Below are 72,089 nucleotides of genomic sequence, written 5' to 3'. Positions count from 1 at the left end.
GTTCACAATGTCTTCGTTGGAGTAACCACCTTAGAATTAAGGGGTAGACAAATTTCTCCATACATATCCTAACATTTGGAGTTACTCTCGATGTGAAACTAGCCACGATATTTCTTAACAACTATTTCTATAACATGAAGATGGATAACAAGAATATGCCACAACCATTAAACAACTATTTTGAAACTCTGAAATATTTAAGAAGCTCATGCAGCAGTGGCACTCGAGTTTCGATCGCTAGATTTGTTTTTGCGGCCCCAAACAGGATTGGACACAATAAGCTGATGCGGCACAAGCCGTTTCTCACGCTTCGTGAGCTTGCGGAAATTGTGAACCTTCAACCTCGCAATCTTCGCCTCTTCTTCAGCGGTTATTTCTCTTACTACAACTGTTAGCCTGCATTCCGGTTTGACTTTGATGCCGGCTCTTCCTTTGGAATGGTAAGAAACTTTCTTCCGGAATAATCCTTTTCCAACAAATGCTTCGGCTGCAAGGAATATGAAACAGCATCAGCACGGATTTAAACAAAGTGGCTAAACAAATTAAGTTACACAATTGCAAAATTTGAAGTGTACCAACAATGAGGCGCTCTGCATCCAATCCATGATTATTTACGGCATTTCCTTGGGCTTGAGTAATACCCTGCAGTGCTTATAACTTTAAAACATAAGTTTCCAATTCTGCATTTACCAGCACAGATCATGGAAAAGGAGGAACAATCCCATAGAATTAGATAATGGTAATATTAAGGGGAAGAAGTGATGAGATTTGGGAGCTGAAATATATGTAGGAAACAAACTACAAGTGCAGTGCGTAATAATAATAATAATAATAATAAAGGCAGCTCTGTAGACAAGCATCTCGTGTTAATGCAGGATCCTAGAAAGGCCGCACCAAAAGGGCGTAATGTAGACAGCCTAACCTGATAATTACATAAGTAGCCAATTCCACAGCTTGAAACCGTGACCTTGAGGCCACACGGAAACAACTCAACAACAACAACAACAACAATAAGGCCCTTGAAATTGTGGACCGAAGTGGAGGAGAAAAAATTGGACAATCCAGAAAGCCAAAAGAATGTAGAAAATGATAGAGAAGGACATAAGGCAGCTAGAGAAAAAGCACAACAACATTGAAAGTATCTGAAGGTAAGAAAGAAGTTGATCTTTATGGTCTATTTTGTGAATGAATGAATCTGTGACTTTAGAGAGTTGCAGATATATTGCTAAGATACAAGGCTTAATGACCGACTACACCAACAGCTGAACTTGTTCTAAGGAAATACAAACTCTTGGTTAGAAACCAATGAGGACAGATAAATCAACAGCCTAGCCTTGATGCTGTATGGTGCTCTAGAAGAAGAAATTGAATACTCTTAGTTTTGTCTACACACAGAAATGAAAATACAGTGTAATACCACTTATTACCTGATATACAGTTCTTGAAGCTCGCTTTACTGTCACTTGCAATTGCAGCAATGCATCTTTAACCAGCATACCACGAACCAAAGCAGCAACCAAGTTGACCTTCTTAGGACTCTGAGAAAGCACGTTGAAAAATAAGGTAATCAGTCATATATGCTAACTGGACCACAGAAAAACAGAAACCCAGAAATTATGATCATGTTTCCATAGCATTCAATCTAAGGGTGGCTTTTCATTGACCAGAAAATTATGCTGACTGAAGAAACACAGAAAGTTTCTCAAAAAGTAGGCAGAGGCACCATTTGACTTGGTGACCTGGTATTCTCTATGGGGTGGCGAAAATTGGCGAGTTAAGAAATTATTAGAAGAGATACGTTGCAAGTACAGTTCTTAACCAACCAGAAATCTGCTTATCAATTTAGAAGGGTTGTCACAAAATTTAAATTAAAATACTGGGAGTATGAGTCCCAGGTCGTCTCCCAACGAGTTGCAGAGAGATGTGCTATTTTATTAATCAGATGTTTTCAAAAATGGTTTGAGTTGAATAACGAAAAATTAAATTGGAGAATTTATGTAATTTTAAATAAAAACCTTGACTGGGAGTAGATTAATTGGAAGCTCTATTCTTGTTGAAGTACTCTCAAGATTAATTGATAATTGAGGGTTGTTCTGTTTAGTTATCCCTTACTAGGTAAAGGAAAGTCAAGCAAGTTGGAAAGCTGTTTCTATTCACAAGTTCCAATCCGCTCAATTGAAAAGGATTGGTGTCAGTGACTAGAGGGCAATCCAACAATAAACCCAATTACAATTTTTCTTTTAAGCATTCCAACTCAAGGTCTTCCCTTCAATCAACTCCCATCCAAGTTATGGAACTACTCGCTCACTGTAAATGTAGAATTCATAACATAGGAAAGGGAAATATAGAAAGACATGATAAGTAATAATCAAAGGGATCAATTAAAAATAAAAATAGTTCTTGTATTAATAAATTCTAAAAATAATCCAATAATATTTCTGAGTAAACAAAAGACATGGAAGAGTAAGAGACAGGTAAAGAAAACAAACGAGAATGACGAAGTCTTGACGGAAGTAATAACTCTTCTCAATATCCTAATGCGAAAAGTAATAAAAATAAATCCTAAGAACTATGAGTGTGCAGAGAGAAAACCTAGAGGAGGAGTAAAACTATATCTAAAACTGAGAATTGTCTGTAGTGAATTGTTATCCTTCGTTTCTCCATGTTCCTTGGCTCTAGTCTACTTTTCTGGGCCGAAAATTGGGTTAAACCAGGGCCCAAAATCGCCCCCAGCAAATTCTGCAGATTCTGCAGATCGCGCATGTCACGCGATCGCGTCATTCATGCGGACACGTCATTCGGCGTTTTGCCTTGCCATGCGTGCGCATCGTCCACGCCTCTGCGTCACTTGTGCAGTTCCAATCCGCGCGGTCGCGTGAGCCATGCGTCCGCGTCATTGCGATTTCCTCTATGTCACGCGGTCGCGTGAGCCATGCGTCCGCGTCACTTCTCGCTGGTCATCTCCTCAATTTCTTGTGTTCCTTCCATTTTTGCAAGCTTCCTTTCCAATCTCCACGTCATTCATGCCCTATAAAGCCTGAAACACTTAACACACAGATCACGGCATCTAATGGAATGAAAGAGAATTAAAATACATAATTAAAAGTCTTTAGGAAGCAAATATTCAATCATGTAATAATTTTAGCAAGGAAATTTAAATGCATGCCAATCATATGAATAAGTGGGTAAAGAATTGATAAAATCATACAATTAAGCACAATATAAACCATAAAATAGTAGTTTATCAGGCACGTTCAGAGATGCTCAACCAATAGTCTCAAGATGAAACAGATCATGTTATACTTTTCAGTTTTCAAACTATTGCTATGCTGCAGTCTGAACTAGCTAACATTGTATTTTAAGCAGTTACTTCAGAATGACCCATATTAACAGGGGAAAAAATGATATCCATAAGCAATTCACGATATATTGGCAATTTGGCATTGACAAAATCACTGCAGCACCAAATGTTATGCTGTTAAAACTGAATTATCCATAATAATATAACAATAATTGTGAATGGCATGAAAGGCATTTCATAGTTAGTGCAAGCATTTGAGTTGAGTTGAGTTGTGTATCATATCGTCAAGCATGAAGTTCCCAATGGTTATAAGGCATTTCAAAAGTTCAGGAATCTTCGAAAATCTTATTTCAAGATAAAATAGAAATAATTATTATAAAGAATATTACATACAAAAACTGATAAATCGAGGTAGAAATGAATACAGTCAGCACGATGGCAGTGACTGAACCTGTTAAGCAGGAACAATTTCCTTGTCTAAATCATAATAGTTTTGTTAAAAGCACCTTTCAGGATGAAAGATTGATGTTTTAATAGGAGTTTCTCTCTCAGACGTCTTTAGACACTAGAAACCTGCGCTTCAATCATATTTATTGTTTTTTTTTTCTCTTATAAGAAGCATCTCTCAGTCCTCTCATTTTCTGTTAGACTACTTCATAATAGGGTTGTCTTAATAAATGGGTTCGTTTGTTGTTGCTTTTGGAAGAAGTACCATTTTCAAAACAGAGTCAGAGGCAGAAGTAGAAATCATAGACATGCTTTTTTATTAAAATGAAATGGAATTAAACTATTTGAATGATAAGTACTCTTTAACATAAATTAAAGAAAACCAATGAAATCAAAAGATTTGTGTCATGTCCATAATGTAAATTGAGCAATTACTTAAGAAATACAAGATAACAGAATTACACAAGGGAAAAAAACAAACCTGCTTTATTTTTGACATTACTGCTTGAACTCTTTCTTTCTTAACAGGTGTCTGCTTCTGGTCTTGAGCTTCTTTGCTACCCAAAAAGGAAGTTAAGGCTAACGGGGAGGAAGTTGGTGTTTGTTCCAGATCTGATGACTTAGAAAGCAAACAGGTAGAACCCGAAATTCCCTAAAACAAAAGAACCGTGTAAACTCCAACTATCTCTCAATAGAGTTTAAGTAGAGAGCTTATAACGTGATATGATCATTCACAATGTAAATCAAAACCTGGTATTGGAAAGAATGATAAACAGGGCTACGACTTGAAATTGAGGGCAATAGTATTGTTCTTGCTGTCAACGTCGTCAGACCCTTACCTACAATGTACAGAAATAGGTTTTCTAAAGTATTTAATAAAACCTAAAAAAATAAGAGTAAAGCATGAGCAACTTCACATAGTTTGCAAGAAGGAAATAGTTAAAAACATAAATCACCAACCTTGGGGAGATGAGGTGGTAGCAAAGTGTGCAATTTGACGAAAAACTGGCAAGAAATGCCTTTGCCACTGGACCATGATTACAATGCACTCTTTCTGTAAAGTAAAACCACAATATAACAAGCCAAGTTTTTTTAAGTTTAACAAGCCAAGTTTTTTAAGGTGGCTGCAGCTCTGATAGAGTTTCCAGAATCCAGACCAATATATCAATTCATAGTTCATACAATTCATCTGGCATTCAACAGAGCAGAATTGAAATTAACAAAAAATTTAACAGAGCAGAATTGAAAAGATAAAAAAAATTGAAGAACAGAGCAGAGCAAACTTCTCAAATTCAACATACATCAAATTTATTTTCAAATTCAACATACAACAAGTTTATTCAACATTTGATTAATCATATAAAAAACAAAATTAAAAAATTAAAAAATAGAAGAACAGAAGCCTAGAACAAAAAACAAAAACAGCACGAACAGAAGCCAGAAACCCAGAAACTAATAGTTATCAGAACCGAACTGGCAATCAACCCGGTCATATGACTGGGTCACCAGGTCACTGGTTCAACCGGTGGGTCATTGATTCACCCGGTTGACCCGGTCATAATTTAAAAAAATACAAATTATATAAATAAAATTAAAATTAAGTATTAAAACTTAAAATGCAAGTCTTTACAAACATAATAATAATCAAATATTATTTTTTAGACATAACTAATGATGTAAAAAGAGATAATAAACTAGTTTCTAGTACAAAATACTTTCACCATTTAAATAAACAAGAACAAGCAAAAGATAACACAATCGATAAATCAAGTCCAAGTGATCTTAAAATCGACATCTATATCTTCATAGGACAAATTTGGAGCTTGATCAATATTTTCCTCGTTTTGATTTGCATCTATATCTTCCATAAGAAACACGGCATTATGCAGAACATCAGAAACAAAGAAAGAAGAGTTTGAAGAGAGAGCTACAACAAACTAGCAAACTAATTGTAAAAGCTTCATTTATAACAGAGTTGGAAAAGAGAGAAAGATTAGAGATCAGAATAACAAACCCTAACTAATTGTACCAAACTAATTTTGTTAGTGACCAACTCTCTTATCTCTTATCCCTTAACATACACCAACAAAAGATTTAGCATTTTTTAAGCAACACAACAACAAGGTTCAGTAACAAATTCAACTCAACTCAGTTATCCAGCAACAAATTTTACTTTCAGCAACAACCACATTCATGATATGTTCAGCATCAAATAACAAGGCCAAAGCTGAAACTCACCTGGGCAGAGAGATGAAGCAAAACTTAACTAAGTGATTATTCTGCAAAACAGCACCAAATTCAAGGTTCAATAAACTCAGTAATGATTTTCGGCGATGAACAAACTTAAGCTAAGTGATTATTTTGGCATGTCAACAATAAATTCAAGGTTCATGATAATCAGTAACAAATTTCAGCAACACATTCAACTTTCAGCAACAAATTACTTTCAGCAACAAAATCAAAGTGCATTGATGCAGCACCAAAATTGAAGCAGAAAGACCAGGGGAAACTCACCAAATCGTGTTGCACGAAGGAAGTTGACGGCGAAGGAGAAGCTGATGGCGAGGGAGAAGCTGACGGCAAGGCTCGAAGCAAGAAGACGACAACAAAGATCAGCCCACCGGGATCTGTTGCCTCTGCTACCGGCGACGAAGAGCGCAGGGAAGGGAGAGATCGAGACCAGGTGCGAGACAGAGACCTTGAGAAGCAAGAAGACGACGAAGCGAGCGCAGGTGCACGGAACCGCGACGACGACCGAGGTGAGAGACCGAGACCGCGACGAGGTAAGGCCGTGAGAGACTGAGTGTGACGACCGACGAGGTGAGGGGAGCGACGAGTGAGTGACGAAGTGAAGGTGACGCCGTGAGCCACCGTGAGCCGCCGTGAGTGATGGACTGTCGAGCTCGAGAGAGAAGAGACACAAGGCTGGCTGGGGGTTAAGGGTGTTCCAATTCCATTCAGATCAGGGACATTAGTCATTAGGGTTCATGCTTTCATTTCATGCAAATCAACAGGGGGTGGAGGACAGGAGGAGTGAAACGACGCCCCGTTTCAGGCATTTTGAACAAAAAAACCATGACCCAGACCGGGTTAAATTAACCGGCCCGGTCACAGGTTTAATAAAAACTAGTCGGGTCAAACCGGTTTTTACCGGGTCCATTGTTTGTCCGGTTCGACGAGTGGCTCGGCCAGGCCAGGTGACCGGGTGACCGGATTTTTGGTCGAACTGGCTGGGTCGAGCCGGGTTAGATAACTATGGCCAGAACTTACCGCAAGAGAAGCAAAGAACCGAAGGCCAGAAGCTCGAGCCTCGAAGTAGAGAACAAAACGACCCGCGACGGTGAGCGATGACCCGCGACGGTGAGCGACGACCTGCAACAGTGAGCTTGTTCCGGCGTCTATTTCGATTCACGGCGTCGATTGTCCGTCATCTGCAGAAGCTCCAGCCTCGAGCTTAGGGTTGGGAGTGGGAGACTGGGAGTGTTCTTCGAAGATTTTGGGGGATTAGGGATTTAGGGTAAATTGGATCACGCGTTGAACTTCTTCAGCCTTCTTTTTTTTTTTTTTTTAAAGCCAAATGACACCGTTTCATAAGCTGGGGGGAAGAACTTGTACTTTCTGAAACCGGGCCGGTTTGCCCGGTTCGTCGGTTAACTACCGATTCGGCCGGTTTTTCCCCCGATTTTTTGCAACGCGGTTTTGTAGGTGGACCGAACCGGCTAGGTGACCGGTTTCCAGTTAACCACCTCTTCTTCTTCTTCTTCTTCTTCTTCTTCTTCTTCTTCTTCTTCTTCTTCTTCTTCTTCTTCTTCTTCAACCTAATTAAATTCGTTGTTCTCCTCTTTCGGGTTTTTCTTCTCTGCATTATGGATCTGGATTGATTCAACGCAATTATCTTCGTCGTTCATCTTCTTCTTCATTTTTTTCTTCGATCTGCACTTTTGAATTGAAACAATGAATGAATCAACTTCAAATAAGTTGAATGAGTGCGATTTTGATGATTCTTCTCAAACGCATCAATTTGATGAGGTTTGGATTATTGAATTCTAAATCGAATTTAATGTAATGAAATTTTTAATTTTATTTGAAGTGAATTGAATGGACTGAGGTGATCTACATTTGAATTGAATTCAATTGAATTGATAATATGTAACTGTGAGTAATTGTGAGTAACTCTGAGTAAATGTGAGTAACTTTTCGGTTCGGTAAGTACTAAAGAGGAGGTTCATCACTTTCATGTTTTCGGTTCGGTCCGCAGAAAGGAGTCTAACAAAAATTAGACCAATATGTTCTGTTTTCTTCTCTAAACACTATATAATTGTTTCACCGTAATTAAGATTTTGGTTCACCATAACTAATATTTCGGTTCACCATGAGTACTGTGTTCGGTTCACCATGAGTACTGTGTTCGGTTCATTATGCACTATTCAAAACTCTTCTTCCTCTCTGAGTAAATGTGAGTAACTTTTCGGTTCGGTAAGTACTAAAGAGGTGGTTCATCACTTTCATGTTTTCGGTTCAGTCCGCAGAAAGGAGTCTAACAAAAATTAGACCAATATGTTTTGTTTTCTTCCCTGAGCACTATATAATTGTTTCACCGTAATTAAGATTTCGGTTCACCATAACTAAGATTTTGGTTCACCATGAGTACTGTATTCGGTTCATTCTTCACTATTCAAAACTCTTCTTCCTCACCTTCTACTGCTTCTTCACCAGAGAGAGAAGGAGGAAAAGACAAAAAAATACAGCAGCAACAACAACAAAAGAATGACGATAGGGTTTCAGAGTTTAGGGTTTTAGGGTTTAGGGTTTATGGGTTCAGGGTTCAGTGTACAGGGGTTCAGTGTGTTTCAAACTTTCAGTTCGTCCCGTGTATTAATTTTGGTTCATCGTGTTCATGGTTGAGGGTTTAGGGTTTAGGGGTCTAGGGTTTAAGGTTTTAGGGGTTTAGAGTTTACAGTAGGGTTCAGGGTTTAGGGTTTAGGGTTTAGGGTTTAGCATTTAGGGTTTAGAGTTCAATGTTCAGGGTTTGGGTTTAGGGTTTAGAGTTTAGTGTTCAGGGTTTAGAGTTCAGAGTTCAGGGTTCGGGTTCAAGGTTTAGGGTTTAGGGTTTAGGTTTTAGGGTGTAGGAATTAGGGTTTAGGTTTTAGGGTTTTAGGGATTTAGGGTTTATGGGTTTAGGGTTCAGGGTTCTGGTTTTAGTGTTTAGGATTCAGTGTTTAGGAGTTCATAATTTTTTGGTAAACAGGAGAGCGATTTGGATTACTCTTCTGAAACGAATCAAACTGACAAAGTTTGGATTATTCAATTTTGAATCAAATTGAATGGAATGCAATTTTTAATTTGAATTGAATTAAATGGACGGAGGTGTACTGAATTGAATTGAATTGAATTGATAATATGTAAATTGTAGGCAGAGTTATTTGAATTTGATTTTATATAATGGATTATGTTTCGTTCATTCAGTACTATACAATTGTATTATTTTCAGTTCACCATGAGTACTATGTTCGGTTCACCATGAGTACTGTGTTTGGTTCACCATGAGTACTGGGTTCGGTTCATTCTGTAGTAAGCTGTTTGAATGTGATTTTATATAATGGATTATGTTTCGTTCACTCAGTACTATACAATTGTATTATTTTCTGTTCACCATGAGTACTATGTTCGGTTCACCATGAGTACTGTGTTCGGTTCATTCTGCACTATTCAAAACTCTTCTTCCTCACCTTCTACTGCTTCTTCACCAGAGAGAGAAGGAGGAAAAGACAAAAAATACAGCAACAACAACAACAAAAGAATGACGATAAGGAGAAAACACGTGAAGAAGAAGGAACGCGAAAAATGAGGAGAAGGAGGAGAAGGAGGAACGCGAAGAAGAAGGCGAAGAAGAAGAAGATGCTCCGTGCGTAAACGAGCGTGAGAAGAAGAAGAAGAAGAAGAAGAAGAAGCCCAGGAGAAGAAGAAGAAGCGTGGGGGAGAAGAAGCGTTGGGCGATTTCGTGTGTATTGGGCGCGTGTATTTCACATTTTATTTAATGGTATTGGGTTTTTTTGGTGTTAGGCCAACCTGGTTCCATGGTTACATGGATGTGTAGCATCCCCGATTTATTAATTTATTTCTCCACTGGAGTGTTGTTTCCTTTACTTTGGACCGCACTCCTCCAGGACTATGATTTTATTTTCCTTTTCTGGGTATACGTATCTTTTTTTTTCTTTGATTGGGTTAGTAATTTGGTCCAGTTGCCAAAATCTAACTCATTTGTCGAGCTCCCCTGGTGTCTGTGTCCGTGTCGCATGTGAGAATAAAATGAGATAAAATATCAAGAACAAAATACAAAGATAAAAAATGTTAAAATTAGTGTCTTTACCGATATTGAAGTGTGTTGGTGCAGTTTGGTGGTGGCTCGTTACATCATTTTTAAATTAAAAAATTAAGAGTTTAATATTGTAAAATAAATAAATAAAAAAGATATAATAATATAAAATAAAAAAGTATACATAGAAGACTCTAATATTGATATTCACTAATATAATTATCTCACTATTGATCCAACCGTTACAAATCCAGCATCATAACTCGGCATTATCTATCATAACTCGGCATTATTCACGTTATTACTCAGCAAGCTGACGTTATAGTTCGGCAGTTCAAACAATCTCAACGAACATCTTAGAATTGAAACATCAGATGGGATTTTATCACCCAATTAGTACTCTTCAATTTATATGATGAAACAGAAACATAACCGACCTATCTTCACTCATAAAAGGTATAGTCTTCTATCCTTAGAACACATTGAATTCTCAATACTGACTTAAGCTTCGGAGTGCCTTTGTAGGTACACTCCCCCCTTGTTTCTTACTCACGCTCTGTGCATTTGGACATCCCTTCGGAGTAAAGCTCGGACTTCCACAAGGCTCAAAGGTCGGCACCGAAGATAACAACTCGGCGTCGATTCCCAGGGACCGAGCTCTCCCTTCAGGTATCCATACAAGAACAATTGGTGCCCACCGTCGGCCGAGAATATAACCCTTTCCATATATCATCGGCCTCGACGTTCTCGCTTGGAGCCATGGCTGAACAACTTCCACCCACGCCATCTGAACTCCTTCAGATGGTGACCGAGTTATGGCAAGCCAACCAGCGCATGGCCGAAGAGAACCAACGAATGGCAAATCAAATTTCTAATTTGAATAACACCCGAATCGAAAACAACAATGATTGACAAGAACGGACAGAAGAAGCCGAGCATAACTCATGGCCGACGCATGTCTCTGAAACTGCTGGCACGAAGAAGAGCAACCCGAGCATAATGAGGAAGCTTGGCCAGATGACGAGGACGACAACCTAGAAAGCTCCCCTGGGCCGTTCATGGCCGAGGTGATGAATTTCCTGTTGCCCATGAGGTTCACCCTGCCGACCACACTAACCCCTTATGATGGACTAGGTGATTCGAAGAAATACATCAAGAAGTTCACCTCCATAATGATAGTAAATGGTGAATCTGATAAAGTTTTATGTTGTCGTTTTCCATCTTACTTAGACGGTCCTGCACTTGATTGGTTCTGTTCTTTGCCTGTAGGTTCTATTTCTCGCTTTCGAGACCTATCAAAGCCTTTTGAGGAGCACTTTGCTGGATCGGCCATCTACCTACACGACTCCGATTACCTGAACACAATCAAGCAAGGCCAGCACGAAACCCTTAGAGATTACGTGATGCGCTTCACAAAGATAGCCATGAGTATACCCGATCTCCATCCCAAGGTGGAACTGCACGCAATAAAAAGCGGACTCCGACCAGGAAAATTTTAGGAGACCATTGCTGTAGCCAAACCCAAAACTATGGCCGAGTTTCGTGAAAAGGCGAAAGGCCAGATTGACATCGAAGAACTCCAACAAGCTCGGAAAACAGAGAAACCACAATACAGAGACGACGACAAAACACGAGACAACAAGAAAAGCTTCAAACCAACTCCGCGATATGACTCTTACACTCAGTTCAATACCAAGCATGACGACATCATCAAAGAGATCTTAAATTCAAAATTGATCAAGCCGCTAAGAAAAGTCGGCAGTTACCCAGATTCAAAAGGCGCAGACAGATCAAAATACTACTCTTTCCACCAAAAGCACGGACACACTACTGACGAATGTGTCATCGCCAAAGACCTTCTGGAGTGACTAGCTCGGCATGGTCACCTCGACAAGTACATCGGCGGCCACATACAACAACGAACATTCTCTGGTGACCAAAGCTCGGCGACATAGCATGGCCGAGATAAAGATCGATCGAACTCCAATCATCCGGACCAACCAAGACGTATTATTAACTGTATTTTCGGAGGTTTTGCAGGTGGAGGAGCCACAAGCTTGGCAAGAAAGCAATCTTACCGAGCTATGCTTTCCATAGAAGCCGATCAAACTCAACAGCAGACACTTCCACACTTTCCTCATATAACATTCCAGACGGCCGACCATAACACCAACGTAACAAATATAGATGACCCGGTCGTGATTTCCTTGCAGCTCGGAGATCTCCTAATCAAAAAGGTTTTACTGGACCCTGGAAGCAGTGCCGATGTCCTCTTTTACTTCACATTCCAAAAGATGAAACTCAGCACCAACATCCTCCAACCTTCCACTGGAGACCTGGTTGGTTTCTCAGGTGAGAGAGTCCCGATTATGGGCTCTGTGTGGTTACAAACCACACTCGGTGAGTTTCCTTTGTCAAAAACATCAGATATTCAATACTTAGTTGTTGACTGTTTATTCCTTACAACTTGATACTTGGCCGACCTTTCTTAAACAGGTTTGGCGCCATAGTCTCTACAATTTATCTCTGTGTTAAGTTCCCTTTGCAGGATAACACAATTGCAACCATTCACAGTGATGCCCGAGAAGCCAGAGAATGCTACAACAACAGTTTTAAAAGACCTAACCAACACATACAGGCTCATGTCCACAACATTGGCAACCAAGACGACCTACCGGCCTTGGCCGACCTTGACCCAAACCAGGAACCCTCGAGCGACCAACCCTGACAGAGAACTTGCATAAAATCTATTTCGCAGAAAGCCCGGACAAATTCACCTACGTCGGCTCCACATTAACATCAGAGGAGAAAGCCTCATTCCGAGCATTTTTACAACAAAATGCTGACCTGTTTGCTTGGACTCCAGCTGATATGCCAGGCATTGATCCATCCATCATATCCCATAAGCTGGCATTAGATCCGTCCGTCCGACCTATAGCACAGAAAAAGAGGAACCTCGGCCACGACCGAAAACAAGCCTCCCTGGAAGAAACCAAGAAGCTGATCAACGCTGGCTTCATCCAGGAAATCAGATTCACAACATGGCTGGCGAATGTCGTCATGGTAAAAAAACATAACGGTAAATGGCGCATGTGTGTTGATTTCACCGATCTTAACAAAGCATGCCCCAAAGATTCATATCATTTTCCATCTATTGATTGTCTAGTTGATAATGCATCTGGTTATGAAAAACTTAGCTTTATAGATGCATATTCTGGCTATAACCATATCCAAATGCATCCATTCGATCAAAATAAGACAGCCTTTATTACTGAATATGGAAACTACTGTTTTAAAGTCATGCCATTTGGCCTTAAGAATGCAGGTGCAACATACCAACGCCTAATGGACAAAGTCTTCGCCAAGCAGATCGGCAGGAACATTGAGATCTACATTAACGATATGGTCGCCAAGACAAAGGTCGGCAACAATTACCTTGATGACCTCACAGAAATCTTCGGTCAAATCAGAAAATACAACATGCAGTTGAATCCCGAGAAGTGCGCATTTAGCGTCCAGAGCGGCAAATTTCTCGGCTTCATGCTCACTAGCCGAGTTATTGAGGTGAATCCAAAAAAATGCCGAGCTGTTTTAGACATGACAAGCCCACAAACCATCAAAGAAGTCCAGCGGTTAACAGGGAGACTCGTTGCGCTCTCTAGATTCTTACCCTGTCTAGCTTCTAAGTCTTTATGTTTTTTCCAAGCTTTAAAAAAGAAAAAAGCTTTCCAATGGACTGATGATTCCGAACAAGCATTCACAATTATCAAAGAAACTCTTTCAAAACCACCAATTTTACAAACCCTCCTTCAAGGGAAACCATTATTCTTATATTTATCTGTCACTAACTGGGCTGTAAGCTCCGCTCTTGTTGCAGAAAGTAAAAAGCAGCAGTTCCCGATCTATTTTACTAGCAAAACATTACAGAATACCGAGCTTCGATATTCGAGCATTGAGAAGCTGGCTCTAGCCCTTGTCTTCTCAGCCAGAAGACTCCGGCCATATTTCCAGAGTTATGTAATCCATGTTCGGATAGATCATCCTTTACGACAAGTCCTTCAGAAATCAGAGCTGGCTGGCCGACTAGTAAAGTGGTCGGTGGAACTTTCGGAATTTGATATCAAGTACGAGGGCCGAACATCTATTAAGTCCCAATTCTTGGCCGACTTCATTGCCGAGTTCTCAGTACCAGACACAACCGAAGATTACAGCGAATAGTCTTTATACGTCGACAGGTCCTCCAACCCACAAGGATGTGGAGCAGGTATCATACTTGATGATAGTCACGGCAATGTCATCGAACATTTCCTCCATTTTTCTTTCAAAGCAAGTTACAATCAAAGTGAGTACAAAGTCCTAATTGCTGGTCTTAGACTCGCTGCCGACCTAAACATTACCGAACTTAAGGTATACTGTGACTCCTTACTTATCGTCCAGCAGGTAAACAACTTATACCAAGTAAAAGACCCTTTGCTTTCTAAATACCTTGACATCGTTCAAAATTTACTTTCAAAATTTTCTAAATACGAAATACAGCACATACCCCGGGAGAGTAATGGCCGAGCTGACATTCTATCTAAACTCGCCAGTACTTAACCAAACGGGTCATCCCTTTATTAGTCAACATTACTTAAACCAAACATTGAACTCACAGAAGTTTTAAGTGTAACACAGGAAGCAGATTGGAGAACTCCATACATAAAGTATCTTCGGACAGGGATCTTGCCAGGCAATGTCGAAAATGTTTGACATTTTTGCCGACAAGCCTCCTTCTTTACAATTTATAATAATTGCCTGTATAGACAAGGATTCTCTCGTCCTTTACTAAAGTGTCTTTGCAGAGCAGAAGCCGAGCTTTCGCTTGCCGAGGCACATGAAGAAATCTGTGGTACACACCTCGGAGCCCGAAGCCCGAAGCCTGTCTTCAAAGATCCTCAGAGCTGGATTATACAGGCCGACACTACGACAAGATTGTAAAACAAAAGTCAGAAGTTGTAACAACTGCCAGAAACACAATCCGATAACACATCTCCCGGCTGAACTCCTACACTGTTCCGAGGTAAGCTGGCCGTTCAACCAATGGAGCATAGATATCCTCAGCCCTTTCCCGACAGCAGCAGGGTAGGTAAAATTCCTGGTTGTAGGAATTGATTATTTTTCAAAATGGATAGAGGCACAGCCTCTAGCCAAGATTACATCACAACAAATGCTTTCTTTTGTATGGAAATATATTATTTGTCGATTCGGCATACCTCGGCACATTATCACAGATAATGGTCGCCAGTTTGCCGTCAGAAGTTCACATCCGTTTTGCAGGACTTGAAAATCAAGCAACACTTTTCATCGGTAGAGCACCCACAAACAAACGGGTTAGCAGAAGCTGCAAATAAAGTAATACTACATGCTCTAAGAAAGAAACTGGATGATGAAAAAGGCCTCTGGGCCGAGCTTATCCCAGAGATCATATGGGGATACAACACCACCATTCACTCAACCACAAAGGAAACACCCTTCCGACTAGTCTACGGTTCAGACGCAATGATACCCGTGGAGATCTCCTAATCCTCACTATGCACTAAAATGGCCGACCATACTTCAACAGACATAGCTCGCCAATCCGAACTAGACCTCATAGAGGAAGTCAGATCGTCAACAGCAGTCAAACATTTGGCCATGCAACAGCACATAGCTCGAAGATACAACCAAAGACTTCACCCAAGGTCTTTCCAAGTAAACGAGCTTGTGCTCAGGAAAACAGAACAAGTTAGAAGACCATCAAACCATGGCAAACTAGTAGCTAATTGGGAAGGCCCTTACCGAATCACAGAAGTCATCGGCAATGGAGCTTACTGATTACAAACCTTAGATGGTAAAGATCTGCCTAACACTTGGAATGTATCATCTTTAAAATTATATTACAGTTAAAAACCAGGGACTGGTGAGTACTCTTTTTCCTACTACCAAGATTTTTTCCACAATGGGTTTTGCTTGGAAATGTTTTAACGAGGCTAGCCTACCTAGGCCTTTGGAAACAATGGTTCTCAAATAAATAAATTTCTTATTTCATCAAATACTATTCCTCTCTCATTTATTTGCAAACTATTTATACTGCCGATCTATAAGCCGAAGCCGATCATTCGGATACTATCAGTCAAACAAACCACCGATCAATAATCCGAAACCGATCATTTGGAATCTAACAATCAAACAACTGGCCAATCTTAATCCGAAACCGATCATTCAGAATTTATCAATCAAACAACTGGTCGATCTTAATTCGAAACCGATCATTCGGAATCTATCAGTCAAACAAATATCCGACCTCACCGCGATTCCAAACTACTCAGAATTAATCATACAAACACATTACTAATCAATAGTCGAAAAATGACCATTCAAAAATTCATCAAAACCAATCCAATTACACCTAACACTATCTATCAAATAAACCCTATTTCTATTATTTGGCATCTCACTAAACTCGGCCTACTCGGCCCTCCCTTAACATCAAACAAATATCTTCCGAAAATAATGGCACTTCACCATTCAAACAAATTTACATGGTATGTTTTACCCAGAACAAAACAATTAGGCTCTAGGCCACAGTCACAAATCAGACAACACTCACTCATCATAAATTGCTTCTCTCAAAAAACAGTAGCAAAATAAAGTTACAAACATAAGCTCACCACAGGAGCAAAATAGTTCCCCAACAAAATAAATGTTCAACAAACACAACAACATCAGACCTAAACCTCTTCAATATTTTCATCTCCCTGCTTAGCAGCACCGTCATCCTCCACCATAACCCCATCCTACACTATCTTCCCTGGATCCATCTGAGAGAAATCCACTCCAGGAGCAAGAAATTTCGCTTGAATTGAAGCTTTTTCAAAAATAAACGAATCCAAAATCTCACCTTGTTTGCTTTTTTCAATCTCTTTCAACTGACTTGTTAACTCAATCACACGAGAACTCATACTAGAGAGACCGGCCTCCTTCTTCTTAACGTCCTCCACCTTCTTCGAATAATTTTCCTTTGTCAATAACAATTCCTTCTGTACCTCAGCCAGCTTTGCCTCAACCTCGGCAACCCTAGCTATTTTCAAATCTAACTCCTCCTTCAACTTTGGATCAGTCCTTTCATTCGCAGCCTTCAAATGTTTCTTTTCGCGGCTACGCCCCAAACTGGCAAGCTGCAAACCAACAACGTTACGCAAAGCAAATACAACCATCAACATAATTATCAGCAAATATATCAAACAAAGTAACACAACAAAAACACAATTACCTGCATATACTGGTCGATAGCCACATCCCCAACCTCCTCAGATAAAATAACATCGGAGGGGGTCTGACAGACCTCATCAGCAGTAATCATGAAAGGATAATCCTTCCCCCAAAGAGACGTACCCTCACTCTGCTCCACAATATCATGCAACTTCTTTTGGTTATCATAAAATTTCTGCACTTCCTTTATTGGAATTTGTATCCCATTATCAGAATCTTCGGATAGGTCCACTACGTCAGCTTTCTTCCTCTTTAAAATCACCTTTTTCCTCATCGGCTTCGACTGATCAACCTTGTCAATGCTGACCTTCTCCGCCTTTGACAAAGATCCCTCTTTATCAAGACCTTTACTCCTCACACGAGCCCTAAGACTCGCAGTAGATATGCCCGGATATTTACCACCTGCAACACAAGCAAAAACCAACATTTGTCACAAATCTCAACAATGATACAATAAGAAAATCAAATTCCTTACCCAGAAAGTCTACAACAGCCGCCTTATTTTCTTCCCATTGCAGCAGATCATATACAGAAATCAATTTCTTCCGATCAACAACCTCAGTCAAATACTCAATTATGCACTCATCCCTTGGGGTTATAGTTTCAGGCCCTAGAATGTTTTGAGGCTCTGAACACCACCAAAGAGGAAAATTTTCCCCTAAATGTTCGTCCACATAGAACGGAAAGTCACCCTCGAAACTACTCACCTTAATATACATTTCCTTGAAGTTCTTAAAGGACGATTTGTATAACTTAAAAATGCCAAACCTCGGTGAACTGTTTAAATTTACCCAACCACCTTTCCACACACCATTTGCCTGAAACAAAGAGAAAAACAACTCCACTGATGGAATTTCCTCCAAAAACTCCATAAGAACCTCAAACGCACACTGGAAAGCTCACCCATTGGGATGCAGTTGTGAGGGTGCGCAGTTCAACTGCTTCAACACCTGACACTCAAATTCACTGAATCGAAGTCTCACCTTCAGTTCCTCCAACACACAGCTATACATAAAGAAATGCTCAAAACCCTCCCCTCTGTGAAAAATCCTGTCATTCTCTGAATATGGGAGTAACTCCAATCGAACTCCAGAACCAGCCCTCACAACCCTAGCCTTGTCTATCTCATTCATAGCACCAACATCCAAAAACAAAGAAACACGACCCCTCACATCGTTATTCACCCAATCGTAAGATCAATCTATCTTCCCTTTCGTCTCTTTCTCATAACCCATTTGAAAACAGAAGACAAGACGAAGAAGAACAGAAAACGAACCACAGATTCTAAACTGAGAAGACGAGAGGAAAGGATTAACACATACCTCTTTTACTCATGCTTTTGTTCCAAATGCCTGAGAAAGAATAATACAGCAAGCATGCAAACCTTTAGGATTCCAAATGTTTTTAATTTCACACTTAAACCAAAAATTTTAGTTCCACTTCCCATCCAATCAGTTACATCAAACCCAATAAGCCTGCATTGGAAACACGCATACTTATTAAAACTTTTACTTAACTTTTTCTCTCTCTTAATCATAACAATCTATAGTTTCAATAAATGTTCAATAAAGCACCTTGATCTGGGGGCTCCAAGGACAACCCAAATTTGCCGAACTACAACATCCCTCAATAGCCGACTCTTAAAAGCTCAACCTGCTTCATTAAACATATTCCCAGGCTAAGCTTGGGGCTATGATCCGACCGTTACAAATCCAACATCATAACTCGGCATTATCTGTCATAACTCGGCATTATTCACGTTATTACTCAACAAGCTGATGTTATAGTTCGGCAGTTCAAACAATCTCAACGGACATATTAGAATCGAAACGTCAGATGGGATTTTATCACCCAATTATTACTCTTCAATTCATATGATGAAACGGAAACATAACCGACCTATCATCACTCATAAAAGGTATAGTCTTCTATCCTTAGAACACATTGAATTCTCAATACTGACTTAAGCTTCGGAGTGCCTTTGCAGGTACACTCCCCCTTTGTTTCTTGCTCACGCTCTGCGCATTTGGACATCCCTTCAGAGTAAAGCTCAGACTTCCACAAGGCCCAAAGGTCGGCACAGAAGATAACAACTCGGCGTCGATTCCTAGGGACCGAGCTATCCCTTCAGGTATCCATACAAGAACAACTATAATAATATAAGTAACTTATCTATTTGATCGTATTATATGTATTGCAACTTAAGAACTTAGAGAGAAATAGAAAGAAAGGGAATTGTATATGAAAGAGGGAAGAGTATTTTTATTGTTGCTGTGTGTGTTCCTTTTACATCAGTTCATGCATATTTATAAGCATTCAAACTTCATCAATTTTGCTTCATCCTAAGAATTTGTTTCTTTCAACATAGGAAAAATGATCCACCCATAAATGGGCATCCATCATTCTTATCCATTCTCGTCACAACACTCTCCCGGATAACCAGTTAGCATTATGCCTCATTAAAATCTTACTAAAGAAAAACCCAATGGAAAAAAACTTTAGTGAAGGAAAAAGAGTACAATATCCTTTGTGATGGGAATGGCCTTGTTAAAATCCTTGTCAATAAAAACCCAATGGGAAAAAACTTGACCAAGAAGAAAAGAGTATAGTCTCTCCCTCTTGTCGACATCATTTGATATCTCAAAATCGGTGCATCCCAATCTGATGTACCAATTTTTCAAAGAAGAATTTTGGAAGTGACTTAGTAAATAAATCTGCCAGATTATCACTTGAGCGGATCTGTTGGACATCAATTGTCCCTTAATTTTGAAGATCATGTATGAAGAAGAATTTGAGAGAAATATATTTTGATCTATCACCTTTGATGTATCCACCCTTAAGTTGAGTAATGCATGCTGTATTATCCTCAAACAGGACAATTGGAGCTATCTTATAATCAATTAGTCCACATGATGACAAAATATATTGGATCAAACTCCTGAGCCAAAAACACTCGCGACTATCTTTATGTATCGCTAGTATTTCAGCATGATTAGAGGATGTTGCCGTAATCGTCTGTTTTGTGGACCTCCATGATATAGCTCTACCACCATATGTGAACGGGTATCCTGTTTGAGATCTCCCTTTGTGTGGATCAGACAAGTATCCAACGTCAGTATAGCCAACTAATTGTGACTTGGATCCATAGGGATAAAACAATCCCAGTATCAACCGTTCCATGAAGATATCGAAAAATTTGTTTGATTCCATTCCAATGTCTTTTGGTTGGAGATGAACTATACCTTGCTAGTAAATTTACAGCAAATGATATGTCAGGGCGTATATTATTAGCAAGGTACATTAGCGCTCCAATGACACTAAGATATGGTACTTTAGGACCAAGGATATCTTCATTTTCTTCTTTATGACGGAATTGATCCTTTTCCACATTCAAAGACCTTACGATCATTGGGGTACTTAATGGATGTAACTTATCCATATAAAATCTCTTCAAGATCTTTTTGTGTATATTGTTTGATAAATAAATATCTCATTTTTTGTATGCTCGATCTGCAGGCCGAGACAAAATTTAGTCTTTCTAAGATCTTTCATCTCGAACTCTTCTTTTAGAGTTTTTATAATTGTTGGAATCTCTTCAGGAGTTCCAGTGATATTTAAATTATCAACGTACACAGTAATTATAATGAATCTAGATGCAGATTTCTTTATGAATACACACGGGCAGATATCATCATTCTTGAATCCGTTTTTTGTCAGATACTCAGTAAGATGATTATACCATATTCGTCCAGATTGCTTTAGACCATATAAAGATCTTTACAATTTGACTGAGTATAACCCTTGCGAATATTCATTGAATGGTTTAGATATCTTTAGTCCTTCAGGGACTTTCATATAGATATCACGATCTAATAAACCGTATAAGTAGGCTGTTACCACATCCATTAAATGCATATGTAATTTATGATATGTGGATAAACTGACCAAATAACGCAATGTTATTGCATCCACTACAGGAAAATATGTTTCTTCATAATCTATACCGAGCCTTTGTGAAAAACCTTGTGCCACAAGCCGAGTTTTGTAGCGTACAACTTTATTTTTCTCATTTCGTTTTCTCACAAATACCCATTTGTATCCAATAGGTTTTACATCTTCTGGTGTACGGACTACAGGTCCAAAGACTTCACGTTTTGCAAGTGATTCTAACTCAGCCTTCATGGCTTCTTCCCATTTTGGCCAATCATTCCTTTATCGACATTCTTCGACTGTTCTTGGCTCAAAATCTTTACTTTCATGCAGATATTTAATGCCACATTATATGCAAATATTTCATTGATAATTGTCTTATTTCAATCCCATTTTTCTCCTGTAAAGACATAATTTATCGAGATCTCGTCATTTTCACAATTTTCAATTACTTGAACGTCTTCTGGCGTTAAAACTATATCAGAATTTTGGACAACTGCAGGTGTTTTTACTATGTCTTTTTCAAGAGGAATAATATTTTCCTCTTTTCTTTTTCGAGGATTTTTATCTTTGAAACTGCAGGCTTGCCACGCTTCTGGCGTGAATTTATTTCGGTGGCTATTTGTCCGACTGGGACCTCAATTCGAATTAGAGCATTTTCAGCTGGTATATAGGATTTGGTTATCCTCTTTGTATCAGAAAGTGCATTAGGCAATTCATTTGCTATTCTTTGCAAATGTATAATCTTTTGAACTTTTAGTTCACATTGCCTTGATCGAGGATCCAATGCATCAAAGATGATGCATTCCCATTAAGTTCCTTTTCAGGAAGCTTATTCTCTCCCCCTAATGTTGAAAATTTTAATTCATCAAAATGACAATCTGCAAACCTGGCTTTAAATACATTTTCAGTTTGTATTTCAATATACCTTACTATAGAGGGAGAATCATATCCAACATATATCCCAAATTTTCTTTGGAGTCCCATTTTGGTGCGAGAAGGTGGTGCAATGGAACATATATCGCACACCCGAATATTCTTAAATGGAAATATTTGGCTATTGGCCAAAAGCTAATTGCATAGGAGAGAACTGATGGTAACTTGTTGGCCTCAAACGAATACGTGTTGCGGCATGAAAAATAGCATGCCCTCAAACCGAGATTGGGAGATTTGTTCTCATAAGTAAGGGTCTAACAATTAATTGGAGGCGTTCAATAAGTGATTCTGCTAATCCATTTTGTGTGTGAACATGAGCTACTAGATGTTTAACACTTATTCCATTAGCCATACAATAAACATCAAAATCTTGGGAAGTGAATTTACCAGCATTATCATAACGAATTGCTTTGATTGGAATTTCTGGAAACTGTGCTTTTAATCGAATAATTTGAGCAAGTAATCTCGCAAACGCCAAGTTGCGAGAAGACAATAAGCACACATGTGACCATCTCGAAGATGCGTCTATTAGGACCATAAAATATCTAAAAGATCCACATGGTGGATGAATAGGTCCACATATATCGTCTTGAATCATTTCTAAAAATTTAGGGGACTCAAATCCAATTTTTACTACTGATGGCCTTAAAATTAACTTTCCCTGAGAACATGCAGTACAACAAAATTCACTAGGTTTAAGAATCTTCTGGTTCTTTAGTGAATATTCATGGGAGTTTTCAATAATTCTCCGCATCATGGTTGTTCCCGGATGATCCAATCGATCATGCCAAATTATGAATTTATTTGGGTTAGTAAACTTTTGGTTTACAATGGCATGTGATTCAATTGCACTAATTCTAGTATAATACAAGCCATATGAAAAATGAGGGTAACTTTTCTAATATAACATTTTTATTTGAATCATGAGTTGTGATATATAAGTACTCATGATTTTCCTCATTCATTGTTTCAATATAATATTCATTTCGGCAAATATTTTTAAAACTCAATAAGTTCCTAAGAGACTTAGCAGATAATAGTGCATTATTTATTATGAATTTTGTTCCTCCGGGAAACAAAATTATAGCTCTTCCGAAGCCTTCTATCACATTGCCTGAGCCAATAATAGTATTAACATATTCTTCTTTTAGCACAATATGGGTAAAATATATATTACTTTTGAGAATGGTGTGCGAACTTACACTATCTGCAAGGCAAACATCTTCACTATATGTTCTTGACATTCTCTTCAAAGACAAATAATAATAAAATGAGTAGAAATATATGTGCATAAAATTATTTTCTTGATTGAAAATATTTTTCTAAGAAGTATAGTATATACTAAAAATTTTATTGTTATTACTTTGGGACATTCAGTAATTTTGAAATTCATAAATATTTTATTATACATCGTATTTGAAATTCAGATGTATAAAAATAAAACTTAACAATAAGTTTCTTACATTATGAATACTTAACAATCTCACATATTAAACTATTCAATCATTGATCAAATGACTAATATTTCCTTCAGGATCCTCAAAAAATCAGATACATCATAATGAGTGGTGGAATTTTCAGTAATATCATTTGAAACAAAATTTGTTTTCTTTCCTTTATCATCATTTTTCAAAGATGCTTGATAAAGATCGACTAGGTATCTTGGGGTACGACAGGTACGTGACTAATGGCTCTTTTCACCACAACGAAAATATTTATCCTCTATTGATTTATTTTACCCAATATTTCTTTCTTTATCTCACTTCTGGTGAGATCCTTTCTTGTGAACATAATTCTTCTTCCTTCCATAATTTTTTTTGTTACTAAAACCTTACCATTTACCTCTTTTGGGGTAATGATTTGTCGCATTTGCTTCAGGAAATGGGGCGGTGCCAACTGGGCGTGCTTCATGATTTTTTAAAAGTAACTCATTGTTACGTTCAGCAACAAAAAGGTAAGAAATTAGCTCAGAATATTTTTTAAATCCTTTTTCTCGATACTACTGTTGCAGGAGCACATTCGATGCATGGAAGGTTGAGAAAGTTTTCTCCAACATATCATTATCAGTTATCTTTTCTCCACATAATTTCATTCGTGAGGTGATTCGAAACATTGCTGAATTATATTCATTTATGAATTTAAAATTCTATAGACGCAAGTGCGTCCATTCATATCGGGCTTAAGGAAGTATCACCGTTTTTTGATGATTATACTTTTCTTTAAGATTTTTCCACAAATCTCCAGAATCTTTTAATGTGAGATATTCATTTTTCAATCCTTCGTCAAGATAACGACGAAAAAAAATCATGGCTTTGGCTTTATCCTTTTGGAATGTATTATTTTAAGCCTTAATGGTATCTGCAAGATCCATTGAATCAAAATGGATTCCAGGATCTAGTATCCATGATAAATAATTGTTTCCAGATATATCAAGAGCATTGAATTCAAGATGAGAGAGTTTTGACATAATGAAAATTTGCTACCTGAGTCTTCCTAAAATTTGATTAGAGTCTCGTGCTGATAACGTGTTATAAAATAAATAAATAAAGAAGAAATAATAACTATAAAATAAAAAAATATAAATAGAAAATTCTAGTATTAATATTCACTAATATAATTATCTCACTATAATAATAGAAGTAACTTATCTATTTACTCGTATTATATATATTACAACATTTAAATATTATTTTGGGCATAAAAAATATCCCATAGTCACTGTATATTTGATAATATTGGTACATCATTTTTATTGGTGAGAATTATATATTTAACTTATCTATTTTTTTTACATGAAAACAAATATTGCATTCATCAAATAATCATACAGTACTAATAAATAACAAAAAAAACCATGGATTTAAGTCTAAAAAAATTACATATTCTTTATGTTGAACTAAAATAAGAAAATGGATCCAATATTTGATTTTATAGAATTTTAGCATATAAAACACAGATAAATTATAATTTTATTTGTTTTTAAAGCTACATAGAAAATAATGCAATATTATAAAATATTTTTTATTTTTGAACAAATACAAATTCTTTTTTGATCTAAAAATATTTTAATGAATAGAATATTATCTTTTATGTATTTTACCCAGATTTAAACCGTAGCCACACCATTTATAAAAAAAGAAAAATAAAATACTATAAAAGAGAAAAAAATACATTACAAAAGACTATTAAAATTAGGCCAATGTGCTATCGTGATGAAGGAGATATTTTTTTTAGCTGCTGAAGAGATATAGAGAAGCAGGTTGCTAATCTTGTTCCTCGAAGGATGGCACGTCCTGACTGAAAGCAGAAGTTGCAGACTGTGACGCATGAGGAGAAATTAATTAGGTAAGTATAATTTTGTGTTAATGATTATGATTATATTTTTGGGCTTTTTTATTTTGGGCCCAGTAACATTTTTTGTTATGTTGTAGTATGAGCTATTTTGTTGTTTTATTGTGTTGTTGGGTATTTAGTCTTTAATTTTTATTTATTGGACATAGTATAAAATTAGTTTTTGTTGTGGAAAGTAGAAAAAATGATTAGTTGTTATACATTTGATTAGTTTATATTATTAAATGGATTATCTAATAAAAATAAAAATTGTCAATTTTTGATATTTTGAATATTTTTTTATAAATAAAAATTAATTTATTTTAGTTTTATAATAAATAAATTAGTTAGAGCTTCATTTTACAATTCTATTTTTCTTTAATTATTTAATAATGTGGTTAAATATTTTTTATTCATGTTTTTTTATTTTATTAATCATGTTATTCTTGATTTATTGGTTTTCATTTTATTGTCGTTTAGAATATACAAAACAATGGAAACGTCTATTTTTTTATGTTTACATATTTTTATTTTATGTTGTCGTGTTATACTCTGGAGTACGATAGGTATACGAGACAGAAACAAATAACAAAAGTTCATATTGTAAAACAAAGTGAATAAATAAAATATATTAATATGGGTTTAAGACTTAAGATGATGTGTCTTTGATTTTTTTTAAAAAAAATTGGTTTATAAAATTAAAATTTGACATAAAATTTAGCATAAGTTAAACTATTTGAAAATAAGAGCTATAAAAAAATTAAATTTGATATTATTATTATTATTTTATTTTATTTTGTTTCCCATAGTATCTCCAATCCGGTAGGTTGGTCAATGAGTTACTGCATGGATAACGTAGGATTTGAATTTTCGACACTTGTTTAAGCAATTAGTGAACTAACTATTAAACCAACTCAATTTGATTTTCTTCTTATTATTGTTATTGTTGTTATCCCCAACTCGTTGCTTCCTCTTCATCAGCCTTTGATCTCCTGTCGTCAACATTCACATTTACACACCGACAGAGAATCAAAGATATATACCCTTCTTTTCAAATTCTAACTCTTTCAACCCTTCTTTTCACATAATTATTATTATTATTGTTGTTAAACGGGGCTTAAGCACAGAGAGAAAAGAGTTAGAACATTATAGCTTTTATGGGGTATAGACACTCTATTTTGGTTATCAACAAAGAAAAAATTTTTTTTTGATAAATAATAAAGAGAAATCCTAAATCAATAAGTGGTGTCTAAGTGTCTAGTTTAAGCTATCTTTAACTAATCCATCTTTGTCTATCCCAATTCATCTATGTGTCAAAAAGTTCAACTACAAAAAATGTTACTGGGTCCAAAATAAAAAAACTCAAAAATATAATCATAATCATTAACACAAAATTATACTTGATTAATTTTTTCTCATGGATCACCATCTGTAGCTTCTGCTTTCAGTCAGGACGTGCTGTCTTTCGAGAAATAAAATAACACGTATTCAATAGTCTATGTCTCCACGTCTTTTCAGCAACTAAAAAAATATTTCTTTTATTACTGTAGCACTGCTTGTAAAATTAAACAAACAAAGAAAAAATATAATTAAACCAAAAATGAATTATTAAAAATTAGACCTAAAAGTCGGTGAAAGAATAAATAGAAAGTAGAGAGAAGGGAGGAAGAAGGCAAGAGGAGAAGGAAAATGAAAAAAAAAGAGGAAGGTGGTCGTGAAGTAGAGAGAAAGTGGCAATAAAAGAGGAATGGAAAAAAAATAAAAAAATAAAGGTAATAAAACATACTTGAAAGGAGGAGTGAGAGTAGTAAAAAAGGAGTGGAGGAGGTGAGGGAGGCCACCGTTGTCCTGTGAACTTGTATGACCGAAGCAGCCCTCTAAAGGGTGTTTCTTTCTTTAATTCGGAGAGAGATTGAGTACATAGAGTTTAATACGAAAAAAATAATTAAAAAAATCCAAGAAGCATTTTCTTTGTATTCAAATTTTTTTTTTTTTACATATATATGAATCAATTAATATATTGTTGGAGATGTAGTTCTAAATAATGAAATTTTACAACCAACCTTTGTTCTTTTTTAATTTTTCTCTTAATGACTAAAGAGCTTAAGTATATTGGAATAAAAAACGGATGAATTGGTTTAGTAACCAGGTCCAAGTGTCAAATTTAAAAAAATTAATACTTTATTTGATTTTTGAATTTTTATGTGGGTTTTAATTTATTCTCTGAAATTTTAATTACTTTTTTTAATATCCAAATTTTATAAATGTGACTCATATTAGTTCTTAAAACAATTTTTGATATAAAAATGTTAATAAAGCACTGACATGGACAACTACATACCATGTTAAAACTTGTAAAACAATGTTGTTATGGTTTTGGTGCTTAAATAGTCTAAAAACGATACCGGATCACTTGTTTTAGGAGAAAAGTTTCCATAAATACCACTTACGATGTCTTTTTGAACTATTAGAGTACCAAAACAAAAATGATGTCGTTTTACATAGTCTAACATAACATTTGACTGTCCACGTCAGCGTTTCATTAACATACCAATTTAAATCAAACCTATTAAAATCTGAATCAATGACTTTTTGCATCCCCATGGGATCATCAAGACATTGAAATATGATAGTATGATCAATAATCACATGTGGACAGTGGTGGAACCATGGGGCTAGCGTGTACCATGATCCATCCCAAAATTTTAAAACTATAAAAATTAATAGAATAATTGAAAAAGAGAAAAAAACAAATTAATTTTTGACTTTTTGTTCCGAAAACATTTAAGTTTCTAACTCTTTTTAAAATTTGAACACCTGAATCTCTTCGTCCATTTGAGGTTGCAAAACATAAGAGAAATGTCTTACGTAAATACCGTTACGTAGAAATAACCCTTACGACATAAGGACAAAAAAAACCTTCCCAATATTACGTCATTTTAGCATTGGTAGATTCTTCTTTATCCCCTTATGCATTGCTCAACTATTGTTGAAGCCACAAGCCAGCAACAATAACGGATTCAATGTCAAACTGATTTGAAAAAGTTGAAAAACATAATGCAAACCTTGCCACCAAACTAACACACATTTCAATATTATATGCGATAATTATTATATATATAGTGATACTATATAAGGCTTTTATTCAATAAATTTTGTCAATTCAATTTAATTTTTTATCATTTATTTTTAAATTAATTATATTTTTAATTATGTATAAATACTAATATAAATATAATTTTTTATTAAACATTTACAAATTAATAAAATAAAAAATTTTTTACTCACCACATATATTTTTTAATAAATATTTATAGTATATAATAATATAATAGATATAAATTAATTATTAAAATATAAAAATAATAGTTACTATAATATAAAAATAAAATTAAAATATTTGTTATGCAAATAATAATAAAATATTATATATTCATTTAATTATGAGTCAACCAGTTTAACCTGTGACCCACCGATTGAATCAATAACCCAATAATCCAATAACGTGGAGTCTCTTTTTTATATATTTCAGATCGGATCGGGTATGTCCAACTCTTCCCTCACCAAAAAAAAAAATATTGGGGGACTTTTTTGTCCCTAAGCTTTTTTAAAATCATTCACGCAGATATTTTCGTTACGTTTCGTAGTCCCATATAGAAGGAGAGATTTATATGTCTAGTTTTTGAAACAAATTAAATTTTATTTTTTAATTTTTAAGGACTTAAATATCTACGAGACAAAATTAGAGATCAATTTATCTTCTTCTCAAAAAAAAAATATCAACACCTCTCCAAAATGGAGGCCACTCAGATAAAGACGCCTAAAACGTCTTTTTTTAAAGATGTTTCTATATTGTGTTTTAATTGGTTTCTGTATAATTTATTCGGTGTTCCTTATCACATATTATTAAATTCCTCAAAAGATTTTCTTTCCAAAAACAATAAAAAATATTTAATTTGGACTAAAACAAAAAGGTAATAGATTAACTATTAAATTTTTTTTAAAAGATTATTTACATAAAAAAATATATCACATTCATCAATATATATATATATATATATATATAACAAGCTTAAGCCTTTTAAAATTTTTATAAATAAAAAAATAATTAATTTATATTCGTACAATATATAAAATAATTACTATATTATTATTATATTATAGATTAAGATTCACTAATTTAAATTTTCTTTTTATTTTTAATATAAGCATTAGAAATAAATAAAATTTTTATAACTAAATGTAGTGTAACAAAATATATATAATATTAATTAGTTCTTAAAAAATTCTAAAAAAATAGTTTCTTCCATTTTAGTAAAATAATTATTTATTAAAATAGACAAATTAATTATTTTTTTTTCATATACAGTTTTTTTAAGAAATAAAAGTAATTAATTAGGACATTGGTTAAGATAATTAAAGTCACTATTTCATTAAATTTTTAATTTAAAGACAAATTCTAGTTAATTTTTGTATAGAAATTTCGAATTTGAAAACATTGATAAAAATTATGTTGAATTTTGATTTATTTGATTCTCATTTAAATTAATCACTACATAAGTTAAAGTTCTGTTTTGAAATTATATTCGAGCTTTAATCTGATTTTTAAAGTTTCAATTTACTTAGTTTGATTTTTTAACTTAGGTATCCGTGACTCATATTAGGGTTTTAAGTGTTTAGTTGAAAAAAAAATAAGGTAAAAAAAATTTCAATTGTCACATCAAATAGTCGCTAGAATGTATAATGTAGCAGTCGTTAGTCCATCTCAGCATGTCGTTAACAATTTTGTGAGACAGTGACAAAAATAAGATTAGGAACCAATGTGAGTCATAACTATTAAGTTGGGAGACTAAATTAAGTAAATCGAAATTTTTGAAATTAGATTGAAACATAGTTGTTAGAACCGAACCAGTGATCGAACCGGTCAAGCTACTGGTTAACTGGTTTATTGGTTCAACCGATAAATCACTAGTTGAACTGATAAAACCGATCTCACGTAAATATAAAATATAAAATAGTTAAAAACTTAAAATTAAAATTTGAAATACATATCTTCACTAACATTTTATGAAGAATCAAGTCTCAACTTCTAAAAATAACTAATATAAAAAAACCATAAAATTTTAATACTACAATAGTATCTTATTTTGACACAATAAAAAAATAATTAATTCACAAAGCCTATCATCTAACTATAATATCAGTAGATTTTAACACTAACACCAAAACAAATAACTTTAATCACAATACTAGCAATAAAATAGATCAAGTAAATTAATAAATTTTTAGTGAAATTTATATTTATATTAATAATGGTGTATAATTAAAATATAATTAATTTTAAAAATAGAAAAAACAAAAATTAAATTAAATTAGATATTTATGTATACTATATAATTAGTATTTGTCAAATATAATACTTAGAAGTGCAATGGCTAAGTGGCAAGTAGAGGTTGCTTTTGCTCCAAGGTTCTTTGTTCGAGATCTTGTGGAGACATTTTAAAAATTTTTTCAAACAGACCGGTTTGCACCAATTTTTATCGGTTCACACCGATTTTATTCCTTAAACGGTCCAAGGAGTAAACCTAGTCTGGTTCCGATTCTAGTACGGTTCACTAGTTTTTCGGTCGAACCAGCCGATCCAGTTCGATTTTTACAACTATGGATTGAAATATAAACATAATTTCAGAAACCAATAAGTATTATAAGATGATCAGATTGGATCGAATCGGATCCACACTCTAATCAGATAGAAGTAAATATGTTTAAAAAAGTAAACAAAAAAAATTATTGACTTTTTTTATAAAAATAAAATTTTTTAATATTTTTTATTTTATGGATATATTTGATATCTGATCCAAACATAAAAAGTGCAAATATCGAATTTGATCTAATAAGTTTAGTGCGGATTGGATCGAAATTTCAGCCATATCCCACTATAAACACCCCTAGCAATAATAACTAAAAAATTATAATGATTGTATTTTTAACTAAGAGAAAGTGCAAAAAAAAAAATACTAAATACAAGAACATTTAATTAAATATTAAAAAATTTTTTACTTTAAAACAGTTGGACTTTTTTTGCTTTTATATATATATATATATATATATATATATATATATATATATAATGTAATAATAATAATATGATAATTGTTTTATATATCACACAAATATAAACGTTTTTTTCTATAATCTTAAGAAAGGTTTTGTAAATCCCTAACCTTGTTATCGATTTTTGTAGTGTTAGCCCTCATATTATCAATTTGATTCATATATAATTCGGATGATAAATTATTTGGTGACGTACTTCCTTTTCTACTGTGATATACTTGTTTTTTATTATTATTATTATTATTATTATTATTATTATTATTATTATTATTATTATTATTATTATTATTATTATTATTATTATGTACATTAAAAAATAACAGGCCAAATTATTGCCATAACATAATAGAAGTATGGAAGTTTATCATTCTTCTCTAATGGAGAAAACAAAATTCTTTTCAATAGTTTATTTAACATTTAGTAGAATAAAAATAAATTTTATTAGAATAAATTTTAGTACGAGTTTAATATTTTTATTCATCATAAAATATTTATAGAATTACTCGTAGATAAATTTTAGAAAAAAGAAAAAAAATCATGATTTTTAATTTTATTTTAAATAAACTTTATTTTTAATTTTAAAATAAATTTTATTTTTATTTTTTAATAATATTATTTTTTATCGAATATATTTATTTAATTATTTTTTAATCATATATAATTAAAAATAAACGGTGTTTTCATGGTTTAAAATAATTATATATAATTAAAATAATTTTCATGGTGTTTACCATATATAATTATTTATAGAATTACCGTATATAATGAATGTGATATATTTTTTTTTATGTAAATAATCTTTTAAAAAAAATCTAATAGTTAATCTATTATTTTTTTTGTTTTAGTCTAAATTAAATATTTTTTATTGTTTTTGGAAAGAAAATCTTTTGAGGAATTTAATAATATGTGATGAGGAACACCGAATAAATTATACAGAAACCAATTAAAACACAACATAAAAACATCTTTAAAAAAAGACGTTTTACGCGTCTTTATCTGAGTGGCCTCCCTCCAAAATATTATATCAAACCAAGCCTAATAAAGAAGCTATTTTTTTTGTTTTTTGATGTCAAGAAGCTGCACTTTTATTTCACAGTAGTAATATCAACGTGCTCTGAGAGTCTAAGTCCAACTCAGTTTCCTCCTCCTCTTCTACATGATCACTCGAAGTGACATAATGAACCTGTTGCATCGAGCAATATCACGAACCTCAACATATCATTTTATCACATGTTATGGCGTTATTTTTACATGCATATCAAACATTATGCTCACATGGTTATCATCTTTGACAAAAAACGTCTAATTTCAAAATCTTCTATTTTCCAAAGCTATTAGAAATCTGTATCCAACATTTGCAATCTCCTTGGATTCAACTGCATCTATATTCATCAATATGATATTGTTCAAGGCATCTAAAAAATCTAGATGATAGGTATGCAACATCATAAGATAATTGCACTCGAATATCACTCTCTCCTTACCATTTTTTATGACCTCATTTGGATAAACAACAAATAAAAAAATTCACTATTAACCATATCTATGAATCATAGTTGTCAGAACCGAACTGGTAATCGAACCGGTCAGACTATTGGTTTACTAGTTTATTAGTTCAACCGATAAATTACTAGTTAAATTGGTAGAACCAGTTCCATATAAATAAAAAATAAAAAATAGTCCAAAACCTGATGTTAAAATTTAATATATATATATATATATATATATATATATATATTCACTAATATTTTAAAAATAATCAAATTTTAACAAATTATAATTAACAAGTTATAATCTGGTTATTATTAAATAAATATATAAAATTCTATAATCTTTTCATAATAAAGATTTTTTAGTTTTATTTTTATATTAAAGTAAATATGTTTTATTTTAATAACTAACTAATTAGTTTATATTTATTATATTGTTATATACTATATGTATTTATTGAAAAATAATATTAATAAATATCATATAATCATAAAAAATAATTATATTGTAATTAATAAAAATATTTGATATTTTTTATTTATATATATTTAATTATATTTATATTAATAATTATGAATAATAAAAAATAATATCTAAAAAAATTATTATAAGTTTTTATTATATAATTAATAATTAGCATTTAAAATAACAGGGCTGCTACACATCCATATAACCATATAACCAAGTTGGCCAAGTTCAAATAGAATCAGGCGCATTAAATGGCGAGTGACAACATGCGCCAGACAAAAGAAAGCCCTCCTTTTTCATTCGCGCTTCATTATGAAAAAACGCTACATCTTCTTCAACACGAAACCACTCATTCTCTTTGAATCTCTCTCAACATCACTCAAACTTCAATCACACTCTCTGCGAAAACCACTACTGGAAAGGAAACGGAATAAGATTTCGCAAGCAACAACCAGAAACGAATGAAAACATGCAGCAACAAAGACTACCAAAGGTATGAGAAAACTACTGTTCATTTGAAATATGCAATGTCGTGTTTTTCCTAGTTGCATTTTAGTTTTAGTGGATTGATTTACTTCGTTTAGTAGATGGAACTATTGTGAATGATTTTTACAGTATAACTAGGGCTTGGAATGAAATTTGTTGTTATTTTCGTTCAATTCAGTGGATAGTGTAACTAGGGCTTTAAGATATACGTGCTTATTCTTACTGGTGTGGATAGTTTAACTAGAGCTTTGAAATTGGTTGTTACTATCTTCAGTACTTTTGCATGGAAAAATACTATTCTTGTTGATTGAAAGTTGATCATCATTTATTAACCACATGAACGTTTTTCGGTTCGGTGGCCTTTGTGATTTTGGTTCTGTGCATGAATGAGTTTCGGTTCGGTGGCTTGTGGCATTTTAATTGACTTGATTAAGATATACACGCTTGTGCTTATTGATGTATTGAATGAATTATTGACCAAATTTTTTCATTACAAAACAGAACATGACAATATCTCCCTTTCTACAATTTTTTTAAGCATGAGTTACACTTGATGTAAATGAGTTTTGTTTAGGACAATTGACATTAGAGACAACTCTTTCACTTTGATAAGTCATACTACTGTAAAATTATCTCATTATATTGGATAGATTTCAGCACGAATAGTAGTTAACCTTGATACTTAAAGAAAGATATCAAGTTTCAGTAAGATTGTTTAAAGAAGCCAATTTGCAAATTTCATTTTGAAAGAACACCTAATTCATGAAATTTTAAAAACTTTTCTTTTGGAAGATGTTGATTTGATTAAGATATACGTGCTTGTTCTTATTTGTGTGGATAGTTTAACTAGAGCTTTGAAATTGATTGTTACTATCTTCAGTACTTCTTTTGCATGGAGGAATACTATTCTTGTTGATTGAAAGTTGATCATCATTTATTAACCACATGAACGTTTTTCAGTTTGGTGGCCTTTGTAATTTTGGTTCTGTGCATGAATGAGTTTCGGTTCGGTGGCTTGTGGCATTTTAATTGACTTGATTAAGATATACATGCTTGTGCTTGTTGATGTATTCAATGAAGTATTGACCAAAATTTTTCATTACAGCAAAACACAAGAAGAAAATGGCAACAATGAAGGAGAAGGCACAATATAATGTAAGCAGATTAAATATATTTATCCACTTTCATTCGAATAATATCTATAAATATATCCTCACATTCTGTTTCAAAACTTACAGAAAATTCATTATTGCAGATGCCAAACAAAGGCAATAGTAACAGTGTATAGGGAAATGAGTCAAGAAAAGAAAGATATAGTGAAAGAAATGGGATTTGGTGCCCTGGAAAATGTCCCAGAAATGAACGTCTCTAATATCCTGTTGAAAGAATTGCTTGATCGTTTTGATGAAGAGAAAGGATGCCTGAAAACTCTCTAGGGGAAAATATACATAACTCCTCAGAAAGTAGCAGCTGCCCTCGGCATAACCAATGGAGGTAATACACTTTCCACTTATTGCTTATTTTCAGTTCATTGGTATCCAGAAAATTAAACTGACCGTTTTGGATTGATTTTTGCTATTAAAATATTGTAGGGAATCGTTTTTCTGATAAGGTTGATTACAACAACCTGAATCCAGCAGACAAGAAAATATTTGACAGTGTCAAAAATATTTCCTTTGTGACTTTGACAAGGAATGTGCTGGATATGAGGGTAGAAGGGGAGGAGAATAGGAAAAAATTCAAGAGGACTTTTGTTGTCTTCATACAAAAGTGCTTCTTGCTCCCCACAACGATAAGTGTGGCCTCCCCAATCCATAAGCCACCGATCTTTCATGTGGACAACATTCAGGAATGAGATTGGGCAAAATATGTGCCCAACTTCTTGATAAAAGGAGTTGAAAACAAGAGAAAGGGGAAGAAACAGTCTGTTGATGGCTGTGTTTTTGTGTTAATGTTGATATACTTCTACGAAACCAAGTTGCCCCGCCCGTTTGCACCTGATGCTCCCCCTGCACCGTGGGTGGCCTATTGGACAAGGCAAATGATCCTTGAACAGATTTCATCCGAAGCAACAGAACCATTGGTAAATACTCTACTAAAATTTCCCCAAAAATTTACTTTCAAATGCTTTTAAAATACTCTACTAACTAAATAAACTTTTGTTTTAGGTTATAATTAATTTATTTGTCCTACTTGCAATTGTTAGTTTGTTCATTTGAATGTTTCTGCATTAAGAAACATTTTTCTTGATGATTAAATAGTTGTCATGTACTATTCACCATATGAACATTTTTCGGTTCGGTGGAATTGCTTCATTTGTTTCACCGGATTGTTAATGTATTTTCTTGATGATTAAATAATTGAGTCCTTGTTTCTGTTTTAGGGACTTCTGTACAGAAAGTAAAAAAATAAAGAAAAAACAAAAACAAGTAACTTGGACAAGAAAGAAAAAAGAAAGAAAATGAAAAAGAAAATTGTCGAGACGGATTCTTCTTTGGAAGAGGAAAGACTTTCCGAATCTGAATCCGAAAGCCAGTAAGTTTAATTTTCATATTGATTTCATTTAATTTGTATTTGCTTAAATTTGTTCTTATGTGCTTGTTCTTATGTATTGCAGAGAAGAAGAAATAAAAAAAAACTGGAACAAAGAAAAGAAAACAACAACCGAAGGTGGTTAAAAAAAAAACCAAAAAAACAAAGCCTGTGCCGATAGATTCAGAGAGCACAAGCGAATCTGAAAGCCAGTAAGTATTGTGTAATTTCTGTGAGACGTTTTCTTGATTGCATATGTATCACCTTTTCTTCAGCAAATGAATTAATTTCGGTTCGGTGAGCTTCTAATTTTCGTTTTAGCACTTTAATTTAGTTCGGTTCGGTGGTGTCTGTCAATTTGGTTGACTTCATTGTTAGTGTCTTGTCTCTGGTATAAATTCGATGTGTTTGTCTGTATTCCAGAGAAAATGAAATCAAGAAAACACCCGTAATAAAAAGAAAACAACCGCAAATGGTGGCAAAAACACAAGCCCAATCTGAGAAGAAGTAAGTTTCTCGAATCATATTTTCTTTTATTGATACTTACATATTAGGTTCCTTGATGCTTATTTTATGAACTTTCATAACTGAACAAGCAAAAGACAATGCTGCGGAAAGAAGAAAACGAGCATTGGAGACGATAAGAGAAAAGAGATAAAAAAAAAAAAAGAAATGATGGAGCTCAGTCAACAAACATTGCTCCGGATCAGTTTGACTCTCCAAAGGCACAAAATGAATTCTCTCAAACGTAAGATTCAGTTTATTATTCCCGAGTTCTTTTTTTTTCTTTGCTTAATTTTGCTACAAACTTTTCTAATTCCTCTAGATTCAATTACTAATATTTATTTATCTTGCTTAGAGTGCCGACTGTAAATCTGGATAGCGAGCAACTCTTACAGACTCAAGGAAGCTTTACACCTTCTGTAAATGCCGCGAGCAATACCAGGTAAATTGGTTCACTGCATATTGTACTTTCGGTTCGGTGGTTACCCAAAAATGAATTTAATGTGTTTCTAGACCTCTGCTTTTAATCTTGATTTCTAATTTTAATTTGTTATCTTTTTTTTAGGAAAAATACCTCAGAAAGCCCGTTCAAATATTTTAGAAAAAAGAAAATCTTCCCAAGAAAGACTTTTAAAACTCCACCAATGTAAGTTAAAAATATTTATGTTACTCTTTTAGATTTAGTTAATAATTTTTGTTTAATTAATCACAAGGAAAATGTGTTTAAATATCACTAGAGCTACACCTGATTCTGAGCTACAAATCGTTGAATTTCAACAAGAAACTCGTTCTCAACCTTTGGAAGTGTGAGTTTTTCAATGTGCAAATTCCTATTTTTTAAAACAAATTCTAATTATTCAACATTAACTTTATCCTTGTTTACATTCCTTAGATCTCCTCTTGCATTGTCTCTTCCAAGTTCAGTTCAGGAAGAGTTGATCAGGGATGACTTCATCTATGTCTCTCCACAAAAGGAAACACAACAAACTTCTAATAATGAGTAAGTTAATAAATATTTATTCACCACATGAATCTTGTTCAATGTTTACTGCTTATACATGGTTTAATTATGGTTCAGTTGAAACCAGAAATGAATTCAATGTGTTCTTATTTTTGGACTCTCTTCTGTTATTACAGCTACCCTCCAGAACTCGAAAAACAGGGTGTTACAGTGTCTTTTACGAGTTCTGTAATTGAAGACTTATTCAAAGATGACTATGTCTATGAAGTTTCTAATGAAGAGTAAGTTTCACATAAAAATTCTTTTTATTAATTTTAATGGTATAGGATAATAATTCTGGGTTATTATTGAACTGTTTTCTATTTAATGCAATAGTCCTGCCAACGAACAACAGCAACAATCCCAAGAACCTCCAGTAGGACAACAATCAGAAAAAGAAGCACCTGTTAATGTGTAAGCAAAAAATTCTTTAATATCACTTTTGTTTAATATAATTTCGGTTCACTATAAGTTTGGATTTAGGTTCACTATTAGTTTGGATTTCAGTTCACTATAATGATTAATGTCATTTTTGTTAAATATCATTGTTAAATATGATAATAGTTTGGGATAATTATAGAAATGTTTATTGTTTAATACAGCAAACCTCTGGAACAGCAACAACAGCCCTGTGAAGAACCAACAGCACAACAATCCGAACAAGAAAGACCTGTTGATTGTAAGTTTTACTGCTTATATAAACACCGATAATGTTTACTGCTTATACATGGTTTAATTATGGTTCAGTTAAAACCAGAAAATGAATTCAATGTGTTGTTGTCTTTGGACTCTCTTCTGTTTCTTATAGCTGCCCTCCAGAACCCAAAAAGCAGGGTGTTACGGGGTCTCTTACAAGTTCTATTATTGAAGAGTTTTTCAAAGATGACGATGTCTATGAAATTTCTGATGAAGAACAATCCCAAGAACCTCTGGTGGCAAGGCAATCAGAACAAGAAACTTTAATCTTGTCATCATTTGAAAGGTATGTTACTTGCTTTTCTTTAATATCATTTTTGTTTAATATCATTTCGGTTCATTGTAGGTTTTGAATTAGGTTCACTATTTGTTTGAATTTCAGTTCACTATAATGATTAATATCATTTTTGTTTAATATCTTTGTTAAATATCTATCATCTTGCAGTGCTGCTCAACCTAGGGAAAGGGAAGATGAAAGGCCTTCCTTTAACTTTGGGATAAGTCCACCAGCATCTCAACCAAGTCAGCCATTTGAATCGAGTGTTTCACAGCTTAAAATCCTAAAAGAGGCGGTGGTAGATGCTGGAGTGACAGCAGCATTAAAGTTTGCTGAAGCAACAACTTCAGAGCCATCCTTACCAACTACTGAAGTTTACAAAACCCCAGAGAAAAAGATAAAAATCACGAACGAGTTGATTGAAAAGTGTTATCATTGGATGACACATGCGAAACAGACAAAAGATGGTAGCAATGAATATGAGCCAATATTTGTCTTGAAACATGAGGCACTTTACGAGGGGTTAAGAGAATATTTTATGTCTCTAATGCCCAAAGAACACGTGCATGGCTCGGTAATTCTTTGCTAGTTGCAATAACGTTAATGATTTTTCTAAACACTATTATATAGTATATCTCATAAATTTTCATCCTGTAGGTGGTTAGTATACACAGCATGATTCTCAACCAAATAAAAGTTCGGCGGTATCAGGAACAAATATACATTGTACCGCTGGATATTGTGGTAAGCTAAATTTCTTATTCACTGCTGATTACTTTTCGGTTCGGTGGGAATGTTAATATTGATTCACCTGATTTTTATGCATTTTGTTGAGTTCTTTTGCATGAAGAAAACTTTTCTCTTGATGATTGAATGTTTTTCACATTTTATTTAGCATATGAATTGTGTTGGGTTCGGTGGAAATGTGATTTAACTGATATTCATTTTGCAGAATTTTATGTTGGGAACACATGGTGAGTCCTACACTGATAAGAGGACAAACAAGGCCTACAGGTTTGATATTGAGCAATATGCCCACCACCGCCAGTTTCTTGACAAAAGGAAACTTGCATCGCATCTATTTGTAAGTTGTAATTTCTAAAAATTCTTTGATAATTCTCTTGTTTGCTATTGTTTCGACTGAAATATTCTATAATTTTCCCAAACTTCAGCTATTTGTGCCAATTTGTAACAGAGCCCATTGGTGATTGTGGATTGCTGATGTCAACAAAAAAAAATTCTATGTGCTTGACCCTATCAATAAGCTGCCAGAAAATATACCTGATTCAAGGAAGAAACTGAACAAATTTGTTGTAAGTTATTTTATTGTAAATTATTCAAACTATTCAGTACATGAAATGAGTTCGGTTGAGTGTTGTTGATTTATTTTTTTCAATTTTTGCATACCTTTCAAGGATTAATAATTTCTCAGATGAGGGTTTATGCTGGGGCGGAACCCTTAATGGAGGATGGACTTGGAGTAGAAGCAGAGTATATCCAATAAAATGTTCAACAAAAAATCAAAAGCAAGAGGAGATATAAATATAGAGCTTGGACACAAGTAAGTACTTTCTAAATTTATAAACTTCTTTCTTTTCTGATTTCAGTTGGGTTCATTTCTTATGTAACTAATTACTTTCAATTGAAATGTAGGGAGAGATTGATAGCTTCAGATACCAATATGGTCCCATATTCTGTTGCATGAAATGAACAAAATTAGAGACCAAGTGATTTGAGAATCTGAAGCAATAAGACTCCCGAAGTCATTTGCTGCCCTCTCCAGCCCTTATTATAAATTCACATATGGGGATTTAGATAGTAAATACATATACTATGATTGGCTGTTTGTAATTAACAATATTTTGTTTAACTTGTTTAAAAAGCAAAAAATGCTTACTTCAAATGTATATATGTGAATATTAATCTAAATATTAATGTTAATATTTATATTTGATTCAAGATAAATTGCTCATCTGAGATGTTAATTTATATATCTGTTGGAACTGTCTGGCTGCTATTTTATTTCAGGTTCTCAATGATTGCAATCATTGTATTTACCAATACATTACGAACTCTAAAAGAACACAGTGAATCAAAATTAATACAATGGGCAAACTGAAAGTTAGAAACACACTGAACCCCTAAACCCTAAACCCTAAAGACTAAAACCAGAACTCTGAACACTGAACCTTGAACCCATAAACCCTAAAACCCTAAAACTCTAAACCCTAAAACCCTAAACCCTAAACCCTTGAACCCTGAACCCCTAAACCCTAAACCCTAAACTCCTAAAACCCTAAAACCCTAACCCATAAAACCCTAAACCCTAAATCCTGAACCCTGAACCCCTAAACCATAAACCCCTAACCCTAAACCCTAAACCTTCAACCCTGAACCCCGAACACGATGAACAGAAATTAATATACTGGGCGAACCGAAAGTTGGAAACACAATGAACCCCTAAACCCTGAACCCTGAACCCTGAACCACTAAATCCTAAACCCTAAACACTAAACCCAGAACCCTGAACATTAAACCCTAAACCCATAAACCTTAAACCCCTAAAACCCTAAAACCTTAACCCTAAATCCTAAACCCTGAACCCTTAAACCCTGAACCCTGAACCCCTAAACCCTAAACCCTGAACCCTGAACCCTAAACCCTAAACACTAAACCCTAAAACCCTAAACCCTGAAAATCCGTCCAAGAAAGAGTTTTAAAGCTCCACCAATGTAAGTTAAAAATAATTATGTTACTCTTTTAGATTTTTTTAATAATTTTATTTAATTAATCACACGAAAAATGTAACTAGCACTACACCAGATTCCTGTTTCTCAAAACAAATTCTAATTATTCAACTTAGAAATTAATACACTAGACGAATAAAAAAAACTGCATATATCAATATGAAATTTCACAAAAAAAGTGACTATTCATTAAAGACTAACAACAGTCATAAATTAACCCTGCTATAACCATGGTGAACCGAAATTTGCTCATGGGTGAACAAAAATTTACATTAATAAAAACTAAAACTTGTACAATCTTCTCTTGGATAATTCATATCTGGTGCATTGTAAAGAGTGGAGCTTGACTGAATCGATGATCCGAAGTCTAAAAGGTTCAACTACAAAAGACATAATTAATTGTATATTAGCAAAATGAACAATTGAATTTTTAACTAATAAAAAACAAGTCAATTTTACCTCGCTTGGAGCTGTCTTTTTCTTTTTCTTCATGAAATTTGAGATATTTTTTTCCAGGTTTGATCCAAGTCTGTTCTTGGGGTGACCTCTTGTTTTGACGTGTAGTGGGCTTTGAAGGTCATTCACATTGTTTAATGTCGCTTCTTCGTGGGTTAACAAACTTTTTCCTTTGCTTCTCTCTTGATATTCTTCTATCTTCACCATGACCTTGTCAAATGCTCGGATGCAAATTCACATATATTGTGCGACCGAAACACAAATTTGTCAAATTTCTTACTTTTTGGCTCCAGTAGAGGTTCATCTTGGCTGCTATTGATGTGTGTATGCCTCCCTGAATTGAGCTTGAACTTTCCTGAACTTCTCATGGGTATATACATGTTGAAACTGTGCCTCTATTGCTGATTTTGTTGCGCACGGTATCACGGTGTGAAAATTTACAGCATCAAATTCTCTCTCTGCTTGCTCTCTACTTGCTAGGCAATTGTCGTATTGCTTTACGAATTGTCTCAAGGAGCTATTCCGTGTGATGAACTTGTTGAAAAATGAATGCATTCTCTCACTCCTTTGTGTGCTTCTCATCCCAGCCCAAAAGTGGTGATCCAAGTAAACTGGAATCCATATATGTCGATCCTCGTACAACTCTGCAAACCAAACCAAACCAAACCCATAAGGTCTGGTAAACCGAAAACAGTGCATGCTTTGGGAAAAAAATATATGAGCATAAAAATAATTCGAATTGAAATCTGAATTACCTGAAAGCCACTTGTTGCCTTCGAGGCCATACTTTCTAAGGATATCAATCCAGTTTCTGTCAAATGCTTTTTTTGTGTACGAGTTCCAAACAACATGGCTCATCTCTTGTTCGATTTCGTTGTGTCCCTTGTAGCCATTTAATTTGCTTGGGATCTTCTTCATAATGTGCCAGATGCACCAGCGATGAATTGTTGTTGGCATGCACAGCTTAATTGCCCTTTGAATCAATGCGCATTGATCAGTAAGAATACCTTTTGGTGCCTTCCCTCCCATGCAATGTAGCCAACACTCAAATAGCCATTTAAATGATTGGATGTCCTCATTTTTCATCAGCGCGCATCCAAGAAGTGTCGACTGGCCGTAGTGATTCACGCCCACAAAAGAACCTAAAACCAAATTGTACCTGCATAAATAACAAGCACACGGTGGTGAACCGAAATATATACACTCACTGAACATAAAAAATATATATGAAAGAACCGAATACCTGTTTGTTTTATAGGTGGTGTCAAATGAAACCACGTCTCTGAAATAATCAAATGCAGCCCTGCTTCTTGCATCAGCCCAAAATGCATGTTTAATGCAGTGATCGCCTTCAAGGTTGAGTTCAAAGAAGAAATTTTGGTTTTTCTCTTTCATTCTTACTAGGTACTTCCCAAATTCTTTGGCATCATCTTCTTCGAAAATATTCTGTACTTTCCTTGTGATGTTAATTCCTAACATCTTTTTCTATAAAACCTAGTTCACGGTGGCTACCAGCTACTGCCACAAATGATTGGTAAGTTTTGCTCGGTCTGATTCTGGCTTCCTCGTGGGTTTCAATGGTGCGACGCACGAACATGCTAAGCTCCCTGTGTTGTTTGAGCATCTCAGCCTGGTCTGGACAACAAGGATGTGAGTGATTCAAAACAACTTTGAAAATTGTCCAAACACCAACATTCTTCATTATGTGTACATAAATTCTGGCCGGACAATTCAACCCAGCCGAAGGGTTTGTCTTCAAAGTTGGAGATATCTTTGATTTCCACCTCCCCTCTCTGGTACATACAATTAGTTGATTCTTAATCTTGTCTCCGTCCCGAGTTGTGTTCCTTATTTTGGTAAAAAAAACGGGCAAGTTTGGAATAATGTTTGTAGAACTTTCCAGTTTCTTCTAGTGCCTTGAAAATCATTCCCACCTTTAGGACAAATTTTTCATCCACAACACAGCTGATCTGTATGGTGAACCGAAATCTTAATTATGGTGAACCAAAATCTTAATTACGGTGAAACAATTATATAGTGCTTGGGGAACAAAACAGAATATATTCGTCTAATTTTTTTTAGACTCCTTTCTGCATACCGAACCGAACACATGCACATTGTGAAAGCAAATCTTTAGTACTTACCGAATTGAAAAGTTACTCACAGTTACTCACAGTTACATATTATCAATTCAATTCAATTCAATTCAGATATAGATCACATCAGTCCATTCAATTCACTTCAAATAAAATTAGCAATTTCATTCCATTGAATTCGATTCAAAATTCAATAATCCAAACCTCATCAAATTGATGCGTTCCAGAAGAATTATCCAAATTGCACTCATTCAACTGATTTGAAGTTGATTCATTCATTGTTTCAATTCAGAATTGCAGATTGAAGAAGAAAAAGAAGAAGAAGATGAACGACGAAGTTAATTACGTTGAAGTCAATCCAGATCCATAATGCAGAGAAAAAAATGCGAATAAAGGAGAACAACGAATTTAATTACATTGAAGAAGAAGAAGAAGAAGAAGAAGAAGGTGGTTTACGTTATATGGAAAGGTTTAGGTTGAGAAAGGTTGATCACGCAAAATAAGAATTACGTTATATACATTATATGAGGCGCATGTAAAACAAACAAGTATGTGGATAGAAAAAAATGCGTAAAGTGAAAAGTACTTGGATACCATCCATATAATTTTTACATAGATGTAGAACTTTTCCGTTAATAAATACCATAATGTCAAACCAAATTAGATTGGTCTAATTTATTTACATAAACGTCAAATTTAAATTTCATTTTATATATAATAAATTATTAGCTAATAACAAGTTTTTAAATAAATATCCAATCTGCAATGGCTTGATTCTTTATTCGTCGGTTTGGGATACTGCGGAAAAAAATATTACAATAATACCAAAAAGGAAAAAAAAATTAATAAATACGAGGATGTTTGTTATGTTATGTACCTGCACTCTCCAGCATTGGTTCGGGGTTCTGATCTGAACACTGATTCTCAGTACCCTTTGGAATCCCCTTTCACAAAACCAAGACTTCGACAGATACTACGTTGTGTTCACACACCATGAAGAACATCTTCTCTAAGAAACCATCTCCCAAAGGTTCCTCCTCTTCCTTTTTCTTTCAAATAAAACATTTCTGAATTATTTCTCATCATTGCTTGTCCCGTCAATTATTGGATGTTTGTTTCAATTGAAATTCTTCTTAATTTACAATGCCCTTGATTTATTGACCTCAAATACTTTTTTTTCTCATGTTCCATTGGTGTTTTTTTGTTTTGTTTTTTTGTTCCAGAGGTTCTTAGGGAGAGTAAACGAGAAATGGCAAATGCTACTAGAGGTAATGCAATTGATGCAGTTTTCAGTTCATAACTGCTATTAAAGGTGTTCTTGTTAAGGTTGCCAATTTTACATATTTATGTGTTTTTCTTGATTATAATCCACAGGTATAGAGAAGGAAATTAGTGCATTGCAATTGGAAGTAAGTTTCTAATCAAACTCTTTTAAGGATTGAATTTGAATATCCTATTATTCTTCAAGTTTTGAGTGTTATGTTCTGATGTGGTTGCTTTTCTATATTTTTAGGAAAAGAAGCTTGTTGCTGAGATAAAGAGAACTGCTAAGACAGGAAATGAGGTACATAACTAACCGAACAAAGATCTTTGAAAGCGACTTTGTTTCTAAAGTGTGCAAGTAAAGGGGTATTCGGTAATCGGTATTCACCTTTGATTTGATTTGATGGAAAGCTATTGATTTGCCAGAATTTAGCTGCTGGAATTTTCAATAGAATTATCTGACATTAGTTCGAATCTTTGAGTGGCTGGTATTCACTCTTTTAAGCTATCAAATCACGCTCCTTGATGTATTGTTTTACTCTAGTTTAAAGTATATCATGAATTTAAACCTATAAACTTTAAGGTTGTGTTTAGTAAGTGTCTCAAGATAGATATTACGGGACAGAAGATAGGGATAAGATAGAAAAGTTATGTCTTTGTCACTATTCTATTGTCTCTAGTTTTTGGATGGATAGAATATCAATCAAATTTTGTACTTGTACACTAATGCATTTTGCCTATTTCTAAATCTATTTCCGTCTCCAAATAAGTTTGTCTCTCCAAATATCTCTATAATCATGTATTAAGATAGTTACTAAATAGGGCCCGATGGTGGATATTATGCGCCTTCAATTGTTTATCTTAGAGGCGGACTTGCTTTCGTTGTGTTTTTCTAACTATGATATGCGTTGATCATAGTTTTGTTTTCTGCATTCAGACTTGATCATCTGTTACCATGATATGTTGTTGATATACTGCACGTGGGTTTTTGATATTTCCCTTACACATCATGCATTTTTTTCAGGCTGCAACTAAAATTCTAGCGCGGCAGTTGATCAGGCTTAGGCAACAAATAGCTAATCTTCAAGGTAGTCGAGCTCAGATGAGGGGCATAGCAACTCACACACAGGTATGCCTGAGTTGTTTAACTGTTGTCTCTATGGTCTCTTGTTTTTCGTACTTGCGAGTGAGCATGAACGAAAGATAGATGATTTGTGGTCGTTGCTACATTTTTTGTTTCTTACACAGGCGATGCATGCTCAGTCTTCCATTGCTGTTGGCATGAAAGGTGCCACTAAGGCAATGGCAGCTATGAATAAGGTAACATGTTTTTATCTTTATAATTTAGTTATATCCCAAAATTTCTCTTTTCATAGAGAGACTCGAAAGTTCTTTGTTTGTATGAAAGTCTCGCATGATTTTTGGCAAATGTTATTATGTATTTTGACTTGACAATGACATTGAATCAAGGCATTGACCGCTTGATGTGCTAGTGTTTACCAGGTTGGCATTTATGGGTTATTACTTATTATCAGGCTTGTGAGAGTGAGAGAGTTTAGTTTCCATTGAATGGTCAATTTATTGAAATTTTTTGTTTTTTCAAAGGCTTGTGAGGAATCTCTTTTTGTTATTGGAGTCCATGAAGTAGTTTCTGCATAATTTATTTTAACCGTCTTCACCTGTGCTAAATTCGAGAATCTTGTTTACAGCAAATGGCACCTGCAAAGCAGGCCAAAACTATACAGGAGTTCCAGAAACAATCAGCACAAATGGATATGACCGTGAGATTATGTTTGATTTTAGAATATTTTAAAGTTGGTACAGATCATTGTTACTTAAGTTTCCATGGATCACGGACTATTATGGTGTATTTTATATGCCCAGACTGAAATGATGTCGGATGCCATAGATGAAGCCTTGGATGATGATGAAGCTGAAGACGAGACTGAAGAGCTGACAAATCAGGTACTGCATTTGGTTTATAGTCTAGTGTATAAGGTTTAGAACTAAAGTAATGATTGTGCATTCGCAAAGTGAGCAATTAGTCCGAATAAGGCAGAAATTCAAGATTTGGTTATTTTGAGGTACCAGGGCTTTTGAAATTACAAAAAGGATTTGATGGAAATTTCAATTGACTTTTCGAACAGGTGCTTGATGAAATTGGCGTTGACGTCGCCTCACAGGTTGGAATCGTTTTCAATAATCTCTACACTGTTATCATTTGTTTCAATGCTTTTGCTCAATCTAATTGATTTGTCTTCACTTTGAACTTTTCCAGTTATCAGCAGCCCCCAAAGGGAGAATCAAATCAAAGAATACCGAAAATGTTGGCAGGTATTTATGATCGAATTTCCTTTTCATCAATAGTTTATCAGCTTTCCTTCGTTCTAAATTTCTTTTTTGAGTAAAAGAAGATTGGATTCCTTTATGTAAATTATATTTGCTGCAGGAAACTGGGAATGCCATCTAACATTAATTTTTCATCAATTTTCTTTCTCTACTATGTTAAAACTTTAGATGTTTGATTTTTATGTTCAGATTATTTGACCTTGGAAATTTGATGCATTTTCAGCTCTGGCATTGATGAACTTGAGGAACGTTTGGCCGCTCTTAGAAACCCATAATATTTTGTTCAAAGATTATGATTCCCATTAAACTCAGTTGTAAATTCTTTCCATAACTCCTTCAATGTAATGGAATGGATTCTAAGCTGAGATAGAGAATATATACCATAGTACTTGTAATTGGGGATGGAAAGAACATTAAATCACAGAACATCATAACTAAGTTTGATGCTATCTGTAAATGCAACTACGCAAAACTACTAAGTTGTTGTATGTTCTGGGTGATAAAAAAATGACGTCCCCATTTATGTTGAGATGCATTACAATTTCAGCTCTTTATTTTTATTTTATTTTTTATCACACCTTACCAAAAGCATCAGCATGTGTTGATTCTTGAAGCCTCGGCTTCATATCTTGTTCATACATTTTAAGTATTCATGTAGAACTATAGATTGATCATTAAACATCAAGCAAAAAAATCAGCACATAAACCAACCCAAAGGTGGTCCTTAAAGATAGTTTTTTGAAAACTAGTGCTTTTACGTTCATTTAGAGGAAGAACTATGCTACGTGTACACCAAAATCAGCTCCTAGTATAAAATACATGCTGGAATATAAATACACATTGAAAATATAAATTAAATCACACATGTATTTATACACAAATATATTGGTCGCTAATTTTAATAGTTGATTTTAGTACACGAATAACATTTTTGTTAGAGGAAATAAGTGAGTAACCGAGCCAGAAAATCTCTCTCTAGTCTCTACATCCATAGATTGCAAATGTGAGTCGAATGTACGCGCCTTTCTTGACAAGAAATGTATAAGAATGTAAAAGATCATGACACTGAATTTTCTAGTTTGAAACCAAATGCAAGCTTCTCAATAAATTCAATTTCTCAAAGGGTAGGTGGTAATAAACATTATATAGACAGTGTTGGACCTCATGTCAACCGACAATAACACTGTATGATCATCATATCTTGCTACAACTCAGTTTCATCTAGTATATATAATAATAATAATAAAATATTTTTATATAACAAGAATCTTGTTGGATTCCCTTTTGCATGTTTTTTAAAGAACACATTGTAACCTTCAGGGGCAAGCATGGGGGGCAGAAAATAGTCCCCCGGTCGGAAACAAAAAAAAAAGGTGAGGTTTAAGAGATCATGGCATTAATGACCATTAATGACCTCATTGTTGATTCAGTAATATATACTAATATTCACATGAACTTTGATTCTTTCAACAATGCTTGAGATTGTTCTTGAATAAAATCCATTCGAGCATTTCCCGGGGCAATATAGGAGTTTAGAAGACAAGGTGCACCCCCTTTACTTGATTACTTCCTGATATTAAGGTGCTCGAAGTTCCTTAGAGTTTCATCACGCTGGCGTCTTGTAGATCCATTGCGAGTAAAAGTTGCTGGTTTGGTCTCATAAATAGGTTGAATCCGATGTGTGGTGGTTGGATGGCCCCTGCTCGGGGTCATGCCAGGGTTACCGGCATGACCGGTGGGATGACCCCTACTTGGGGTCATGCCAGGGTTACCGTAGCCTCTACTTGGGGTCATCCCACCGTAGCCCCTACTCGGTGTCATCCCAGCATAACCATAGTCGCCTGAGGAAACATGCTTATTTGATGTGACTATAGCCCTTCTTGAAGTGCTCGCATAACGAGTTGTATTGTATTCGTCATATTCATCATGGTGCTGTCAATACAAGGTAAAGCCACCAAACGTCAGAAATTTTGAATAAATGATGCATAGCTTCAGCAATGAGTTAATAATAACAAAGAAAAGTAAGGAAACAAAATATTACCATATCCCTGTGTATTGCTACATCGTCAGAACTTCTGTATCTCATGTGATCAACAGGAGGGCTAGTCATTTGGTTCCTCCGGTCGTATACATCGTATTGCTCTCGGCTATCTCTTCCAACTAAAAGAAGCATGCACATGATTCAGGGTTATATACTTTTCGAATTTGAGACAGGTTAATTAATTTCATTATGATGTAAGCAATGAAAGATAATGATGGCAGAATGGTCTAAAACTATTATATTCTGGAATAGTACTAAGGTGAAAAAGAACAGACCTGAGATCTTTTCAGGTTTGTATGCAGTTGGCCCAGCATTCATAGCTGCCTTGCCGGCACCATTCTGTTAATTGCGACAACTAATGTTAAGTAACCATCAAAATAAGTAAATAGAAAGCAAAAAAATAAAATAAGAAAAAGATTAAAGTGCTAACCCGCCCTCTAGAGCTGCTGTCGCCAACATGTGGATACTTCAGTACAGTCCAGTCAAAAACATAGTCGAATTGATGGCCTACAGCAACAAAATTGTTCAGATTAATTTACAAACACAAAAAAATACTTCGTGTTTCAAAATAATATACTGAATGGATCCTCCAAACTATATGTTTTGGATTAACATGCCTTCTCGAATAAACAGGTCACGGAAAAGTCTCTTTAGATATGAATAATCTGGCTTGTCTTCAAACCGCAAAGAACGGCAGTAATGGAAGTATGATACAAACTCAGCAGGATATGATTTGCAGAGAACCTGTTCATACAAGCATATAATTCAACAAGACCAGTAAGATTAAGATCTGATCTGAGACAGAAGCAAAAAGGAAGAGGGAAAGTTTTACTGGTTATGCCAAATGCCATATTCAAATGCAATGAAGACAGGATTAAGAATTAACCTCCATGACATCAAACAATTGAAGATCAGGTCTATGTACCTAATCTAGTTTTAACATCATAATCTGGATCTAGATTAACAGTTTGGGGGTATGTTTGTTTCCATTTTTGAAAAATAGTGATTTTGAGGCTCAAATCTTCAACATGATTGAAAAAGCTGAAAACTTGTTTCTTTTTTTCTTTTAAAATAAAATTCTGATTATTTTTATAGATTTATTCAAATGTGTGGAACCTGATTTATTTTTTCAGGAAGGTGATTATTCAACTGAAACAAACACCTGCTAGTTTTATCGAGAAAAGTCTAAAAGGATCTAGCTACTCTTCATACCTCTATGGGAGTTGATACTTTCTTCTCACTGATTCTATCATATTTTTGTTTTTTGTTGCCAGCCTTAAGTCCCTGCCAGGGAAGACTGAAAAAACAAAATGCAAGGTGATAGTACTAAAAATATATTGTAATAACATCCAAACTCCAGTATCGAGTAGAAAAGATATGTTGGTCGATTATCTTACCTTCCCCTTAAGAAGTACATGAGCACATAGCCAAGAGATTCCAGATCATCCCTTCTGCTTTGTTCTGCCAGAAAAGTAAAGTGCAATCAGATAATTGGAAACGTTCAATACTATATGTAATAACCCACTTCTAATTTTTATCAACAGGGAAAAGAAAAAGAAAGAATAAACTGTACAATAATAGCACTCACCAATTCCAAGATGTGTGTTGACACTTGCATAGCGTGCTGTACCAGTAAGATTCTTGTTTTCCCTGTTCAAGGAAGACAAACATGACTTTTTACTCAAATATTGAAACTGAATACAAATCCCAGGTTGCTTAAGTCCCTGTTTTGGGTAACTGGGTTTGGATTCGCATAATGCACTCTTCTATAAGAGTTAAGTGGAACTTGTGGAACCCAGTTTGATGGAATTAGATAAAATATACTAATATTACAAAAACTTAAGTTTTAAACTTTCCAGTTTCCACTAGAAATGGCATTAAAGCTGGCTAAAGAGATGCCAAAAAAACAAACACGCACACATGCGCACATACATTAAATACCAAGATCATGCAATTATTAAGACTACATGTTTTGTTTTGCTCAAGTTTTCACTTAAATAATGAACCTTAATATCTTGAAATAATGAGGACACTAACCTGTATGGTATGTGTCTATGAGTTTGAAGATCCCTATACTTTTTCGCAAGGCCATAGTCAATAATGTATACCTGAAATAAGATACCAGAAATGATATATAGTTAGAAGAACTCAAATTTGCATGCTCAGAAAAACGGAGTTATGCTTCACGCATCCAAAAATAAAATTTATACAAGTTAGGGAGTAAGCATATAAACTATTCATATGTTGGGAACAAAAAGTGTAAATACAGAAAAAATAACACACCTGATTTGCTTTGCGGCCTAAGCCCATTAAAAAATTGTCTGGCTTTATGTCCCGGTGAAGAAAACCTCTTGAATGCATATATTCGACTCTGTTAATCTGCAATCAAACAATAAAATGAGGTAACTAAAACTTTCAAATCACTACCTAAGGTGCCTTCTTGGATAATCGTTGCTGATTAGACTTACCAATTGATCAGCAAGCATTAACACTGTCTTCAATGAGAACTTACGGTTGCAATAATTAAACAAATCTTCTAGACTTGGACCGAGGAGGTCAATAACCATGACATTGTAGTCTCCCTCAACACCAAACCACTTGAGATGGGGAATCCCCGCTACATGAAGGAAAAGAACCATATTAGATTACTCAAAATGAGACATTCTTCATGGTCTTATAACATTTTTCTTATTCACTTTGTTTGGAGGGGACAAATAAGACCAATTAAAAGACTAAAATATGGAGCATGTTACTAACAACTGCAAAAACATTTTTGGTTTCCCCGTGAAACTTCTACGATTAAGTTAGATAATAATTTTAGCACACCCAATACTAAAAGAATAAATAGATCTAGACTTACTTCCTCCTTGGAGAAGCATATACAATTTCGACTCATAGTGAAGCTGTGGATGCCTGGTCTTCACAGGCTCCTGAGAAATTCAAACCACAGAATATCATGAGCAAACTAATGTCATTATCTGGCAGTAAAACATGATTCATAATCCAAAGTAAATTGTATTTTAACATTGGGAACCAAAGTGTGCATCCAGCAGCCGTAAAACAAATTACAAAGTAAATACAAATTTACATTTAACATTTCACTTTAAGGTACAAAAATTAGTTTAAAAATCATCTCCAGGATATGTCTCTTGTGTCCCTCTCTGTTTTGGAAGTAATGAAACTATCCTAAAAATTATCCAGGTTTCCATCCCCTTCTGCAAACATATTTTTGTCCTTAGTGGCTTAGTTTCTGTCTCCTCTGTCTTAGGCAATAACCGAACACTACCTTATTGATCTATGTTAAACCTTGATCATCCATTATCATCCCAAAATCAAGTTAACAAAACATTACGGCATGCCATTTCTTTTGTTATTTATCCAGATAAAAGTTAAACTCATTATCTCATGCTAAATTTCATGCATCCTTATACATAGTAGGAAACTAGGAACCCCCATCTCATTAAGAAAAACAACCTTAACAAAATGATTACCACCAGAAATAATAAAAGACCCCATGGAGAATCATACTATCCATTTTATACATTCAAGATAGAATAAAAAATTTTAGAACCATCATAAGAAAAGATTAAGAAAAGGGTTAAAAGAAGCAGAAATTTTTTAACATACCAGCTTACAAGCAACCTCCTCTCCAGTTTGTATATTAACACCTAACATAAGAAACAAAAGAAGAAATATGTTAACATCAACATGAAAACAATATAATAAGAATCAAATTAATTAGTTCAAAACAAACAAAAACAAAAAAAAAGGAAAAAAGAACGAACATACATATAAAGAGCTCCCCAAAAGACCCACTCCCAATTTTCCTTCCAAGTTTAAACTTCCCACCAATAATATGATCCATGATAATCAACTGCTATGACCTTTTTCTGCTCAATTTTGTGTGCCTCAATGCACTAATTGATTGTGCACAATCCCAAACAACAGAGATTCACCAGAGTCCAAAACGAAAAAAGAAAAGAAGAAAAAAAATCCAAGCTTGCCTCCAATTTCCAACCAAACCCAATAAAAATTGAGAACCTAGATGATATAATAAAGCTAAATTGGCTTGTATAGAAAACAAAATAAATTTTGAAAGAACAAAAGATTGAATCAAATTTATGGAATTTGCATCATCCCCATAACGAATGAGGATGAAATTCTTTATTCATAGCATAAAAAGAACCTCCTCCAGCTACATTCCTCCAAAAGGTAACCCCATTGAATCAACCTAGTTCAACAAAAATTGAAGCCCTTAAGAAACAGGACCCCATTGACCATGGAGGAGGAGAATAAGAGGAAGGAGGAGGGGGATTAAAAAAAGAAAAGAAAGAAAAGAACTTGATGGTGGCACAAAGAAAATTATGAGAGAGAAAAAATGAACTTTATGCAAAAGAAAAGGGGGAAAATTGGAAGATGAAATTGAAGGGTATGTTCTGGATTGAGAGATAGGAAGAGACAAAAAGGCAGTTTCCACAAAAACAGAAAGTTTGGAGGATTAACGGAGGAAGCTGTGTCTTGTCTGGTTTGAAGAGAGAGAAACAGAGAGAGAGAGAGAAAGGAATGGCCGCAGAAAACAAATGTGCATGTATGAGAGAGAGAGAGATTATAATAAGAAAATCTTGTTTTCTTTTTTTTGACAAATGTTATTTTTGTTTTAAAATATAAATTTTATTTTTTTCATAAAATATTATTTTGTCTTGATCTTTTTAGAGTAAATAACTAATTATCAATATTACTCTTATTTTTTTTAGTGTTTTGGTTTTAAAAAAGAATTAATGCTACTTAAATCCTATTAAAAACATTAATAAATCTATATATATTTACTCTAATTTTTTAGTTAATAGAGAAAATATGATCTTACAAAGACAAAATCATAACAATAATGAAGAAAATATACCAAATAAAGGAATAATACACATATATTTAAACCAAAATAAAGATGGGCAATATATCATTAAATTTTACACACATAAAAATAAACTTTTTTAGAGTTATAAAAAAAAATTATCGTAAAAATAATTTAAAAATAATATATAATAGATGAAAATATTAGGAATTAAGAACGAGAATAATAATTTCCTTATCTATTATGTAAGGGAAACTTTTAGAGGGTTAAATTGGAAAACCCATGCATGAAAAAAAAAAAAAAAAAAAAAAAAGAGTCAAAAAACCAAAACCTTTCTATTGTACTTTCTTTTCCACCCCACACACATTCTTCTGCGTTCAATTTCTTTATTCCAATTGCGCTCTCTATCGTGGCCCACCTCCTCAAGATAGCCGTCGTCCTTGGCCTCCTCGTTGCCCTCGCAGCCACCACCGCTTCCGCCCGCTCCTGACGGACCTTGGTCATCTCCTCCGAGACCTTCTCCCTTTCTTCATCCGACGACCCCTCCCCCCGTTCACCGCTACCCTCGCCACCTTCACCGGCGTCCGCTCCTTCTACCCTTTCTCTTCCGAGATCTTCTTCAACCGTGCCTTCGAGGACTCCGCCGCCGCAAGATCGACAGTCTCCCTCGCCTCCCCGCGCCCTTCGGATCCTCCACCGAAGAATTCATCTCCCTCCGCGACTGCACCAAGGATATCCTCTCCGTCGTCGCCGTGACTGTACCGTTACGAAGATTACCTCGAGGATGATCGAGAGCCCTAAGAAGTTAGGGCAGTGAAGATCCCGGCGGCGGAGGCGCATACTCCGGCTAAGAATGCTGGACGAGAGTATATATTCAAAATTGTGTGGTTGAGTTAGGGTTTATGAGAGTCGTTTGTGGATTGTTTTCTATTACAATCGAATATAGTGGAAATTGAGAAGAAAGAAATTGCTTATGATGTGTTTGTAATTTGTTGATTCCGTGTTTAATTCACTGTTTCTGCTTACGATTCGCGTACTTAATACTGAAACGTGTGCTGTTAATTGTAATCGAAAGTGTTAGTTATGTTTATGTAACTTGTAATGTCGTTGATAATAGCATTATATGAATTATTTATGATAATCAATATTATGCTGAAGATTGGAACCTGGATAGATAGAGGAGACATACTGTGGGACTGTGGTCCAATGCATTGCTCCATGCTTGATAGTGTTTCTTCATTTTTTTGTCCCTCTTGTTGTGCACTAAAATGATGCATGGAAGCCGTAGGTTCCAATATCATTTATGTAATTTGAAATTTCTACCAAAGATGGATGGTACATGTTAGAATCACAATTGGGATTCAGGACTTGTTTAGAGTTCGTTAGAAACAGATTTTTTTATTGAATTTTTTTTATTTGTTAGTATATTTGGTAAAATTTTAATAGTAAAAGCAAAAATATTAAAAAAATAAAAAATATATTTTTAGAGAAATTATAAGTTTTTAAAGATTTTTTACATAAAAAATATGTTTTTAACATAATGAATAAACAGAAAAGTATTTTTTTTATTATTGTATATTTAACTTAAATATAATTGTAATATTTTTATTTTTTTAAAATTGAAATATTTAGGTGGGTTTTTAAAAAAATAGTAAAATATTATTTTTGTTTCAATCGTTTGAAATAAGTCCTATTTGTATTACTAACATTTAAATCGTCTTATTTATATCCCTAATGTTTGTAAAAGTGATTCAATGTTATTCTGTCATTAATTACACATCATGAGCTTTAGTTGGAGTTCTGAAAATCTTTTCTTGAAGTTAGAATACCAATGTCTAGGTCAGAACCGATGATCTACTCCGGATAATAACTTATTAAAAGTTGAAACTCATCCCTGCAACATTTACATAATTCACTTTTTTAGGGACAAAATTGAACCTGAACACAAATTTTGGATACAATATTAAAATCGAACACATCCAAATGAGACCTAATTGAAAATGAATACATCCAAGTGAGAATAATTGAAAAAAATAATCTGATCTATTAGTATAATTGACAGCATGATAACATTGAATAACTTTTATAAACGTTAGGGATACAAATAGAACAATTTAAACGCTAAGGACACAAATAGGACTTATCCTAAATGTTGGGGACAAAAACGATACTTTACTCTTAAAAAAAGATATTTTTTTAAAGATTTTATAAAAAAATAAAAGTAATTTTATATTTGGATATCTCATATAACAAGATCTTTTTATAGGCCTTGAGGCCCTTGCTTAATCACAAATTTTTTTTATTTATCAATTATGTTTGGGTATAATAATATAAAAATACTTTTTTTATTTATTACGTAAAAAATATCTTTAAAAAAAATATAAATGGTAGCTTTTTCAAAAAAGATTTTTTTTATTTTTCTAATATTTTTACTTTTATTATTAAAAATTTAACAAACATACTAAAAAAACTTTTTTTTATTAAAAAGAGTAAAGTATCGTTTTTGTCCCCAACGTTTGGGGTAAGTCCTGTTTGTGTCCCTAACGTTTAAATCGTCCTATTTGTATTCTTAACGTTTATAAAAGTGATTCAATGTTATCCTACTATCAATTATACTAACAAATCAGATTATGTTTTTCAATTATTCTCACTTAGATGTATTCATTCTCAATTAGGTCTCACTTGGATGTGGTCGATTTTAATATTATACCCACTATTTGTGTTTAGATTCAATTATGTCCTTAGAAAAGTGAATTATGTAAATGTTATAGGAATTAGTTTTAACATTTGATGAGCTATTTTTCGGAGTAGATCATCAATTCTATCCCAAACATGTATATTCTAACTTCAAGAAGAGGTTTTTAAAACTCAAACTAAAGCGTTAGAATTTTTAGGGTTTAGTAGGAGTACGTACTCCGTACTCTGTACAATTTTGAAAATCGAAGATGAGCGGTGGAGTGAGCGGGAAAGAGACTTTGAGGGTGAAACACGGTGAGGCAGCCGATAATGTCGGCGGAAGAGATAAGGGGGAGAGCGGGGGAGAGATTGCATCAGGGGAAAAGGAGGATAATATTTTGGGAGGGGTTTCTAAGCCTTTGAAGGTTTCTTTCAGGGACAAAGTTGTAGGTTCCAAGATTGCTAAAGCTTTTTCACTCGTTGGAACTTTATCGGGAGATAACATTGCGGTAGTTTCTGGGAAGCAAGGAGATCTCTTGCCACCGAGTGTCACGTTTACCCAAGAAGCTAAGAATTGCTTGGCAGAACCTTATAAGGATGCTATAGTGATTAAGGTGCTAGGTAAACATTATAGCTACACTGCATTGTCTCATAAACTCCGAACAGTATGGAGGATTAAGGGAGGTTTTGATTTATTGGACGTGGGATTTGACTACTTTCTTGTGAAGTTTGATGTGGCTGATGAGCGAGAAAAGATTCTCTTAGGAGGTCTATGGATGATCGAGGGAAATTATGTGGCTGTGAAGCCTTGGGATCAAGAGTTTAGATCAAGTGAAAACTGTTTTGGAGCAACTTTAGTGTGGATTAGAATTTCCGGATTACCAATTTGGTGCTACCAAGAAGATGCAATGCTCCATGTTGCGGCTGCAGTTGGCATTCCCGTTAAGGTTGATTTGGCAACAAAATTAGCTGAAAGAGGACGATATGCTCGAGCCTGTGTTCAGATAGATTTAGGATTACCAAGTGACTAAGAAGATTCTTGTTGAAGGTGTTGAATATGAGGTTGAATATGAAAGTCTTCACCTTATTTGTGGCTCTTGTCTCAAGTTTGGTCATGATATGAAGGTGTGCAAGACTGACAGCAATGCGGGAGGAGGAACTAATGCCAAGGTGGTCAGCGATATAGCAAAGCAGCCAGAAAGCGCAAATTCAAAAAATCCAGTACATGTGAAAAAGGCAAGTTTTCATTTTGGCAAGAATCTTGGAGATGAGACTGTAAATGTTACTGTCCCGGATTTGGTGGAGAGTGATTTGCATGCTATTCATGTAGACCATGCACAACATGAGGATTTGGAAGGCTGGACTCAAGTGATTAGGAAAGAAAAGTATAAAATGGGTCAAAAGCCTTCTCCTAGCACCCATCAGGTCCAACCAAAAGCAAAGAAGACTCCTAACAAGGCTACCAATACTTGGACAAGGCCTAATCACCAACGTACAATACATGCTACTGGATCCAAAGTAAAATTAAGCAGGGGCATCAATATTGGAAAACCGGTTAGTGTGGCTTCTTCGGGGACCCGGCACAATGTTCATCATCAGCAGCAAGGTGAGACAACAAATGGCACTGTGCGAAAGCGTCCTCGCCTAAACTCTTTGCAGAATTCACTAGTAGATAAGGATGGAGCATCGACGGTGGGTATGGTGCAAGTTTCAACGGAGAAAATTGGGCTGCAACTTGAGAGTCCATTAAAGGCAGGATCGTCGAAGACAGGGACATCATGTTGAGTCTCGGGTTTGTTATTGGAGCTCCCTTTTTGCTGTTTTTATGGATAGTTTCAATATCATAGCCTGGAATGTGAGGGGTGCATCTAACAAGATGGCCCGTGTGCATTGCAAAAAATTGGTGAGAATATATAAACCATCTTTCTTCTTTCTCTTTGAGACTCATACCATGTTTAATAATTTGAAGAATTTTTGGGATAAGTTGGGTTTTCATTGTGTTGGTATTGAGGAAGCAGTAGGACACAGGGGTGGCATTTGGTTTCTATCTTCTATTGCTAATACTTCTTGTGTGGTTATTGATCAAATTGGCCAATGTATCACAGTGAAAGTGAGTGTGGGTAACTTAGTTTGGCTTTGTAGTGCAGTATATGGGAGTCCTCAATTCAAAAAAAGATGTATATTTTGGGATCATTTGCGTTCTATTAATTCAGGCCATAATGGACCGTGGATGGCTGTTGGTGATTTTAATGAGATTGTAGCACCAGATGAGAGTACATGTGCTTATTTTTCTTCTCACAGAGCTAGTCTATTAGCTACTACTTTAGATGACTGTGAGCTCTTTGATCTTAAAGTGACTGGTAGAAGATATACTTGGTATAGAGCAATTCAGGCTGGTAGGGACTTGGCTAAAAGGTTGGATAGAGCTCTAGTTAATGAGGCATGGATGACAATGTTTCCTGAGGGTTATTCTGAAATTCTTAGCAGGCTTCATTCTGATCATTGTCCTATTTTAGTTCGTTGTCATGGTAGCCCCAGAGTGAAAGGTTCTCGTCCTTTTAGGTTCCAAGCTGCGTGGACAACACATCCTTCTTATAAACATGTTATTAGTAAGGCTTGGAATCAAGAGTTTGGAGGCATTACTGAAAGGCTTAAGATGGTTCAACAGGCTTCTTTGGACTTCAACTCAAAGATTTTTGGAAATATTTTTGTGCGAAAAAATAAGCTGGAATATCAGATTGATCAGATTCAACGGCGTTTGGAGGTTACCGATGTGTTATCTCTGAGAATTAAAGAAGCTGAACTGAGGGAAGATTACAATAGGCTTTTATTGCAAGAGGAACTTTTTTGGTGCCAGAAATCTAGAGAGCAGTGGGTCAAGTATGGGGATAGAAATACTAAATTCTTTCATCTTCAGACTTTGGTGCGTAGAAACCATAATAGAGTACATGGATTATATGTTAGAGATGGGTCTTGGTCTACTGATCCAGATATTCTCCAGAAAGAAGCCCTCTCTTTTTACAAGAATCTCTTTGGTACAATGGAAGAGGTTGAGGTTGATTGTTTAGGGGATGTTCCGATGCCCACTCTAAGCACTGAGGCTTGTGCTAGGTTAATTGACCCTGTCTCTTTTGCGGAAGTCAAGTCAGCCGTATTCAGTATGAGCCCTTTTAAGACTCCTGGTCCAGATAGCTTTCAAGCTTATTTTTTTTAAAGAATATTGGGAGATAGTAGGCACTGAGATTTGGAATATTGTCCGGAGCTCTTTTTTGGGAGAGTTCTTAAATCCTAGCATCATGGAAACTCTGATTGTGCTTATTCCTAAAATTGATAACCCTACCTTTATGAAGGATTTCAGGCCTATTAGCTTGTGTAATGTTGTTTATAAAATTATCACCAAAGTATTGACTAACCGACTTCGGCCTTTTCTTCCATATATTGTTAGTCCTTTACAAGGAAGTTTTATTCCGGATCGTGGTGCTCCTGATAATATTATTGTGGCCCAAGAAATTCTGAATTTCATGAAGCACACAAAATCCAAGAAAGGTACTTTTGCTTTTAAAATTAATCTTGAAAAAGCTTATGATAGGGTGGATTGGAGGTTTTTGGAGAGTACTCTCATTGCTTTTGGTTTCCCTATCATCACTGTTAATTTGATTATGAATTGTGTCCATGCATCATCTCTTTCTATTATGTGGAATGAGAATAGATTGGATAGTTTTGCTCCTAGAAGGGGACTTAGACAGGGCGATCCAATGTCTCCTTACTTATTTGAGCTTTGTATGGAAAGACTTGCTTGCTATATATCTCATAAGGTGGTCGAGGGTGTGTGGAAACCAGTTTCTGTCACTAGGGGTGGCCCAAAATTTTCTCATTTGATGTTTGCAGATGATCTCTTACTCTTCTGTCAGGCTACAAAGAGTCAGGTCCAAATGGTCATGCATTCTCTTAACATTTTTTGCAAGGCATCTGGCATGAAAGTGAATCTTGAAAAGTCTAAAGCTTTTTGTTCTAAAAATGTGACTGCTCGTAGAAGAGATATTTTTACTAGTGTTTCTTCAATACGGTTTGCTTTGGACTTAGGAAGATATCTTGGAGTTAACCTTAATCATTCCCATACCAGTAGGGCTTCTTTTCATTCGGTGATTGAAAAGGTGAGGGGAAGATCAGCTAATTGGAAAGGAAGGCTTCTAAATAAAGCAGGGAGACTTTGCCTGATCAATTCTGTTGCAGCATCCATTCCTGTCTATCATATGCAGGTATCTTTTTTTCAAATTGGGTTTGCGATAAATTGTCTTCTATGATGAAACAGTTCCTTTGGAAGGGTCAAGTTGATGGTAGAGGTCTTTCTCTTGTTAATTGGAGGACCGTGATCACTCCAAAGAAATTTGGTGGCCTAGGTGTTAGAGATCCTGCGTGTGTTAATATATCTTTACTTGGTAAATTGGTTTGGCAACTTTTTCATTGTCAGGACAAGCCTTGGGTTGCTCTATTGAGGGCAAAGTATCTGAGGAATGAGGGAGTTTTAGATGGCCCTGTCTCTTGCAATGCTTCTCATGTTTGGAAGAGTATCTCAAAGGCTTTTGGTGCTCTTAAGGATGCCTTCTCTTGGTGCGTTGGGTCACTTGATCAATCCTTTTGGTTTGACAATTGGAGTATTGAGGGCCCAATTGCTCAAGATGTCCCTTTTGTACATATATCTGACTCTGATTTAACTATTAGAGATGTTTGGAAAGATGGTCAATGGAATCTCCATGATATTTTCTCTATCATTCCAGAAGATGTCAAACAGCGTTTGAATGCTTATAATCCAAATTTGAATGCTGGAGAGAGTTCGGGTTGGTCGTGGGGTGTGGCATCTTCTAGACTCTACTCAGCTAGGAGTGGGTACAATTGGCTAGCCAAAAGAAAGTTTGACTGGAATGAGCATGATAATTGGTTGTGGGTATGGCGACTGCATATTCCTGAGAAGTACAAGTTCTTGATTTGGCTCAGTCTTCATAATGCTATTCCTACGGCAGAGTTTTGTTTGGGTCGTGGTTTAGCTTTATCTAGCACCTGTCATCGATATCAGAATGGTTCTGAATCCATTCTTTATTGTCTTCGGGAGTGCCCTAGTGCCAAGGAGGTCTGGAACCTTTTAGGCCTGTATTCAGATAATTCGAATTTACATGATTGGCTCTATAGAGGTGCAAGGAGTGGAGATATTTTTCTTTTCTTTTCGACCATCTGGTGGATTTGGAGAAGCAGGAATCATGACTTATTTAGTATAGATGATTCATGGAGTGCTAGTAAAGTGGTGAGTTTGATTCGTAGTTCAGTAAGGGAATTTTACATTATTTTTGCTATGCATCAATCTTTGTCTCCTCCTTCACTTTGTTTGCATTGGGTTCCACCTCCAGTTCATTCTATTAAATTGAATTGTGATGCTAGTTGGTTTGCTCCTTTTGGCTATGCTGGTTTTGGTTGTATCATTCGCAATCCTGATGGATGTTGGTTGAAAGGTTGCACTGGGAAAGTCGAAGTGTGTAGTGTTCTTTTTGCTGAATTGTATGCAATTTGGAGAGGTTTACTTCTTGCTTGGGAGAGTGGATTTCGTGAGGTTATTTGTGAAACAGACTATTTAGAAGCTCTTTTCTTGGTAAACTAAAGAATGCTTGGTAAGGATATTCCGGAATGGGATTTGGCAAAGCATATACAGGAGGTTATGAATTGGAATTGGAGAGTCTCTATTCTTTTAATTCAGAGGACTGCAAATAGTGTTGCAGATTGTATGGCTAAAGCAGCTGCTTCTGGCGCGGACATTCACTCGAATTGGAGCCAACCATGGAGTGAGCTTCAACATCTAATAGATTTAGATATAACCCTAGCCAATTAATTTGGTTTTGTCTCTTTTTTTCTTTCTTTTCTATTTAGTCACAAAAAAAAAAAACTAAAGCGTTCATGATGTGTAATTGACGGCAGGATAACATTGAATCACTTTTACAAATGTTAGGGATACAAATAGGACGATTTAAACGTTAGGGACACAAATAGGATTTACCCCAAACGTCGAGGACAAAAACGATACTTTACTCTATTAAAAAATATTTTTTTATCTACTTAATGACATCCAAATAAACACTAAATACTACACAACCTAACTCATTTAGTAGCATTGTAACATCATTTTGGTAATAAAATTCTAGTAAAAATTCTGATTAACTAATAATTTTACAACAACAACAACAATTTTTTGTCCCACTAGGTGGGGTCGGCTACATGAATCAAATGATGCCATTGAGCTCTGTCATGTATCATGTCCATAGAGAGATCGTTTACATATAGATCTCATTTGACCACCTCATGGATGGTCTTCTTAGGTCTTCCTCTTCCTTTCACCACTTGTCCATCTTCCATCTCATCCACCCTCTTGACTGGGTGCTCTGTCGGTCTTCTTCTCATATGTCCAAACTACCTGAGATGCGATTCTACCATCTTTTTCACAAATGGGTGCTACTCCAGCTCTCTCCCTTATATCTTCGTTCCTTATTTTATCCAATCGCGTATGACCACTCATACATCTCAACATCTTCACTTCTGCCACATTTAGCTTATGTTCGTGCTCTTCTTTGGCCACCCAACACTCTATACCATAAAGCATAGCCAGTCTTATAGCAGTGCGATAGAATTTACCTTTAAGTTTTAAAAGCACTTTTTTATCACATATAAAACCAGATGCACTTTGCCATTTTGACCAACCTGCTTGGATCCTATGGTTTACATCATGTTCAATCTTTCTATTATTGTGTATGATGCACCCAAGATACTTAAAACTCTTAACTTTTCGTAAGATGTTTTCTCTAATCTTCACCTCTATATTGTGATTTTTCCTTCGCAGACCGAACTTACATTCCATATATTTCGTCTTGCTACGGCTTATGCGCAGACCATACACTTCTAGAGCTTCTCTCCATAGGTCCAACTTCTTATTTAGATTTTCCCTTGACTCTCCCATAAGGACGATTGATGATGAAGAATTCGTGCCGGTTTGGAATCAATCAAAACATAATCAATTCGTTGGTAGCATAGTCCAAACCAACAATGAATTCTCACAATCAAATGTTAAATTTAAAACAAAATAAACCGAGAGTATTTAGACTCCTGGGTCGTCTTTCCTTGGAGTTGCAATAAAGTGTACATTATTGGCTAAGAGAGGAAATGGGAGTTGGATGATTGCAAGTGAAGACAAGAAATGTAAATAGCATGGAATGTAAATGATCATGCAAGAAATTAAATGGAAAGCAAGTAAAAGCAATGCAAAGAGAATCCAAACACTAAAAAAGAGAACTCTTGGTGAGAATTGGGTAATTAGGGATTCCTATCCTAGTTATGGACCACAAACATGGCAATTGTGTGGGATTAATCCCAATTAGTCAATCCTACTTGAGAATTAGTCAAAAGGGCATAATTGATTCCAATCCCTAAGTCCTATGTCAGCACTAGTGGGTCACATAGAGTCAAGGGAAACCAAACCAATTAACAATCCTTACACAATGCGGAATGGACATCCACAACTCAATTCCACCCAAACACCCAATTTCTCAACCAAGAGTGTGAGAAACTAACATGCAAGAAACTAAAAGTCAAAGCAATAAAAGTCAAAGCAATTAAATGCAAGGAAAAGAAACTTCAAATGCAAGAAACCTCTTGGCATGAATTGAGGGCTAAGGCTACCTATCCTAGCCATTGACCACAAAGACATGATGATTATGAAGAGTTAATCCTACTTAGTTAACCCTACATCGAGGATAAGTCAAGTAAGCATAGTTGATTTCAATCCATAAGTCCTAAGTCAACACTAAGGGTCACTTAGTGTTAATGGAAACCAAATCAACTAACTACTCTAATGAATCAAACAAGAATGGACATCAATGGCTCAAGGATCACCAAAGTCATCAAATTCAAGCCAAGGGAGAAGAAAAACTAAGTAAAAACCCAACCAAACATTTTATCAAACACTTGGTGGGCATGAAAAGAAAGCATGGTAAAATAACAAGAAATAATAAATGCTACAACAACCAATTGCAAGAAAATAATAACAACAATTAAAGAAAGCAATAATCAACATGAAAACATAAATTGCATTAATTAAAATTGAAATTAACAAAAGTATTCATGAACATAAAAATGACAAAAGAGAGGAAATAACAAATAGAAGAAAAGAACAAAGGTGCAATAACAATAAATGACAAGGAAAAGTAATTGAAAACAAGAATTAAAAGTAGAAATTGCAAGAAATTAAACTAAGGAACCCTAATTCTAGAGAGAAGGTGGGCGACGCGTATGCGTGACATTCCGTCACGTGCTGTACGTAACAGAACTCGCTGGGGGCGATTTTTGGGTTGATTTGGACCCAGTTTCAGGCCCGAAAACACAGACTAGAGGCAGGGGTGAAGCTGAGACACAACACACTTTCATTTTTCACTTAGTTTAGTTTTAGTTTTTGAATTCTAGAGAGGGAGACACTACTTCTTCTAGGGTTCTTAGCGTATCTAGTTCATATTCAGTATTGGATCTTGAGAGAGCTACTACTACCTTCTAGTGGAGTTTTTATCATTATAGTTTGTCTTTCTATCACTCTACTCTTTTGTTTTTCATTTAGTTACTTGAATTCATGTTTGGAGTTTGTTAATTTTGAATTTATTAATGCAGTGACTATTTTTATATTTAATTCAATTACTTGTTTAATTTCTTTTAATTAATTATCAGTACGAATTTTGATTTTATTAATTCATTTTAGTTAACATGTCTGTTATCTACTCCCTTTACATGTTTGTGAAAATGGCATTCGTGTTAATGGAGTAGAGCTTTCAACTTGGCTTTGGAGTTGATTAATTGGAAATTCTTGAGTTGGAATACTCAAGTATTAAATTGTAATTGGAAATTGCTGGCTAACTCAATTTTCACTAACTCTAATCCTTCCCCGTGAAGTGATTAGGACTTGTGAATCAGAGTTAGTGCTACCTACTTGACTTTCCTTTATTAGTTAGAGGATAACTAAGTGGAAGCAAAAACCTTTTACTATTATACTTGGAAAAGGCAACAAGGATAGAAACTCCAATTAATCTTTTCCTAGTCAAGGCCTTTTATTTCAAATATATAATACCTCTTGTCACTATTTCTTGCTTAAATTGATAGCCATCTATTTTTCCATTTTCCAATTTTAAAATTTCTCAAAAAAATTCCTAACCAATAAATTGCACCTTGTGTCAACTCTTTGGGAAACAACCTAGGATTTCTACTCCCAGTTATTTAATCTTAATCATGATACAAATTAAATTGGTAGTGAGAATTTTGTCGGTTAAGACTGTACTGACAACACTGTTTTTATTGGAAAATCTTAACCGGCATTTTTCCACCCATCAAAGTTAACCTTGATAAGTCTAAAACTCTTTTTTCTAGGAATGTTTCAGCTCACAGAAGGGATGTTTTTACAAGTGTGTCTTCTATTAGATTTAGGCTTAGTTTAGTAAAGCTTTTACTTTTTAAAAGTAGTTTATAAAAGTTAACTTTTAAAAGATGGCTTTTTAAAAGGAATAGCATTTATGTTTGGTAAATCAAATTAAAAATTACTTTTAATAATCACAAACAACAACAATTGCATTTGGTAAAATAACTTTTAAAATTTAAAAATACTATAAGGTAGCGTTTGTTTTGAGGTACTGAAACAGAGACTGAGAGACTGAGACTCAGTATCGTGTTTGTTAGTTCAGAGACTGGTATTAAAATTTCTGTCTCTGTCTCTAAAATTTCAGTATTTCAGTACCTCCAAAAAGTAGGGACACAGGGACTGAAATTTTTAGAGATGGAGACTGAAACTTTAATAACATTTTATACCTAAAATACTTTCATTTCAATTAATTAATTCCAATTTTACCCTTTGTGCAAATTAAATTAGAGTTTCATTTTTGTTTCAATTCCTGTCTCCCATTTTGCACCAAACAGAATACTGAGATTTATTTCAATCCCTGTCTCTTAGTCTCTGTCTCTCAGTTTCAGTCTTTCCGTCTCTGTCTCTCCACCAAACGCTACCTAATAGACATAAATGCAAGCATTAAATTTGAAAATTAGTTAACATATGAGGTTATATTAGACTTTTAAATTTTGAAAAGCACAAGCCAACTTTAAAAAACTCTATCTTAGGTGCTTTCAAAAGTACCCCGATCTTTTAAAAGCTGCAAGCACAAACACATGATCTTTTTTATTTACCAAACACAAAATGAGGAGTTTGAACTTTTAAAAAGCACAAGCACCTCTTCAAAAAGCTTTACAAAACCAAGTCTTATTCTGAACTTAGAAAAATATTTTGGTGTGACTCTTAACCATTCCCGGGTTTCTAGGGCGTCCTTCTATAAGGTGTTTGAGAATGTCAGAGGCAAACTTGCAATTTGAAAAGGCGGACTTCTTAACAGAGCAAGAAGATTGTGCTTAATTAACTCTGTAGCTATTTCTCTTCCTATCTATCACATGCAGGTTTCCTTATTTCGTAGCTGGGTTTGTGATAAATTGTCTTCCATGATGCGTTAATTTCTTTGGAAAGGACATCTGGATGGTAGGGGCTTCAGCTTGGTTAACTGACAAAAAGTGATTAAGAAGTTAGGCGAGCTGGTGTTCGGGATCCATTTTGTGCTAACTTATCTTTACTTGGAACACTCATATTGCAGCTTTTTCATTATCCGAATAATCCTTGGGTGGCTCTTATGAGGTTCAAATATTTAAAGAAAGAAGGTAATTTTGATGGTTGTCCTCCCAAGAATGCTTCTCATATTTGAAGTATTCGCAAAACTTTTGCAGCCCTCAAAGAAGGCTTTTCTTGGTGTACTGGGTACTAATCAGTCTTTCTGGTTTGATAAGTGGAGACTTGAGGGTTCAATTGCAAATGGGTTCCCCTATGTTCATATTTCAGACTCTCTTTTAACCATTCAGGATATTTGGCATGATGGGAGGTGGGTCCTTAATGGGATTTACACCCTTATTCTGGAGGAGGTTAGACAACTTGGAATATTATAATCCTGATCTGCAAGCTGGGGAGCACCCCTGTTGGATTTGGCATGCCTCGGCCTCAAACTCTTTTTCTATAAATAGTGGGTATAATTGGTTGTTCAAAAGAAGAGAAAAACCCAAATCAGCTCCTGACAATTACCTCGAAAGATAACGAGGCCCCTGACAAAAAAAAACCCCCAACTCGGCCCCTGACAAAAAAAAAACCCAACTCGACCCCTGACAATTACCTCGAAAGGACAACGAGGCCCCTGTGCCAAAAAAAATTCAACGTTATTTTTTTTGGCACAGGGGCTAATCAGTCCCAAAAAAAATTATCAGGGGCCAGATTGGGTGTTTTTTTTTTCTTGGGGGCCTCGTTGTCCTTTCGAGATAATTGTCAGGGGCCGGATGGGGTATTCACTCTAAAAAGAAAGATCAGCTGGGCAGAAGAGGAGAATTGGCTGTGGATTTGGAGGCTTCATGTCCCAAAAAAATACAAACGCTATTCCTATGGCAGATTTCAGATGTAGCCGTGATTTAGCTACTTTTAATATATGCCACAGATGTAACGCTACTCCTAAAACTATTTTACACTGTCTCAAAGATTATCCCAAGGCTAACATGATTTGGACTGCTTTAGGCCTCATTACAACAAACGTTAACCTATCTTTTTGGTTAAAGGACAGCTGCAAGCATGGTAATTTCTTTATCTTCTTCTCGGCTCTTTGGTGGATTTGGCGTGATAGGAATAATAAGTTTTCTAACTCTGATGATCCTTGGAATATTAGTAGTGTGATTAGTTTGATTAGAAGGTCAGCTAGGGAGTTGCATACTATTTTTACCATGTATCATTCCTTAAGTTGTCCCTTTCTGTGGCTATCTTGGGTGCCTCCCTCTACTAGTGCTGTTAAAATTAATTGCGATGCTAGTCTTTGTAGTCAAAATGGTACTGCTAGTTTTGGTTGTATTATTCAAAATTTGGATGGATGTTGGCTGAAGAGTTGTGGTGGTTTCATCGTAATTAACAGTGTTCTTCGGACTGAACTTCATGCTATTTAGAGGGGTCTTGTTCTTGCTTGGGATTGTGGTTACCGGGAAGTTCTGTGTGAAATAAATTGTTTAGAAACTTTCTCTTTGCTGCAAATAAAGAGGCTTGGTGATACTATGCAAGAGTAGGATTTGGTGAACAAAGTCTAGGATATCTTGACATGGAGCTGGAAAGCTAATATTTCTTTGATCCATAGATCAGCCAATGGTGCGACTGACTTCATAGCTATAAAAGTTTTGTTGAGTATAAAACATTATGTGGAGTATCTACAACCTTCGGATGAGCTTTTTCATCTATTTTTTTAGATTATAACTCTGCCATGTGATTTGGCGTGTTTTTTTTTCTTCTTTCTTGGTTATTTTTTTTCTTTTATCTTTAGTCAATAAAAAAATTAACTACCATATCTCTGTTGAAACTCAACTGCCAACCTCACCGACTTTTCTCGAAGCTTGTTGCTGCCATATCTCTGGCACTTCACCCAGTGGTGCATCGTTGGAGTCTCCACGGTGCTGATGCTTCTCCTTTGGTATAATCTCTATTATCATGACCAAAGCAACCATATCTTCCACAAATCCAAACAAATATTTTCATACTCAATGTCATAACCAAAACTATCAACACTTATCTTCCTTATGACTGGTAGAAACTAGTAACATAGATTCATACAAACTTGCCTCGTTCAATCAACTTAGTAGTAACATCTACTTTGATCAGATTATCCACTACCGTTGCAATCTTTATCATTGCTTTCTCATGAAAATGGCAAATACTAAGCCCAGAGATCCATATCCAAACTAGGATTAAGCCAAAGGAAGGAAACGAGTAAGGATGGCATCTAAGACTTCACTGTTTCATAATGTCCTATGATAATCAAGAAGCACCTTTCCTCAATCTTCAAACCGATCAAACTAAGCTAGAAAATAAACCAAAGCCTACGTCAAACCCCTCATAGCTACCCTTTATTCGCCATACAATTAAAATGCTTTCCAGATAATTAAAAGATAAAAAATCATAGATGGCTAGGTAATTACCCAAAAAGTGAGGCCTGCAAAAAAAAAAAAAATTCAGCCCCTGATATTTAATTTAATGATTTTTGTCTGGTTAACAAACATACCTATATGACACATTAAACTGCTAATATGTTTGTTTAAGTATTATTCGAGGACACACGGAAAAAAGTAATGTTCGAGGCCGTTTATAATTTTTTATTTTTTTATCTTTTTTTATATACATTAGCTAAATTTATTACGTAAAAATTAATAAATATCAGTAATTTTTAAATTTTTATTCATAAAAATTGAATAGAAAATATACTTTTTTTAATCCATTTACTATTGCTTAGAAAAGTTATTAAAATATTATATTATTAGAATTATGTTAAGTCTTAAGTGTATTCAATTTAAATTAAACATCATAATTTATTTAATATTAGAAGTGCATATTCTATTTTATAATAAATAATAAAAAAATTAACATAGTATTTTATCTAAAATAGATATAACAAATGAGAATATTTATGGCAATTAACAAGGTAGATATAACATCAAAGATTAAAAAAAAACATTTTAGAATAACTAATAACAAACAGGTAAGACTAATAATAACTAGCAATGTCATTATTATTATGTATAACTTCTATTCAATTTTTATAAGTAAAAGAGTTTTAAAAAATCAATAATGCTCTACAACCAAGTTAATTACCCAACTAAGTCCAACCAAGTTGGTATAACCTAATTTACATCCACGCACCACTATCTGTAACTGCTTTTTGACTAAACGCGCCACTATATATAACTTTCTCAGCGGATTTCATTTTTTTTCAAATTTCTCTGCGTTCTCTCTGTTCTCTGCCTTCTTTCTTTTCTCTATGTTCTTCCATTCTCTTCGTTTTCTGATTTTTTATCTGATTTGGATCAATTTTTCAATAGATTTTTTGTTTTCGAAAACAATGAATGATACAAATTCAAATCAGTTGAATCAAGACGAATTGGATTAGTGTTCTGAATCGAATGAAGTGGACGAAGTTTTCTTCTTCCCTAGTTAATGTAGTTCGTTAGTAGTTGATGCTTGTGAAGTTTTATAAACAGAAAGATAATTTCATTTTTCTTTGTGAAAACTAGTACTTATAGTTGAAGGTTTGAATTTGAATAGAATGTAGGAGTTTTGAATTATTTTTTTGAAGAATCTATTTATAGTTTTGGTGCATTATGAAAGACAATTTCATTTAATGTAGAACTATTTTCGGTGTTTTTTCAGTTTCTATGTGATGTTGATGAGAAGTTTATGCCAAAGGTCGGGATGACTTTTAACATACTTGAAGAAGTTGAAAAATTCTACAAAGATTATTCTAAACTTGTAGGATTTTCTACCAAAATTAGGAACACAAATAAGAAGGAAAATGAAATCAAGAACCAATTGATT

The 72,089-nt window shown here is 34.7% G+C and overlaps 5 protein-coding genes and 2 pseudogenes across 8 annotated transcripts in view; 4 read left to right on the top strand and 3 right to left on the bottom strand.

The window, feature by feature from the left end:
• LOC107626935 (uncharacterized) overlaps positions 1–6,339 on the bottom strand; it is a 6,456-nt gene extending 117 nt beyond the window's left edge. Inside the window, exons 1-8 of the mRNA XM_088504906.1 lie at positions 6,263–6,339; positions 5,987–6,027; positions 4,709–4,802; positions 4,499–4,587; positions 4,230–4,400; positions 1,428–1,538; positions 576–642; positions 1–487 (exon numbers count right to left, since the gene is read on the bottom strand). The exon at positions 1–487 is cut by the window's left edge and continues 117 nt beyond it. Of these exons, the coding sequence (XP_088361032.1) occupies positions 207–487; positions 576–642; positions 1,428–1,538; positions 4,230–4,400; positions 4,499–4,587; positions 4,709–4,784 (795 nt within the window). The 5' untranslated portion in view covers positions 4,785–4,802; positions 5,987–6,027; positions 6,263–6,339 and the 3' untranslated portion in view covers positions 1–206. The remainder of the gene's footprint in view (positions 488–575; positions 643–1,427; positions 1,539–4,229; positions 4,401–4,498; positions 4,588–4,708; positions 4,803–5,986; positions 6,028–6,262) is intronic.
• A 4,783-nt stretch (positions 6,340–11,122) lies between these two features.
• LOC148573215 (uncharacterized) lies at positions 11,123–11,563 on the top strand. The gene has a single exon (XM_088505715.1). The coding sequence runs from the start codon at positions 11,123–11,125 to the stop codon at positions 11,561–11,563; it is 441 nt and encodes a 146-aa protein (XP_088361841.1).
• A 31,070-nt stretch (positions 11,564–42,633) lies between these two features.
• LOC107626938 (protein FAR-RED IMPAIRED RESPONSE 1 pseudogene) lies at positions 42,634–43,716 on the bottom strand (annotated as a pseudogene).
• A 1,450-nt stretch (positions 43,717–45,166) lies between these two features.
• LOC107625016 (vacuolar protein sorting-associated protein 2 homolog 3) lies at positions 45,167–48,589 on the top strand. The gene is made up of 11 exons (XM_016327527.3): positions 45,167–45,447; positions 45,641–45,685; positions 45,792–45,826; positions 45,931–45,981; positions 46,705–46,809; positions 46,929–47,000; positions 47,390–47,461; positions 47,565–47,645; positions 47,828–47,863; positions 47,959–48,014; positions 48,253–48,589. The coding sequence occupies exons 1-11, from the start codon at positions 45,411–45,413 to the stop codon at positions 48,302–48,304; spliced, it is 642 nt and encodes a 213-aa protein (XP_016183013.1). The 5' UTR covers positions 45,167–45,410; the 3' UTR covers positions 48,305–48,589.
• A 690-nt stretch (positions 48,590–49,279) lies between these two features.
• Positions 49,280–56,173, bottom strand: LOC107625017 (casein kinase 1-like protein 10). 4 transcript variants are annotated; one of them, XM_088504978.1, is made up of 14 exons: positions 56,086–56,173; positions 53,698–53,738; positions 52,931–53,000; positions 52,539–52,687; positions 52,354–52,449; positions 52,108–52,178; positions 51,659–51,720; positions 51,468–51,531; positions 51,283–51,367; positions 50,688–50,814; positions 50,501–50,577; positions 50,346–50,409; positions 50,071–50,189; positions 49,280–49,961 (listed from the first exon to the last, which is right to left on the bottom strand). In XM_088504978.1, exons 1-14 carry the CDS (start codon positions 56,129–56,131, stop codon positions 49,593–49,595), a joined length of 1,440 nt encoding a protein of 479 aa, XP_088361104.1. In that variant the 5' UTR covers positions 56,132–56,173; the 3' UTR covers positions 49,280–49,592. The 4 variants fall into 4 exon arrangements, with proteins under 4 accessions (XP_088361104.1, XP_088361102.1, XP_016183015.1 ...); XM_088504976.1 differs by having other exon boundaries at positions 56,109–56,154; XM_016327529.3 differs by lacking the exon at positions 56,086–56,173 and adding an exon at positions 55,251–55,983.
• Positions 56,174–58,371: 2,198 nt separating this feature from the next.
• LOC148573214 (uncharacterized) lies at positions 58,372–59,380 on the top strand (annotated as a pseudogene).
• A 166-nt stretch (positions 59,381–59,546) lies between these two features.
• Positions 59,547–68,647, top strand: LOC148573213 (uncharacterized). Its single transcript, XM_088505714.1, has 5 exons — positions 59,547–59,715; positions 59,809–60,746; positions 61,908–62,163; positions 62,332–63,236; positions 68,432–68,647. Exons 1-5 carry the CDS (start codon positions 59,547–59,549, stop codon positions 68,645–68,647), a joined length of 2,484 nt encoding a protein of 827 aa, XP_088361840.1.
• Positions 68,648–72,089: the final 3,442 nt, after the last annotated feature.

This window comes from Arachis ipaensis, chromosome B2, assembly GCF_059453495.1.
Source record: "Arachis ipaensis isolate K30076 ecotype BB chromosome B2, ASM5945349v1, whole genome shotgun sequence".
Classification (NCBI taxonomy): Eukaryota; Viridiplantae; Streptophyta; class Magnoliopsida; order Fabales; family Fabaceae; genus Arachis; species Arachis ipaensis.
Note: the sequence above shows the minus strand (reverse complement) of the source record. Positions and strands in the feature narration are given on the sequence as shown.

What these genes read in the sequence shown, in the direction of transcription:
- LOC107625017 (XM_016327528.3), bottom strand. Translation starts at nt 53,935, where the DNA reads ATGGATCATATTATTGGTGGGAAGTTTAAACTTGGAAGGAAAATTGGG. An exon ending in CATAGACACATACCATACAG is followed by an intron (nt 51,721 to 52,107) that starts GTTAGTGTCCTC and finishes TTCCTTGAACAG; the next exon opens with GGAAAACAAGAATCTTACTG. An exon ending in TGACCTGTTTATTCGAGAAG is followed by an intron (nt 50,578 to 50,687) that starts GCATGTTAATCC and finishes TTGTTGCTGTAG; the next exon opens with GCCATCAATTCGACTATGTT.
- LOC107625016 (XM_016327527.3), top strand. Translation starts at nt 45,411, where the DNA reads ATGAAGAACATCTTCTCTAAGAAACCATCTCCCAAAG. An exon ending in AATGGCAAATGCTACTAGAG is followed by an intron (nt 45,686 to 45,791) that starts GTAATGCAATTG and finishes TATAATCCACAG; the next exon opens with GTATAGAGAAGGAAATTAGT. An exon ending in CTGAAGAGCTGACAAATCAG is followed by an intron (nt 47,646 to 47,827) that starts GTACTGCATTTG and finishes CTTTTCGAACAG; the next exon opens with GTGCTTGATGAAATTGGCGT.
- LOC148573215 (XM_088505715.1), top strand. Translation starts at nt 11,123, where the DNA reads ATGGCCGAGGTGATGAATTTCCTGTTGCCCATGAGGTTCACCCTGCCG.
- LOC148573213 (XM_088505714.1), top strand. Translation starts at nt 59,547, where the DNA reads ATGTTTAATAATTTGAAGAATTTTTGGGATAAGTTGGGTTTTCATTGT. An exon ending in CACAGTGAAAGTGAGTGTGG is followed by an intron (nt 59,716 to 59,808) that starts GTAACTTAGTTT and finishes CTATTAATTCAG; the next exon opens with GCCATAATGGACCGTGGATG. An exon ending in TTGCGGAAGTCAAGTCAGCC is followed by an intron (nt 60,747 to 61,907) that starts GTATTCAGTATG and finishes ATGATGAAACAG; the next exon opens with TTCCTTTGGAAGGGTCAAGT.